Source organism: Lemur catta, chromosome X, assembly GCF_020740605.2.
Source record: "Lemur catta isolate mLemCat1 chromosome X, mLemCat1.pri, whole genome shotgun sequence".
NCBI lineage: Eukaryota > Metazoa > Chordata > Mammalia > Primates > Lemuridae > Lemur > Lemur catta.
Genome location: NC_059155.1, coordinates 18576400 through 18648488, shown reverse-complemented (window position 1 = coordinate 18648488; position 72089 = coordinate 18576400). Strand labels below are relative to the sequence as shown.

Sequence of the window (72089 nt, the reverse complement as noted above, 5' to 3'; positions counted from 1 at the left end):
AAAGATTATTCATCATGATCAAGTAGAATTCATCCCAGGGATGAAAGAATGGTTTGACATATGCAAATCAATGTGATACATCATATCAACAGAATGAAGGACAAAAATCATGTGATCATTTCAATTGATGCTGAAAAAGCATTTGATAAAATTCACCATCCCTTAATGATAAAAAAATAACTCTTAAAAAATTGGGTAGAGAAGAAACTTACCTCAATAAAATAAGAAGCCATATATGAGAGACCCAGAGCTACTATCATAGTAAATGGGGAAAAACTGAAAGCCTTCCCTCTAAGATCTGGAACAAGATAAGGATGCCCACTTTCACCATGGTAATTCAACACAGTACTGGAAGTTCCATCTAGATCAATCAGAACAGAGAAAGAAACAAATGAAACATCCAAATTGGAAAGGAAGAGGTCAAATTATGCTTGTTTGCAAATGATATGATCTTATATCTAGAGAAACCTAAAGACTCCACTAAAAATATTATTAGAACTGATAAGTTCAGCAAAGTTGTAGGACACAAAATCAACATACAAAAGTCAGTGGCATGCCTATATATGAACAGTAAACAATTGGAAAAAGAAATCAAGAAAATAATCCCATTTACAATAGCTACAAATAAAATAAAATGCCTAGGAAATAACTTGACCAAAGAAGTGAAAGATCTCTATAGTGTACACTATAAAATAATGATGAAAAAATTGAAGAGGACACAAAAAGTGGAAAGATAGCCCATGTTCATGGATTGGAAGAATCAATATCGTTAAAATTTCCAGAGTACCCAAAGCAATCTACATATTCAATGCAATCCACATCAAAATAATGATATTCTTCACAGAAATAGAAAAAAATAACCCTAAAATTTATATAGTATCACAAAAAAGCCAGAATAGTCAACACTATCCTAAGCAAAATGAACAAGACTGGAGGAATCAAATTACCTGGCTCTAAATTATATTATAGAGGTTTAATAACCAAAACAGTATGGTACTGGCATAAAACTAGACACATAGACCAATGGAACAGGATGGAGAACTCAGAAATAAATCCACACATCTATAGTGAACTACTTATCTTCAAAGAAGTTGTCAAGAACTTACTTTGGGTAAAGAACAGTCTCTTCAATATACAGTGCTGGGAAAACTGGATATCCACATGCAGATGAATAAAACTATACCATTATTTCTCACCCTCTAAAATAATCAAATCAAAATTGATTAAGGACTTAAGACTAAAACCTGAAACTATGAAACTACTAAAAGAAAACATTGGGAAAATAATTCAGGACATTGGTCTGGGCAAGGACTTCTTGAGTAACATCCCCAAAGCACAGGGAACCAAAGCAAAATTGGACAAATGGGATCACATTAGTATAAAAAGTTATTTCCCAACAAAGGAAATAATCAACAAAGTGAAGAGACAACCCACAGAGTGGGAGAAAATATTTGCAAACTACCCATCTGACAAAGGATTAATAACTGGAATATATAAATAGCTCCAACAACTTGATAGGGATAAATAAAATAATCTGATTAAAAAATGGGTAAAGAATCTGAATAGACATTTCTCAAAAGAACACATTCAATGGCCAACAGGTATATGAAAAAATTCTCATCGTCATTACTCATCAGAGAAGCACAAATCAAAACTACAATGGGGTATCATCTCACCCCAGTTAAAATGGCTTTTATCAAAAAGACAGGCAATAACGAATGCTAGTGAGCATGTGGAGAAAAGGGAACCCTCGTACACTGTTGGTGGGAATGTAAATTAATGTAACCACTATGGAAAACAGTATGGAGTTTCCTAAAAAAGCTAAAAATAGAACTGCCCTATATGATCCAGCAATCCCACTGCTGGGTATATATTCAAGGGATGGCAATTCAGTATATCGATATGATATCTGCACTCATAAGTTTATTGCAGCACTATTCACAATAGCCAGAATTTGGAATCAACCTAATTGTCCATGAAGAGATGAATAGAAAAAGAAATTGTGGGCCGGGCGCGGTGGCTCACGCCTGTAATCCCAGCACTCTGGGAGGCCGAGGTGGGTGGATCGCTCGAGGTCAGGAGTTCAAGACCAGCCTGAGTGAGACCCTGTCTCTACTAAAAAAATAGAAAGAAATTATCTTGCCAACTAAAAATATATATAGCAAAAAAAAAATTAGCCGAGCATGGTGGCGCATGCCTGTAGTCCCAGCTACTCGGGAGGCTGAGGCAGGAGGATCGCTTGAGCCCAGGAGTTTGAGGTTGCTGTGAGCTAGGCTGATGCCACGGCACTCACTCTAGCCCAGGCAACAAAGTGAGACTCTGTCTCAAAAAAAAAAAAATAAATAAAATAAAAAAAAAAAAGAAATTGTGGTACATATACACAATGTAATATTATATAGCCATAAAAATGATGAAATCCTGCCATTTGCAACAACTTGGATAGAACTGGAGAACATTACGTTAAGTGAAATAAGCCAAACACAGAAAGACAAATTTCACGTGTTCTCACTCATATGTGGAGCTAAATATTAAAACAATTGATCTCATAGAAACAGAGAGTAGAATGATTGTAACCACAGGCTAGGAAGGGTAGTGGGAAGGTGAGGATACAGTGGGGATTGTTCACCATGCAGAAGTATGGTTAAATAGTTAGATTAAATAAACAATATTTAACAGTACAACAAAGCAACTGTAATCAATAATAAGTTAAGGTATACTTTAAAATATTGGTGGAATTAGAACTTTCTGAACTCAAATAAATTATAAATGCCTGAGGTGATGGAAATACTCCAATTACCCTGATTTGATTAATACACATTGTATGCCTGTATCATAGCATCACATGTATTCTATAAATATATACATCTATTTTGTACCGATAATAATTAAAAATAAAAAGTAAAAATATATTGTGAATGTACTAACTGCCACTGAATTTTATACTTTATAATGTTGAAATTCATGTTATGTATATTTTACCATTATAAAAAAAGAAAGAAATCTGGAGAAACGGAACAGGGCAAAAATTACAAAGATGACCGAGTCCTCTTAGGTGACCATTGATTTCCCTTTTTGCACTCATCTGTCAAGTCCTAGATCTCTTCTCCCTAGGTCTATGATGATTCTTCCTACACTCTGTCTATACAAATGTGGTTTTTTGTATGCCTTTTAGGTCTACATTTTTTAGTCATTGCTGCATGTTTCTCAAATTGTACCTACATTCTCTCCTTAACCTTGCCATTAATCACAAAATTCCCATTCTTTTTACAGGGTAGGATCATACCCACTGTTTGGATAAAAATATTTCTCTTTATTGAAATTGTTCTGTCATTCCCAGAAAGATATCAGTATGGAACTCTAGTGGAAATCAGGAGAATTTAGGATACAGCATACTATAGTTAAAGAAATATAGAGTTTGGAACCCAATAGATCAGTAATCCACAACTTACTATATGACACAGGAAAAGTGAATTATCGTAAGCCTCAATATTTGGTCTATAAAAATAGGATAGCATCTACTATATGGGGAGTTGTGATGTTTAAATATGAATATGTTTAGGTATATTCACGTGCAAGATACACTTGATAAATATTAGTCCCATTTCCCTTACTATTTAGCTCTTTTACTAACTAGATATAGAGTCTTCACCAAGTCCTTTAATCAATTTAGCTTCCATTGTCTTTGAATAAAATGAGGAATAAGAATAATATTGTATTGTTTAACAGTAGAACAAAGGGTGGGTAGATCTTAAATTTTATTTTAAATTTTAAACGTTTTTTAAAAATGCTTTATCTTTGTAAAATTTCTCTGGGTTGTTTTCATTTTACATCATGCAAGTTTCAGTAGTGTACAGACACATGTTTTTAGCATTTAATGAAGGACAGTTTCATTATATAATTTTGTTTTTATAGAAATGCAACCTATAATTTCCAAAATTCACATAAAATCATATGCAATGATCTTGAATTATAAAAACAAACCTATGCCTACACGTGCACACAATTTCTTATAATGAGCAAACATTCAGATAGATGGAGTTTATGAAATGTTTTGAATATTTCTTGTTCAAGTAAGCATCTAGAGCATGTTTCATCAAAACTAGTTGACTCAATTTTTTGTCCCACTAAGTTGACAGAAAATGCATAATTTTACCATTATACATTTTGAAGTACTTGGAATGAAAATATTTATAGTTACCATGGAATGTTTCTTATGGAAATACTGTTTTACAAGTAGTATATACTGATAATCCCAGTGAATTACTTAAAATTTATTTGTCTACTCAAACACTCAGATGGAAAACCTAAAACAACAAAAAATATATTGAATGACTATGATATGCCAGGCATTGTGGTTCCTTGTACTCATGGATTTTGTAGTCTAGTAGGGCACATAGATATTCATAAAGTTGCCATACAAATTAATATAAAATTACGCTCTAAGATGTACTATGAGATACATGGTGCCATGAAACTGTACAATAGAGAAATTTAACCTCTAGTGAAGGGTGTCAGGAAAGGTTTATATTAGGTTTTCTCTTCACAAAGACACAGAGAAGAATTTCCCTTATTTTTTAGATGTTAAATTGGATTAATGACATCCATGTTCTTTCAGTCACCTAAACTTGTATTTCATAATCATCATAGACTTAGCCTTCTTCCTAGACATCTCTTACCTCTAATCAACTACTATTAATACATCCTATCCTTTTGAGCAATGTCTCACACATCTTGGCTTTTCTTTACATTTTCATTGTTGCTACCCACAATTATGGGCTATTGCCTTATAGTTGAAAAACTTTAATGTTCCCGCCTATACTCTTTCCATTCTCCAATCCTTCCTGATGATTAAATCCATTTAATCTTTCTTAAATTGCCCAGTGTCTGTCCTTGCAATCTGTCCCTAAGTAAGTAGATTAAAAACACCGGGCCTTAGATCACCTGGGAGAGCTTTTTCAACAGAAAAATTTCTGGAATTCCCATTCCAGACCTATTGAATCAAAAACTCCAGAGATGGGGACCAGAAATTTGATATTAATAAAAGTTCCCTTGAAGGTTTTGGTGTATACAATGGTTTGAAACTATCACCTCAATACACCTTTCCAGCCCTTTGCTCTTCTTCCCTATACATATAAACAGGACTATAGCTATTTCTTAAATACCACCTGCCTTTCCTATTTCTTTGTACATACTGTACTGTTCTCTCTGCTTAGAATGCCCTCTCCTCAAATCTTTGCAATTACAATCCTTATTTTGAAGGTTTCATTCCAAGATTGTTTCCTCCATTGTGCTCTTGGAATTCTCCCAAGCTCGAATCGATTTCTCACTCTTTGAGAACTCCTGAATCATATCTTTTACAGCACTTATGCCTTGTGTTAGAATATAATGTATTGCCCCTATTAGGCCATAATCACATAAAGGTTTTTTCTTAGATAATTTGTACCTACCATAATGCTTAGCTCGGTTCTTTGAACATAGTAGGTGATACATGATTTATTTGTTGAAAGAATGAAACAAGTTTCACGTAAAATTGTCTGTGAATGTACTGCTACCAGGATACCTCCTTTGGAACTACAAAAGGTATTAAAGTATGCATTGGCAATCTATGCTTTCCATAAATATAAATATATGGATATATGAATATATTCACTCATATGGCTTCAATATATCCTATTTTCATTAATAGAGAATCTATACCATTTTTCATTATTCACTCAATTTTTCTTTACACACTCAGTTCTACTCCATTTATTTTCAAATAGTAAAAGAGATGATATGCCTTCTCCAGAGACAATGCTGATGATGTCATTCTGTGAATCACTAAGAAAACAGCATTGGAGTAGAAGGTTTCTTGGCACTTCTTCAAGTAGACTTTCTAAAGGCCACTTCCAAAGTTTCATTATTTTTAACTTGTTTTCATCTAGTGAACTAATTCACATCATGGACTAAAATTCAAAAAGAAAAAAAAGACCATGCTATAAAATTAGTAGAATGATTATTAAAATGTCAAAAGGATGTTGATTTATACAAAAACAAATGTCTCATTGTTTGGATAAAATCAAGTACTTTTTAATAAGTAGGGCTGAATGCCAATTAGTTTTTAGGAATAAGGCTTTTGGAGTAGAATATGTCCTAGATTTATGTATTAGAAGTAACAAGGTATTTTATGCTTTGCAGTATGAATGCGAACCAACATGTAAATTTGCTCATAGTTCCAGGGCCTCTAGGAAGTATTTACAAGCCTAAAACAGATTTTTGTTTTGAATTGATAAAGATTTAAATAAAAATGAAAAATAGTTCCCATAGCACTGAAGCCAGATAACTCACTCACTGTGTGTGTGTGTATGTATGTGTGTATGTGTTTCCTTCAGATTACCAATTCTCTTTTGTCATGAAGGATATATTTCCTTAGGGATTGTGAAATAGGCTTCAACTACCTTGTGGAACCTCCTTCCATCTCCTCTTCTTGGTGTCTTTGTCTCTCTGCTGTCATCTGAATGTGCAAAGTTCTCTACTATGGTAATCTTCTTTTCTTCTGCCCAGACTTGAACCACTTTCCCCTGTCAAAAAGTATACAATTTCTTCAGGAGTCATTTAGATAAGTGCTTTCCAAACTTTAATGTGCAAAGGACTCACTTGGCATCTTGTTAAAATGTATAGTCTCATTCAGTAGGGCTAGGTTGGGACCTGCAGTTCTGCATTTCTAACAAAATCCTTCTCAATGTCCATGCCTGCTAGTTTGGGAAACAGCATTTTGAGTAGCAAGGTTTTAGGGGACAAAAATATTTCAATCAACTTAAGTTATCTGATAATGTCTTCAAAAGTTTTACCTTGTTCAGAAAACACATTTTTAAGTAAACCTTCAATAACTCATATGTAAATATATTATGGAAAATTTAAACACTACAGTGATAGCCATGGAAGAAATATTTGGAGCATGATTATCATTAAATCCTCAAATCATGCAACCAAGTAGACAGATGCTTTGCTTATAAAAACAGCCAAGCCTAATAATTAGAGAATGCAGGAGGCAGATATTAATTCCCACACTTTATGGATGAGGAAACTGACTCCTAGTGATAGTAAGTAACTGGTCTGAGGTAACAAAGATAGTAACTGTAACACAGAGGATTTAAATAGTGATTTTTTGACTGCAAGAATCTATGCTTTTCCTACTATGTCACTTGGCCTCCCTAATAACTAGGGAAATATAGCAGAGTTATAGGATGAAAAACCCTTTTGGGGCCTTGAGATTTTTCAATCTTAACTCTTAGTTAGATGCAATTGGATTCTGGGAGAAATGGAAAACAGTGTTCATTTATTGTGTAATAATACATACACATGTGCACACATATGCACATATTATTAATGAAAAATAAAATTTTATATTAGGATAAATCTCTAAACTTTACATTTGGCAAAGTTGATTCAAAAAAGATAGCAACGAGCATTCAAAACCCATAGATGATTTTAAGTAAATAAACCTATTAAAAGAATAGTTTTATTACTATTTTTAGAATTTTCTAGATTTTTGTCCAGCATTAAATTTCATTAGACCTTCTTAGTAACTTGTAGAATTTAATTAATTACTTCATTCTTTAAAGCCTTACTATTCTTTTCTGAGTAAAATTTTAATATACACCACACTGAATTATTACAATATAATTTAGAGTAAAATTGAATTGATATTATCTGAAATACATGAGAACAAAAGTAATTTATGTAGTACTTCCATCAACATGGCAAAATGACCTAACACCAAACTATCCTCTAAGGACATAAAAATACTGAATACAATATAACTATTTTAATAATCATAATAAATCTTAATGGCAAAATTCCCAGCTGCCAGAAGTGAAGGAGGAACTCAAATCCAGAGTGGTATATTATCTGCTATTATGGTTACCAATCTGAACTAGTCACAGGCCTTTACAGCTGTGGGCTAGGCTGTTAAGGCCCTTACAGGAAAAGGAATCATGACCTTGTATCTTTGTAAGGCAGATAGCTTTAACTGAGAGCCCTGCATAGAGTCAGCATTATAAGTTGAACTCTGGAAATAGAGGACTAGGGAAAGAATACCTCTGCCCAATGGCCCAAGGAAGCTTCCAGGAAGCATGTCTCTGTCCTGCTCTCTGGGTATAAAACAAACAAAAAAGTATATCATGAGAAATGAAAGCTTTAAGCTTGTAATAAATTACCCCTATAGAATTTGTATTTATACTACACATGTGTTACAGGAATGCAAGGTAAAGTTAACATTGAAAACTGCTTCTTGATATGTGAAATCCCTGGGACCTTTAGCAGACACAAATGCAAAAATTACTTTCTAGGGACATCTTCACAAACCAGGGTACCAGGGACTTCCACAGGAAAAAAAACTGCCTCAATAATGAAGATGAATGAGTATGCACATACTCATATAATAAACACACAATATAAGTCACACATATATCTTTTACCCTAAGGAGGCTCTGCAGATGCAATAAACAGTAATCCTGAGGTTTAAAAATACTAAAAATAAATACATATGAATTGATTAAAGTATTCATAGGAGTACAAACCATATGGGAAAAACAAAGAAAATACTTGCAAAGATCAAATACCACTTCCAGAAATAAAAACAGTGTCACTGAATTTATAAACTCAATGCATAATTGAGGTAGAAAATATTGAGGAAAGATTAAAATACGTGAAAATATTAAAGAGAAGGTGCAACACATATCTAACAAGCATTCCCAAAATAAAGAGAATAGAAAATACAAAGAAGCAATAATGAAAATTGGTGATGATTTTCCAGAATTCAAAGAAGAGTTCTCAGATTAAAAAAGTAAAGACTCCATCAAGATAAATCAAATTGATACATGGAAAGAAGGTGAGAAAACTGTGGAATATCAAATACAAACAATAAAAATAATCTGTGCAAAGATATGGTACCTCTAATGAAATGGCAGTCAAACTCAGCAGATTTCATATCACCAACAATACAGGATAGAAGACACTGAACATCTATCATCCAATAGCCAAGGGAAAAATAATTGCCCACCTAGGATTTCATGCCCAGATAAGTATCTAAGAGTGAATGTTGGCATATATGAATGCTACTCATTTGTGTACATTGATTTTGTAATCTGAGACTTTGCTGAATTTACCAATTCCAGTAGTCTCTGAGCAGAACCATTGCAGTTTTCCAGATATAAGATCATATCGTCAGCAAAAAGCAATAGTTTGACTTCTTCTGCCCCCATTTGGAAGCCTTGATTTTCTTCTTTTGTCTGATAGCTCTGGCTAGGACTTCCAGCACTATGTTGAATATAAGTGGTGATAGAAGGCAACCTTGTCTGGTTGCAGTTCTAAGCGGGAATGATTTCAATTTTTCCCCGTTCAGCATGATGTTTGCTGTCATTTTGCCATATCTAGCTTTTATAATTTCTTTTCCAATTGATTTATTTATTTTCTTTTTTTTAAATTTCAGAATATTATGGGGGTACAAATTTTTGCTCACATATAATGCCTTTCCATCACACAAGCCAGAGTGACAAGCGGGCCCATCCCCATAAAGTGCACTCTGCACCCATTTGTTATGAGTTTAATCATCCCCACCACCTCCCTCCCACCCGCACAGCACCCAATAAATATTACTTCCATGTGAGCCCCTGAGTGTTGATAAGTTAGTACCAATTTGATGGAGAGTACATGCAGTGCTTGTTTTTCCATTCTTGGGATACTTCACTTAGCGGAATGGGTTCCAGCTCTATCTAGGATAATACAAGAGGTGCTAGATCACCATTGTTTTTTGTGGCTGAGTAGAACTCCATGGTATATATATATACCACATTTTATTAATGCACTCATGTATTGATGGGCACTTGGGTTGTTTCCACATCTTTCCAGTTGTGTATTGTGCTGTTATAAACATTCCAGTGCAGATGTCTTTTTTATAGAATGTCTTTTGTTCTTTTGGGTAGATGCCCAGTAATGGGATTGCTGGATCAAATCCTAGTTCTACTTGTAGCTCTTTGAGGTATCTCCATATTGCTTTCCACAGAGGTTATACTAGTTTGCAGTCCCACCAGCAGTGTATGAGTGTTCCTATCTCTCTGCATCCATGCCAGCTCTAATCATCAGGGAAATGCAAATCAAAACCACAATGAGATATCACTTATCCCCAGTGAGAATGGCCTTTATCAAAAAGTCTCAAAACAATAAATTTTCTCTCTTGATTATTTTCTCAGCTGTGCAGAAGCTTTTTAATTTAATCAAGTCCCATTTATTTATTTATTTATTTATTTATTTATTTATTTATTTATTTTAATTGTTCCCATGACTGCCATTGGGGTCTTAGTCATAAATTCTTTGCCCAGGCCAATATCTAGAAGAGTTTTCCTACACTTTCCTCTAGAATTCTCATGGTTTCATGCCTTAGATCTAAGTCTTTTATCCATCTTTAATTAATTTTTGTAGGTGATGAGAAGTAGGTGTCCTGTTTCATTCTTCTGCATGTGGTTATCCAATTTTTCCAGCACCATTTATTGAATAAGACTTCTTTCCCAGTGTACGTTGTTGTGTGCTTTGTCAAAGATTAGTTGGGTATACATAGTTGATTTTATATCTGCATTCTCTGTTCCATTGGTCTATGTCTCTATTTTTGTACCAATATCATGCTCTTTTGATTACTATAGCCTTGTAGTGTAGTTTAAAGTCTGGTAATGTGATGTCTCCAGATTTGTTCTTTTGGCTTAATATTGCTTTGGCTATGTGGGCTGTCTTCTGGTTCAAAATGAAATGAATTATTTTTTCTAGATCTGTGAAGTATGATGTTGGTAATTTGATGGGGATTGCATTGAATGTGCAAATCACTTCGGGTAGCATAGACATTTTAACAATGTTGATTCTGCCAATCCATGAGCATGATATGTTTTTCCATTCATTTGTATTATCTGAAATTTCTTTCCACAGAGTTTCATAGGTCTCTTTGTAGAGATCTTTTACATCCTTGGTTAAGTATATTCATAGCTATTTTATTTTCTTTGTAGCTATTTGGAATGGTATTGAGTCTTTGATTTCACTCTTGGCTTGACTGTTGTTAATATGTAGAAATGCTACTGATTTATGTATATTGATTTTGTATTCTGAGACTTTGCTGAATTTATTTATCAATTCCAGGAGACTGTTAGTGGAATCTCCAGGCTTTTCTAGATACAAGATTATATGATCAGTGAAGAGAAATAGTTTTACCTTCCCTTTCCCAATTTGGATACCCTTAGTATTCTTCTCTTGCCTGATTGCTCTGGCTAGGACTTCCAGCAGTATGTTGAATAGATGTGGACATCCTTGTCTTGTTCTAGTTTTTAGGGGGAATTATTTCAACTTTTCCCCATTTATTACGATGTTTCCTGTTTGTTTGTCATATATGGCTATTATCATTCTGACATATGCCCCTTCTAGTTTGTTGAGGGTTTTTTATCAAGAAATGGTGCTGGATTTTGTCAAATGTTTTTTCTGCATCCATTGAGATGATCATATGGGCTTTGTTTTTACTTTTGTTTATGTGGTGAATTACATTTTTTGATTTATGTATGTTGAACCATCTTTGCATCCCTAGGATGAAGCCCACTTGGTTCTGGTGAACTATAATTTTGATGTGCTGTTGAATTCGGTTTGCTAGCATTTTATTGAGGATTTTTGCATCTATATTCATAAAGAATATTGGTCTATAGTTTTCTTTTTTCATTGTGTCCTTTCCTAGAGTTGGTATCAAGGTGATGCTGGCCTCATAGAATGAGTTGGGAAGGATTCTTTCCCGCTCAATGTTATGTAATCATTTTTGTATTATGGGTACCAGGTCTTCTTTGTATAACTGATAAAATTCAGCTGTGAATTCATCTGGTACAGAACCTTTGTGATGCTGTTTTTGGGAGGTTTTTTATATTATTATTACTCTTTTCATCTCACTGTGCATTATTGGCCTGTTCTGGAGCTTTGTTTCTTCCTGGTTCTGTCTTGGGAAATTGTGTGTTTCCAGGAACTTGTCCTTTTCCTCTATGTTCTCTAGTTTATGTGCCTAGAGATTTATGTAATATTCATGGATGATGGTTTGTATTTCTGCAGTATCAGTTGTAATGTCACCTTTTTCATTTCTGAGTGAGCTTATGTGAGTCCTATCTCTTCTGTTCTTTGTTAATCAAGAAAGAGGTCTGTCAATTTTGTTTATCTTTTCAAAGAACCAACTTTTTGTTTTATTAATCCTTTGTATTGTGTTTTTGTTTGTTTGTTTTCCAGTGCATTTAGTTCTGTTCTGACCTCTGTTATTTCTTTTCTTCTGCTGGCTTTGAGTTTGGTTTATTCTTCCTTTTCTAGTACCTTGGGGTATGACATTAGGTTGTTAATTTGTGATCTTTTTTGTCTTTTTCACGTAGAAATTTAAGGTTATAAATTTTCCCCTGGGGAATTCTTTTTCTGTGACCCATAGATTTTGATCACTTGTGTCCCCTTTGTTATTCAGTTCAAAGAATTTTTTGATTTCCATGTTAATTTTATTCTTGACCCAGTAATCATTCAACACCAGGTTGTTTAATTTCCATGACTTCACGATTAATCTCTACTTTTATTACACTATGGTCTGAGAAGTTATATGGTATAATTTCAATAGTTTTTTACTTTGTTGAGAACTGTTCTGTAGCCTAAAATATGAACAACATTAGAAAATGTTCCATGTGCTGTTGAGAAGAATGTGTATTCTGTAGTTTTGGGGTAGAATGTTCTGTAAATGTCTGTTAAGTCCATCTGATTTAGAGTTTGGTTTAAGTCCATTGTTTCTTTATTTTCTGCTTTGATGATTTGTTGAGCTCTGACAGTGGCATGTTCAGGTCTTCAGCAATTACAATGGTGCTATTTATTTCTTTGCTTAGCTCTAGTAAAATTTCCTATGCGTATCTTGGAGCTCTTGTGTTGGGCTCATTTATATGTAGAATTGTTATGTCATCTTGTTGAATTGTTCCCTTTACCATGATATAATCACTCTCTTGGTCTTTCTTTACCTTTGGTGGCTTAAAGTCAATTTTATCTTGTATGAGAATGGCTACACCTATTCTCTTTTAATTTCTGTTTGCATGGAATGTTTTTTTCCATTCTTTGATGTTGAGTCTGTGTTCATCCATGTGGTTTAGATGTGTTTCCTGGATATAGCACATACTTGGGTTTTGCTTTTTTATCCATTCAACCAGCCTATGTTTTTTGAGAGGAGCATTTAGTCCATCAATGTTAATTGATAGCACTGATTTGTGAGATGTTTGTCTGTTCATCCTGTTCAATAGTGCCTTATTGCTTTTATTTTTTTTTACCTCTTCTTCTATTGTTGTATGAGTCATGAGTTTGGGGGTGTTTCTTTAGCAAATTTACACTGGTGGGTGTCTGCTGTGCTGATTTGTATATAGTGCTGTTCTGGGTTTTCATGCAATGTGGGTTTGGTCGTGGCAAATTCCCTCAGTGTTCACTTGTGTGGTAAAGATTTATTTTCTCTGTTGATTATGAAACTTAGCTCTTCAGGATACAAAGTACTAGACTGGCAGTTGTTCAGCTGATTGAAGATGGGTCCCCCATGCCTTCTAGCTTGTAAGATTTCCACTGAGAAGTCTGCAGTTAGCCAAATAGATTTTCCTTTGTAGGTTATTCGATGCTTTCCTCTTGCTGCCTGCAGAATATTCTCCTTCATTTTGACTTTGGCCACGTTGATCACTATGTGTCTTGGAGATGACCTATTTGCTATGGATCTTCCCAGTGTTTGATATCCATCTTGTATCTGTATGTATGAATTTCTGGTGATATCAGGGCAGTTTTTCTCAAAAATGTCTTCAAATAAGTTTTCCATGATTTTGTCTCTTTCTTCTTCTCCCTCAGGGATACCTATAATTCAAAGGTTAGTTTGCTTCACATAGATAAATATCTCTCTGAGTAATTGCCCGGGCATTTTTTTTACTCTCCTGTGCCTCTTTGAATAACTGGGTTATCTTGAAAGCCTTGTCTTTAAGCTCTGAGGTTTTTTCTTCTCCTTGGTTTAACCTGTTCTTAAAGCTTTCTGCTGTGTTTTGAAATTCACTAAATGACTCTTCCATTTCTTTAAGTTCTATTATATCCTTTTTTATGTTGGCTGGCTCTCTAGTGACTTTTGCATTTTTTAATTGATTTCCTGAAATGTTTTTGGCTTCTTCTTCTTGTTTTTCAACTTTCTCTTCAATTCCATTCATCTTATTTACCATTCATATTTTGAATTCAATTTCTGTTATTTCAGCAATTTCCTTATGGATGGAATCCGGTAGTGTAGCTCCATTGTGTTCCCTTGGGGATGTCGAACTATTTTTTTTTCATGTTGCCAGGGTCTTTTGCTTGTGTCTTATCATCTGGCCCCTCTTTTCTCAGCTTGGAGTAAATAGTATTGCAGGGCACCTGTTCTTTTCTGAGAACTCTCTTGAGCCAAGTCCAGGAGTGATGGCTGCTCAGGAATGGGGGGTCCTGAGTGAAATGTGATACCTCAGGGAGGTTCTGCTGGCTCAGTAGTAGTGGTGAGGACTCAGTAGCGGGGTCTTGGGGTCCAAGCACAAATCTGGAGTCTCAGGGGTGGAATTGCAGGTCCAGTGGTGGTCCTGGAGCTACAGGGGCAGAGCCTTGAACTTGGGCACAGTAAGAGCTTCAGAGCTGGCTCTGGGAATTTCAGGGGCAGAGCCACCCATATGGGGGGCTGTTCCATAGCATGGGGACTGCTGATGCCCAGTCGCACAGGCAGGGGTTTGTCTCAGCAGCCCAGGGTCTGTGTAGGTGGACCAGAGCCACTCGTAAGCCAAGGGTCTCCCCACACACCTAGGACCTACTGAGGCAGTCACCCCAGGCTTCCCAAGTGGTGCCCGTGGTGTCTGGGGCTCCTCTTCTGTTGGGCTCCCATGTGGGGGAGGATCCACAGGTAGTATCCCATAACCTTCCCAGCCAGGCAACAGACCTAACTTCATGCAACAGAGCAATCAGGATGGCATCGGTTGCAGAAACCTAGAATTGGCAGGCACCAGATCTCTGCTGCACCTGCTCTCCATTGGAATGTCTCTGTAGAGACTGTGAGCAGCCTCCCCATCAGCCCAGAGGTCTGTAGTCAGGGAGAAATACCCCGCACAGATTGAGCTGCCTGTAACTTTTGTTTCTCTCCTAACAGTGTCCCCCCAAGTTGCTTCTATCCTGCTATCTTCACCTCTTCCCAGCAGTGTGAATTGTATTGGGACCCTCAGCCTAATCTCCAAGATAGTGGGTAATGGTTGTAAGAATCAGCCGTGTCCTTTTTGATTGAGTTGGTAGACACTATAGTAAGCTATAGAGTTGTTCTCCCTGTCACTGGTTGATGCTTGCAGAAAAGAGTCAACTGCAGAGATGTTCTTCTGTGCCTGTGATAAGCTCTAGTCCCTCACATGGAGCATTTGGATGCCTCAGGCTTTGGGAGGACCTTGTAGTTCCCAAGTGATCGCTTGATCTCCACCACAGCAGAGGGGGGTGGAGGGGTGAGGCTGGTCATGTTTCAGTTGTTTGAGCCCGAGAGGCTTTGCAAAGACTTGGAAGGGCTCAGAGGACATTTTCCTGGCCAATATGGGGAGCCACTGGGAGAAAAGTCAAGGCTGGCTCTCCAAACTGGGGTGATTGCTCATGAGAAAGGGGCTGCAATTCCCTCACTGGCTGTCAGGAGGGAGCTCTGCCCCTCTTGCATTACTCCTGCCCTCTGGTATCTGGTTGCAAATGGGCACAGCTGAATGCATTACACTCAGTAGCTATGGTGGGATGGGCTGGGGTCTTCCCTACCTGGGGAACCTCCATCATTTGACAGCAAAGTTTTGAGCCTCAACGGGGCTCCTAGGTTGTTTTCCTGGCCACTAGGGAAAGCTACTGGGAGGAGGGTCAAGTCAGGCTCTCCAGACCAGGAAGGCTTTTCATGGGGAAGGGGCCACAATTCCCAACTGGCTGTCAGGAGTGAGCTCTGCCCCTCTTGTATTACCCCTGCCCTGAGGTTTCCAGTAGCAAATAGGCATGCCTGAATGCACCACAATCAGTTGCTATGGTGCCATGGGCTGGGGTCATCCCTGCTGGAGGACCTACCCTAGTCTAACAGCAGGGTTTCCTGTGTGGGGGATGAGCACTTCCCCAGATCACCACATCACTGATGCCCAGAGTATTCTCTCCTCAGTTACGCCCACGTGGGATCTCTTGCCTCCCAAGTCCAACTCCCAAACCTCCCCCCGGTATCCCTCAGCAACCCACTTGAATCCAGGGACCATGGAACCTGGTCTGTGTGTCTGACATACTGGCATGCATCTCTGCGAAATTCCAGCAGACTGGGAGCTCCCAGATCAGGTACCCCAGGTCCACTGCAGGTCCTAAATGGAAAAGGCATGGGCCCCGCTGTCTGTGGAAACCTCAGACTGGAGGACATGTCAACTGGGAGAAGCTGCTACTAGCCAAATTTTCGGGTCAAACTGTTCTCCTGGTTGTAGTGGGTGGGGGAGGTGTGGGAAAGGACAAAAGAACAAAAGACAAGTTTAAATTGGAAGATACAACTGGGGGAAGACAACATGTATAAGCCAAAAACATGTTAGAGATCAAAAATACATAAAGAACTCACATATTTGTTTTTTAAGAACCTATTAAATGACAAGCAAAGGATATGGATGAGCAATTCACAGAGGAGGAATACGAATGGTCAATAAACACATGAAAAGATGTTCAAGCTCACTAATAGTCATAAAAATACAAATTTAAATATCTTTTACACCCAATCAATTGCCAAAAATTTAAATCTGACAACATAAATTTAAGTAAAGATATGGATAAACAGGTTCTATCAAATGCTGTGGCTTAGAGTATAGTTGCTAAAACAATTTTGAAAGCAATTTAGCAAATATCTTTTAGAGCTGAAAATATGCCCATCTCACATCCTTACAATTACAGTTCTCAGTCTATGCCCTAGAGAAAGATTCACATGTGCTCCAAGGAAACATGGGCATGAAGATTTGTTGCAGCCTTGTAATACAAATCTGGAAACAAACTAAGTGTTCATAATATAGATGATAATAAATTATGGTTTATTCACACAATGGAATTCTATCCTATTCAACAGTAAAATGGATGAACAAGGTTAATATGTACACATCTTAAAACAACATGAGTGCTAAAACCAAATTACAAAAGAATGCATATAATAATAAAATATAAGTAAATTTTAAAAAGCGCCACAACACAATAATATACTCAAATGGTTTATGGAAACATGTTGTATTAAAAACACAAAATGGGACATGAAGGAAACAAGTTAACTTTAGCACAGTGGTTACCTCTTGGAAAGAAAGGTCATATTGGGATGTTAATGGTAAAAACTAGGCTTCAACTGTCTCTGTTTTATTCTTTTAAAAAGGCTGAAGCAAATATGGCAAAATCTTAACATCTATTAAAGTGGATAGTGAATACTTAAGAGTCCAGATTATTAGAACATAAAATGTCTCATAATACCATCATCCAGAGTTAACCATTGTTAACCTTGCAATGCATTTCTTCCAGTTTCTCTGTACTTCTTCCTTAAGTTCTTATCCTCTCATGTGTGTGCATGTGTGTGTGTATGTGCGTGTGTGTGTGTGTGTGTGTGTGGTAAATTTGGATCTTACAGTTTTGTATATTAATTTCTTCACATAACATCATATAGTAAGTATTTGGTCAGTTTGTTAAATAATCTCTAAAATATGTTATTTGGTGCTTAGATGATACTCCTTAAACATTGATATATAGGCATTTCAATACCTGCCAGTTTTTCACTGCTTAAGTAAACAAAAAATGATCATTTCTGATGTGCATATTTAGCTCCATCTCTGAATAGTTTCTTAGTATAGATTGCTGGCATGAAATTGCTAGAATATGAATACTTTAAAGGTTTTGTACATATTTTGATAAATGCTTTTGAGAACATTTGAGCCAATTGCTGTTCCTATTATTAATAGCAGAATGAGTATCCATGCTCGTTCAGAATTATTATTTTTAAAATATCTCTCAAATATATATCTATATAGGTATATAGACATATGTCTCACTTTAATTTTCATTGCTTTGATTACTCATTAGGTTGAACATTATAATGTCTTTGTCAACTGTTCTTCTTTTTTCATGTCTTCACCAATTATCTATTAGAATATTCATCTTTGTTCTAAGTTTTCCAGTCTACTTCTATGTCTACAGATTCCTGTTCCAACACCACGCTGCTTTAGAAAATGTTTCTTTGATACATTTTTACATAAGCAAGTATCCTCTCTTTATTTTTCTTGTTCAAAAACTTCTTGGATATTGCATGTTTAAAAACTTCCAGATAAATGTTAAAATTATTTTCTCTGGTTTCAAAAATCCTGTTGGAATTTAAATCTGAATTACAGTAAACTTACATCTGAGATTTAGAAAACTTGGCATGTTTGTTTGTAGTATTTAGTCTTCCTATCCAGGAACATGTTATTCTTCTACATTTACGTAAATCTTGTATCTCTCCCAGTAAAGTTTTGTAATTTTGTTCAGCTAGTTTTTATTGTTTGTTTCTCAATATTTTGTATATTATGTTGTCATTGTGAGTCTTCTTTTCCTACTACATTTTCTAACTAGTTATTATCAGCATATAAGAAAGCTCTTTATCCATTTGTATTGTACCCAGGCACTTCACTAAACTTTCTCATCAATTTCAAAATTTTTTATGTGGAATCTTTTAGGTTTTTTATATGGCTATTTCTTATTGCCTGCACTGGAATTCCTACACCAGTATTAAACCTTGTACTGACGTAGCATGCTTGTCTTGCTCCTCATTTTAATGATACTATCTCTAGTGTTTCACTGTTATGGATGACATTGGTTATTGTTTTTAAATGGATATCATAATATTAGGGACCTACTCTTTCATGCCCAAATGCTTAATTTTACTAAATAGAATATTTTCTTCTAAAATATTTTCTGTTATTTAACCACTCAAATATCAGATCAGTGCATTAGAAAAATCTTCCAAATGGATGTCAAGCCCCTGCCCTTGGCCAGCTATGTGACCTCAGGTAGGTCCTTTAAATTTCCTGATCCTTGTCTTATTATTTATTCCCTAACAGTAGGTAAAATAAGATTGCTTATATTTCACAGGCTGTTAGAAGAACCCAGTGAGAAAGCAGTATGTAAACTCTGATAATAAATATACACACAATGACATATTGTTGTTCTAAGTTGTATTTTTATGGGGAAGCAGAGTGGAGGAGTAGAAAACACAAGAGCTTTGAAATCAATCAAATTTCAAAAAATAATTTGAAAATTAATGCTTTGTTTTGCTAATCAGAAATAGCTGTTGAAATTTAGCAAATGCGTCTATGGATATCTATTGGAATAGTCTTAAGATTTAGTTTTCTTTTGACCTATGGGTATGATACGCTAAGAGATGTCCTAATGCTTTTATTCTGATGTTCTTGAAACAAATTATATTTGGTGATATTATTTTAATTTTAATATTGTCCATATTTCATTTGCATAGTGGTTTATTTTGAATTTTTTTCCGATTTTAAATGAATCAGACTTCAAATCATCTGCGCTATATTTGGCAAGATTTTATATAAGGGTTTTGTTAGCTTCAAAAAAGCATTAGGAAATATTCTGTCTTTTACCATAATCTGATTTTTTAAATTGCTGGATAACTATATATTCCTTGAAAATCTATAAACATATAAATAATATCAGTCTAGGGATTTGTATATAGTTTCCCAATAGAACATAAGCTGTAAGAAGTAATTTTATATGTTTTGTTCACTACTGTGTCTCTACAGTGTAGAATAGTACCTAGCATAGAGTAGGTATTCGGTAAATATTTATTGAATGAATGTAAAGTAATAAATAGTCTTCCCCAGAACTTTTTTTGGAGTTATTTGTAAGGTTTCTTTTTGTTACAATTTATCTCATATTTTGCTTTATAAATCTCTTTTAGGGCATCTCTCTCTCTCTCTCTCGCTCTCTCTCTCACTCACTCACACACATATACACACATCCCCCTACCTCAAAAAAACTATTTTTACAAATAGGATCACATCAAGCTAAAAAGTTTCTGCACAGCAAAGGGAACCATCAACAAAGTAAATAGAAAACCCACAGAATGGGAGGAAATATGTGCAAATAATACATCTGACAAGGAATTAATAACCAGAATATATAAAGACCTCAAACAACTCAATAGCAACAAATAATAGTAATAATTCAATTAAAAATAGGCAAAAGATGTGAGTAGATATTTCTCAAAAGAAGATATACAGATGGCCAAAAATTATATGAAAAAATGTTTAACATCACTAAACAGAGAAATGTAAATCACACCTACAATGAGATATCATCTCACCCCAGTTAAAATGGCTTTTACCAAAAAGACAGGCAATAACAGGTGCTGGTGAGGATGTAGACAAAAAGGAACCCTTATACACTGTTAGTGGGAATGTAAATTAGTAGAGCCATTGTGCAAATCAGTGGAAGTTCCTTAAAAAACTGAAAATAGAACTACCATATGGTCCAGCAATTATCTCTCTCCAGATGAGAAATCTGTAGTTAGTCTGATTGGTTTTCCTTTGTAAGTCACCTGCTGCTTTCACCTTACAGCTCATAGGAGTGCCTCTTTCATGTTTATTTTGGCCATTCTGATGACTATGTGTCATGGTGTATTTTTCTTTGTGATGAATCTCCCAGGAGTCCTATGAGCTTCCTGTACCTGAATGTCTAGATTCCTAGCAAGGCCAGGGAAAGTTTCCTCAATTATTCCTTCTAATAAATTATCCAACCCTTGTGTATTTTCTTCTTGATCCTCAGGGATGTCTATGATTCTTATGTTAGGCATGTTCACATAATCTGATATTTCTTGCCAGGCGCAGTGGCTCACACCTGCAATCCTAGCACTCTGGGAAGCCGAGGCAGGAGGATTGTTTGAGCTCAGGAGTTCGAGACCAGCCTGAGCAAGAGCAAGACCCCGTCTCTACTAAAAATAGAAAGAAATTATATGGATAGCTAAATATATATATATTCCATATATATATATATATATATATATATAAATTAGCCGGGCATGGTGGCGCATGCCTGTAGTCCCAGCTACTCAGGAGGCTGAGGCAGGAGGATCGCTTGAGCCCAGGAGTTTGAGGTTGCTGTGAGCTAGGCTGACGCCATGGCACTCTAGCCTGGGCAACAGAGTGAGACACTGTCTCAAAAAAAAAAAAATCTGTTATTTCATGTAGGCTTTGCTTATTTCTCTTAATTCTCTGCTCTATCTCTGTGACTGGCTTGTTTAATTGAAAGGTGTTGTCTTCATGCTCTGAGATTCTTTCTTCTGCATGATCTAACCTGTTCTTAAGGCATTCCACTGTGTTTTGTAGTCCTTTGAATACATTTTTCATTTCCATAAGTTCTGTTTGATATTTCTTTAATAATTCAATTTCTTTAGTGAATTTTTCTTTCATTTCCAGCATTGCTGTTGTGTTTTTCTTTGTGTTTTGTTTCTATTTTATCTTGTATTTCATTAAGCTTTCTTATAATCCATGTTCAAAATTCTTCATCTTTCATTTCAGTATTCTGATTTTGGTTGGTATCCATTGCTAGGGATCTGGTGTTCCCTTTTGTGGGTGACTTTTCGCTCTGATTCCTCATACTTCCAGAGTTCTTCCACTGGTTCCTTCTCATCTGGAGCAGATATTGCTTCTTTCGTTTGGATTTTCTTTTATTTAGTTAATGACATGCCCAGTTTAATTTCTGGGTCAGTAGATGGTGGTTGCAGATGATAATCAACCACATCCTCTATGGTTGAGTCAGTAAATGGCTGTAACTGACATGCAAATTGACCTCCCTGTTTGGTGGTGTTTGCTGGAGGAAACAAGCTGCACTGTTGTTTTTGGATCCTGTGATCAGCTCTAGGTCCTCCTGAGAAGCCCTCTAATGCCCCTGCTGGTGGGTGGGGCCCTGGTATTTCCAGGTGAGACCTTTATTCACCACCACAGAAAAGGTGGGTGGGAGAATTAGGCTGGGCATGTTAGGTTGGGTGAGCCTGCCCTCCAGCTCCACAAATGCTGATAAGGGCTATGCAGGGATTAAAAGACCAGTTCTCCGTCTCTGGGCTAAACTGCCCAGGAGGGGCTTAAGTGGCCCCACTCAACCAGAGAATCTGCTCTCTAACCCCAGAAAACTTCTGCAGGGGGACATTCCCACCAAGAGAATAGTGGCAGCTCAAGTATCTCTTGGATCAAGCTGAAGTCCCTATTAATGTGATTTGCGGGGTAGGAGCAGCTACTTGGATTCAGCCTGAGACACTAGAGGCATTCGTTTGCCATGGGAACCAGTACTTATGAAAATTGAGCCTCCCAGTTTCGATAAAGTAAAATATGACAGTTTTCCAAGGGAGGTGGGGAGGGAGCACACTTATGGACCCTTGCTCTCCTGTGCCACCTGATGGGCATGAGCTCTCACTCACCACCCAGCCCTGAGACTGGGACCTGTCCCACATTGCCTCCCCATCCCACTGCCTATGCCATCAGCAGGCAGGCATGCTAAATGCCTGTGGGCAGGAAGGTCACCAACTGAGGTTGCCTTGCTGGCTCAGGGTAGAGACACAGCCCCTGCCCCAGCGCTGAAAAGGAGTCACTCAGCACAGAGAACTAGAGCAGCTCCTGTGGTGGGGGAGGAAGTGGCCATGGTCTTCCTGGAGGGGAGCACCAGTTTTCCCTCCTTCTCTCTGAGCTGTGCTGCAGTGGTGGCCAATCTGTCAGAGGCAGCTTGGCCAGGAGTCCACTCCTCCCTGCCTGAGGCAGGCTCAGTCACTCAGCATAGGCTGGGCCAGAAGTGCATTCCTCATTTCCCCAAGATGGGCTCAGTCACTCAGCACTGGCTGGGCCATGAGTGCGCTCCCCGCCACCGGAGGCAGGCTCTGTCACTCAGTGCAGGGGGGCTCTCTGGTTCCTCATGGCCCTCCCCCATGAAATGAAAGCCCTGTGTTCCATTTTATACCTGAGGCACCTGGGTAGAAGAAGGGGGAAAAAATCCCTTACCCTTTCCCTGGGCTCTGGAACTCCCTTAATTTGGTTCGTGCCAATTTCTCCTTTCTATCCTCCTCTCTCTCAGCTGTTCATTTCCTGCTAGTTGTGTCCTGGATTCCACTGGTGTCAAACCCTGTGGTCCACTCCCAGTTAGCTATCATCCTCGTCTTCTCTCAGTCCAAACCTCAACTCCTCTACTTGGGAGGTCCACAAGCCTTGACTCTAGTAGGCCATCTTCCTGATTCCCAAAAAAGAATCTTTTTATCAATTAAACTTTATTATTTACCAAAAGATAGAGAAAGAGAGAAACAAAAGTGAGCAAAAATCATATATAATTATATATATAGTTATACAATATAACTGTAACTATATATATATTTTTAAAAGCTAACTATACTTCTTCCATAAGTTTGGGAGATGGCATAGAGGCAGGAAACCCCAGTTTGACACATACATACAAAAATACAAAAGAGTAACTATAGCTGGTTTAAACAATAAGTTGTATGAATGACAATTCCAAGGCCATACCCTTTGGAAGATACTTATTATTCCCTGAAGTGTGGAAACAAAGCAAGGAGTTCTCAAATTATTGATAAAACAAATGATAAAGAAAGAAAGGAAAAGAAAATCAGGAAGTAAGAAAATTGAAAGTTAATAACAAGTGACATACATTTCCTTATTTATTTATTTATTTATTAGTTTCTAACAGGTTGGAAGATTTTATTTTAACTTATTACACCAACTATTGTGTTTAAAAAATCAATGGTTAGTGAGTGATGACAACAGATGGTGGACTAGAGAGCTCCATGGACTCATTCCCTCATGTAAATATCAAATAAACAGCTAAAGACTAACTAAAATAACTTTATAAGAGCTCCACAAGCCAGAGATCTACAGCAGCCAAGCAATCTCACAATCAAGAAAAAGCCACATTAAAAACAGTAGGAAATTTTGTGGTATTTTCACTTACCCTTGCCCTACCCTCTCCCTGGAAGGGTGAAGTTAAGAAGCAGCAGCCCAATTTCCAGTTCCAGCTACTGGGCAAAAGCAGCAGAGTGGAAATTGTTTGCAACACTCTGGCCAGTCTGTAGGATGCCTAAGTGACTAGTTTCTGTCTTGCTGGACTTGGAGCTCAGATGCAGAACAGATACATTCTTTGGATCTCAGTCTGGAAGTCATGGAAGGCAATGGTGGGTGCCATAGCATATAAAAACTACAGGGGGACTGCAGATTCGTGGATGCCTGGTGGCAAAAATTTGCAGGTAGAGGAATAAAATAGAACATTTAAGGCCTCTCAGAAGAAGCTAGGGTGAAACACTTTGGGAAGTTAGGATATTTAAAAGCAGCCAAGGGAAATTGAAGAAAAAAGAAAATAAAAGCACATACAGAGGCCTAGACAGGACACATGCCTAGAAAAGACTGAGAAGATCTTATTCTTTATGTTGGACTGATACCAAGGCTCAGGGGCTCTCCAATTATTGAAGGTCTTCCCCATGAGTCAGCAAGAACTGTGAGAGATGTCTTTTTTAAAAAAAAATCCCCAATTGTCAACAAAGGATACAAAGGCATTCAGGAATACCTGGCTCATTCAAAAGAACAAAATAAATCTAAAGAAACTAACTCTGAATAAACACATCAATCAGGTTTACTAGACAAATACTTTAAAAGAACTGTCTTAAATATATTTGAAGAGATAAAGAGAAACATGGGCAAAGAACCAATGAAAACAATAAAAAATGATATAAGAACAAATTTTGAACATCAACAAAGAGATAGAAATAATTTCTAAAAAACCAAACAGAAATTCTGGAGCTGAAACATACATAACTGAATTGAAAAATTCACTAGAGGGGTTCGACAGAAGACTTGAACAAGCAGAAGAAAGAATTGGCAAAGTTTAAGACATTTGCAATGATCAAATGTGAGGAGTAAAAATTTTAAAAGACTGAAAAAAGATGAGCAAAGCCTAAAGGACTTACAGGACAGCATAAAGTGGACCAATATATGCTTTAGAAAAGTCCTATAAGAAGACAGAGAGAGAAGGAAGCAGAGAGATTATTTGAAGAAATAATGCCTGAAAACTTTCCAAATTTAAGGAAATACATGAATTTACAAATCCAAGAAAATCAACAAACTTCAAGTAGGATAAAGTCAAAGACACATTATAATCAAACAGCTGGAAGACAAATACAAAGAGAAAATTATAAAAGCAGCAAAAGAAAAGTTACTCACCATATGCAAGTGATTCCCAATAAGATTATGAGAAGATTTTTCAGCACCAATCTTGCAGGCCAGAGGGCAGTGGAATAATATGTTTAAAGTGCTGAAAGAAATAAATTGTCAACTGAGAATTCTATATACAGGAAAAATATTATTTAAAAGTAAGGAAGAAATTAAGACATTTCCAAATAACCAAAAACTGAAGGAGTTCATTACCACTGGTCCTGCCCTACATGAAATGCTAGTGTGAATCCTTCAAGTAGAAATAAAAAGATACTAGACAATAACTTAAAGCCATATGAAAACATAAAGTTCTCCAGTAAAAGTAAATATGTAGATAAATGTGGAAAACAATAGTGCAGTACTTTCAGTGTGTACATCCACTTGATATTTTCTACATGATTTAAAAGACAAAAACATACAAAATAATCATAAATCTATGTTAATGGGTATACAATATATAAAGATGTAATTTGTGATGTCAATAACATACAGTGGGGTGAGGAGAGCTGTAAAGGAGAATTTTTTAATGCAATCAAAGTTAAGTTAGTATCAATTCAAAATCGATTCTAATAACTTTAGGATGTTATATTTCATCTCCATGGTAACGACAAATATCTATACAAACAAAAAAATCAACTAAACACAAAGGAAGGCAGAAATGGAGGGAAAAGGGCACAAAAAGGCTATAAGACATAGAGACAAAAATAAGTAAATGGTAAAAGTGCTATCTACTAGTAATAACTTTAAATGTGAATGGATTAAACACTCCAATCAAAAGACAAAGATTGGCAGAGTAGACAAAACAAACAAACAAGATTGAATTCTATGCTGTCTATAAGAGACTTACTTTAGATCTAAGAACATACATAGGTTTCCTCAACAAAATTTTAGCAAATCAAATTCAGCAGCATATCAAAAAAATAATTCAACATGACAAGGTGGGCTTTATTCCAGGGATGCAAGGCTGGTTCAACATACACAAATCTATAAATGCAATTTGCCTCATAAATAAAAGCAAGAACAAAGACCATATGATTCTCTCAATAGATGAAGAAAAAGCATTTGACAAAGTCCAGCACACCTTTATGATAAAAACTCTTTACAAAATAGGCATAGATGGATCATACCTTAAAATTATCAAGTCCATTTATGATAAACCCATGGCCAATATCATACTGAATGGGGAAAAATTGAAACCATTCCCAGTGAGAACTCGAACCAGACAAGGTTGCCCACTATCTCCACTTCTATTCAACATAGTGTTGGAAGTCCTTGCTAGAGCAATTAGACAAGAGAGGGGTATTAAGGGCATCCAAATGGGGGCAGAAGAGATCAAACTCTCACTCTTTGCTGATGATATGATATTATATCTAGAAAACACCAAGGATTCAAACAAGAGACTCCTCGAATTGATAAATGAATTCAGTAAAATCTCAGGACACAAAATCAATACACACAAACCAGAGTCATTCATATATGCCAAAACAGTCAAGCTGAAATTCAAATCAAAAACACAATACCTTTCACAAATAGCCTCAAAGAAAATTAAATATCTAGGAATATATTCAATGAAAGAGGTGAGAGACATATACAGGGAGAACTACAAAACACTAAGAAAAGAAATTGTAGAAGATGTAAACAGATGGAAAAATCTACCTTGTTCATGGATTGGTAGAATCAACATCGTTAAAATGTCCATACTACCTAAAGTGATCTACATAATTAATGCAATCCCTATCAAAGTACCATCATCATTCTTTACAGATCTAGAAAAAATAATTTTACGCTTTGTATGGAACCAAAGAAGACCTCGCATAGCCAAAGCTATCTTAAGTAAAAAGAACAAACTTGGAGGTATCAGTCTACCAGACTGCAAGCTGTACCAAAAGGCTACAGTAACTAAAACAGCATGGTACTGGCACAAGAACAGAAACATAAACCTTGGAACAGGACTGAGAATCCAGAGACGAAACCATGCACGTATGGTAATCTAATCTTTGACAAAACAGACAAAAATATACACTGGGGAAAAGAATCTCTTTTCAATAAATGGTTCTGGGAAAATTGGATAGCTACATGCAAAAGATTGAAACTGGATCCCACCTCTCACCTTTCACAAAAATCAATTCAAGATGGATAACAGACTTAAACCTAAGGCATGAAACCTTAAGAATTCTAGAAGAAGATGTTGGGAAGACTCTTTCAGACATCGGCCTAGGAAAAGAGTTTTTGAGGAAGACCCCCAAAGCAATCACAGCAGCAACAAAAATAAATAAATGGTATCTGATCAAATTAAAAAGTTTTTGCACAGCCAAGGAAACTATCATTAGAGCGAATAGAGCCTACAGAATGGGAAAAAAATATTTGCTCTCTACATATCCGATAAAGGGCTGATAATAAGAATCTATGTAGAACTTTAAAAAATCAACAAGATAAAATCAACCAATCCCATGAACAAATGGGCAAAGGAAAGGAACAGAAACTTTTCAAAAGAAGACAGAATAATGGCCAGCAAACATATAAAAAAAATGCTCAACATCTCTAATCATTAGAGAAATGCAAATCAAAACCACAATGAGGTATCACCTAACCCCAGTGAGATTGGCCTCTATCAAAAAAATCCCAAAACAACAAATTCTGGTGAGGATGTGAAGAGACAGGAACACTCTTAACTGCTGGTAGGACTGCAAATTAGTGCAACCTTTATGGAAAAGAATTCAGAGATACCTCAAAGAGCTAAAAATAGAAATACCATTTGATCCAGCAATAGCACTATTAGGTATCTACCCAAAAGAGCAAAAGACATTCTATAATAAAGACATCTACACTCGAATGTTTATAGCAGCACAATTCGCTATTGCAAGGATGTGGAAACAACCCAAGTGCCCATCAATTCATGAGTGGATTATTAAAATTTGGTATATGTATACAATGGAATATTACTGAATTATAAGAAACTACGGTGATCTAGCACCTCTTATATTTTCCTGGATAGAGCTTGAGCCCATGCACCGAAGTGAGGTATCACAAGAATGGAACAATAGGCTCCGCATGTTCTCGCCATCAAATTGACACTAATTGATCAACACTATGGTGCTCACATGGTAGTAATATTCTCCAGGGATTAGGGGGGTTGGAGGGGTAACTCACAACTAATGGATGCGGTGAGCGTTGTAGAGGGGAAGGACATGCCTCTAATCCTTGCTTGGGTGAGGCAAGTGTAACCAAAATGTTTGTACCCTGATAATATCCTGAAATAAAAATAAATTAAAAAATAAAATAAAATACCCATATATTTAAAAATTTTAAAAAGGATGGAAAAAGATAATTCATACAAATAGCAATCCAAATCAAGCAGTAGTGGCTATACTCATATCAGAGAAAATAGACCAATCCACAAACTGTTACAAGAGACAAAATGGGACTTTATATAATGACAAAACAGTTACAATTATATATGCATGAAACACCTGGGCTCCTAAATATATGATGAAATCATTAACAGAATTTAAAGGAGAAATTAAGAGGTCTTCAATAATAATTGGAGAACTTTAATACCTCACTTTCACAAATGGATAGAACAACCAGACAGAATATCAATAAGGAAATTGAGGGCTTAGACAACATTATAGACTAACTGGACACATGCAGCACACTCAACAATAGCTTAATACACATTTTTCTAAAGTACACATGCAACATTCTCCAGGATATGCCAACAAAGAAAAACCCAGGACCACATAGCTTTACTGGGGAAGACAAAACATTTAAAGAATTAACATCAATCCTTTTCAAACTCTTCCAAAAAAATTAAAGAGGACATAACAGTTCCTAGTACATTCTATAAAGCTAGCATTACCCTGATACTAAAACCTGAGAAAAACACTATTAAAAAGAAAACCATAGACCAATTTCTCTTATGAAATTGAATACAAAAATCTTTGACAAAATGTTAGCAAAATGAAATTATTTAAGACTTCCAGTTTCCATTCTAGCAGAAGCCCAGAAGTCACCATTCCATATTAAAACAAGTAAGAAGTTGAACATGGTGAAAAAGCAACAACTCTTCCTAGATCTGTAAGAGAAGTTAGGTCACCATCTCAAAAACTGGGAAGACTAATAGCCGAATACAGAGAATCACAAGTTACTGGAGCAGAAACTTGCAGGTAGGAGCAAAAACTGCAGGTAGGAGCCTCCACAGTGCTAGAGTAGGGAAACCCAAACTGTAACTAAAGAATTACTGGACACTCAGTGTGGACAAGTCTCAGACTCAAAAGCTCCAGGGGGACCCATCCACAGACAGGTCCCAACACTTTTGTGAGTTTTACCTTTTTGAGCTCTACCAGGTTCACCCTGTGAATATTGGAGAAAAATCCCATAATGCTTCCAGTAGGAAGACTAGAAAAGAAACCATTTTGAATTATGCCAGAGTATTTTGTTCTTCTTAAAAAGGTCTGACCAAAACTATTTAACCAAGAATAAAAACCAATTAATGTAAACTCTAACATCAACAAACTAAAGAAGAAAAATCACATGATCATATTAATAGATGCAGAAAAGGGTTTGACAAAATCCAATACCCATTTATGATTTAAGAAAAAACTCTCAGTAAACTAGGAATAGAGGTTAATTTCCTCAAATTGATAAGGAATATCTAAAAAAACCCCTACAGCTAACATCATACTTAATAGTGAGAAACTAGAAGCTTCCCTATTAAGATCAGAAGTAAGGCAAGGATGTCAACTCTCACCACTGCTTTTCAACATTGTACTGGAAGGCCTAGATAATATAAGACAAGATCAGGGAATAAAAGGTATACGTTGGGAAGGAAGAAATAAAACTATCTTTGTTCACAGATAACATGATTATCTATATAGAAAATTCTCAATAATTTTTGAAAGAAAATCCTTCTGGAATTAATAAGCAATCCCAGTAAGTTTATAGGATATAAAGTTAATATACTAAAGTCAATTGCTTCCTATATACCGGCACTGAACAAGTGGAATTTGAAATTAAAAGATACAATTTACATTAGCGTCCAAAAAATGAAATACTTAGTTATAATCTTAATATAAAATGTATAACATAAAGTAAATTATAAAACTCTGATGAAAGAAATAAAATAAATAAGTGGAGAAATATTCCATGTTCATAGATAGAAAGACAATACTGTGAAGATGTCAAGTCTTCCAAGATTGATTGATTGATTCAAAGTAATCCAAATTAAAATTCCAGCAAGTTATTTTGTAGCTATTGACAAACTGATTCTTAAGTTTATATGGAGAGGCAGAAGACCCAGAATAGCCAACACTATTATTGAAGGAGAAGAAAGAACTGGGAAGACTAACATTATCCAACTTCATGATTTACTATAAAGCTATAGTTATCAAGACAGTGTGATATTGGCAAAAAGAATAGACAAATAGATCAATGGAACAAAATGGAGAGCCCAGAAATAGACCCACATAAATATAGTTGACTAATCTTTGACAAAGGAACAAAGTCAATACAATGAAGAAAATATAGGCTTTTCAATTAATGGTGCTAAAATAACTGGGCATCCACATGCACAAAATAAATCCATATGCAGACTTTACACTCTTCGTAAAAATGAACTCCAATTTGATCACAGACCAAAATGTAAAATTAAAAACTATAAAACTCATAGTATATAACATAGAAGAAAATCTAGGTGATCTCGTGTTTGGCAATGACTTTTTAGATACAACATCAAGGGCACAATCCATGAAAGAAAGAATTGATAAAATGGACTTCACTAAAACTAAGATTTTCTGCTCTGTGAAAGACACTACCAAGGGAATAAAAGACAAGCCACATATTTGCAAAAGATATCTGATAAAGGTATGCTATCTAAAATATACAAAAAAGTCTTAAAACTCAACAATAAGAAAAAAATATGATTTTAAAATAGGCCAAAAACCTTTACTAAAACTTCACGAAAGAAGATATAGAGATGGTAAATACACATATGAAAAGATATTTAGCATCAGATATCATCTGAGAAATCCAAATTAAAGCAACAATGAGATACCACTAAACACCTGTTAGAATGCCAAAATCCCAAACACTGACAACACCAAATGCTGGCAAGAATTTGGAGCAACAGAACTTTCATTCATGCCTGGTGGGAATACACCTCAAACTCGCCATGTCCAAGACCAAAGTAAACAGCAACTTTGATTAACGTCTGTCTCCAACACTAGAGTGCACACTGCAGGTGGAGAGACTTTATTTTTACTCATAATTTTTACTCATACTATATTCTCAAAATATGGCATGGTGCCCAGTATCTAGGTATTTAATATTTGTCAAATGAATAAAACTGTAAGCATTGAACTAATAATTAGGAAATGGCATGATATAAAACAATTTAAAAATGTAATTCCTCTCATTCCCATCGGTATGAATATGAGAGTTATTCCCCAAGCAGAGTTACTGGATTGCAGTTGCACACTTACCTTGAGGTTACCCTGGCTACTGTTTTAGTTCTGGGTCTTTAGTTCAGTGTCATCTTCGGCCCTAACCCTAACTTTTCTAGTGCAATGATTGCTGTATCTGTTACTTCCCATTAGTAAAATTCCATATACACTGTTCAGTTTCTTGGTTGGAAAGTATTAAATACTTGATGCTCACAAGTGAGACAGGAAATGTAAATCACAGGGATAGGGATGCGGCTGAGGAAATGGGGTAGTTTATCTCAGGGCTCATACTCCATGGATTCAAGTCCTCCTTTTGGTACTAGTTTTAAATGAGTTTAACACCTGAACCTGTTTCTGCATTTGCAAAAATAGACACAGTATTAAAATACCTTTAGTACAAATCTGTTGTGAGGATTATATGGGAAAATGTCTCTGAAATTACTTTTTAAACGGTAAAATGACACAAACGTACATAATTATCCAAATGTCAGTTTGGAGGTAATCCTAGAATAGCAATGGAAGTGTGGAGGAGGCAGTTTGTGGCAAAGGGAATTTGTGGGCAACAATATTTTACAGTACATTTCGATTTTTGAATGAATAATGGAGCAAAGACAAATGTTTTCTTAAAAAAGAAAAGGAAATAGGAGTGCTTTTAAACTTAACCAGTCCATTTTATAGTCTGTACTTTCTTCTACCACATTTCAGCTTCCAGGAAATCCTCAACTGGAACTCCCTCATTCTCTCTTACTCTCCTCTCTAAGGCTCGGGCGCTAACCTTACTAACTGCCGGTTTCCTGCAGGTGGGCGGTTACTAACTGCCTGGTTTCCTGCAGGCCAGGTTTTACGTCAGCAGATTGTGGCGTAGCACTGCCACGTGCGTGCCCAATTGTGAGGTCCCAATGCCGTCTGGAGGATATAAAGCTGGACATCTGAGCGCATCCCAGTTGCACCAGGCAGTGCGGGACCCCTAGCATCCTGGCCCACAGCATCCCAAATCCGGGAGGCTAGCGGCCCCCTGCTTCCCAACTGCCAGCTGAGTGCCTCCGTTCCCGAGAAGAGAGAAGAGGCGGAAGAGAAGCCATGGACATCTTTTTAATCCTATCGAGCGTTTTCATTGCCTTTCTGATTATCTTCTGGAAATACAGGTTTGAGGTAAAGATGCATGAAAGAGAGAATGGAATTAGTTGAAGCTAGATGAGTATATGGATTGGTGAGTGTGTAAGAGAGTAGAAAAATAGTAAAATAAAAGTTAAGGGGAAATCACCTCATTCCTCTTTTTCACTTGAAAGCCTCCCAGACTTTCATTCCTTACTCCCACGATTCCATTTTGACCAGTAATTTCAACGGTTGTGATCTGTTGTAAAAAGCCCCAAGTCAATAAGTAATATTGTCAGCTTTTCACTCACCTGAACGGAAGCGCAGCTGAAAGTGCCCCTTCCCCATCATCACCTCTCACTTTGAGAATCTGTACTTTCTCTCTTTTTCTTCTCTCCTATTCCCCTCACCATGTGTCTGTTTCCTTCTCCTGCCGTCAGTATGGGAGCTTTCGGGGCATTCACAAGTAATTCAGGGTAAATGCAGATTTCCTGTTGTTATTTAAAGCCACAAGTAAAGTGCTTTTAGATAAGGTTCAAAGACAAAGTCCATATGTAGACCTACTAAACTGCCCAAGAAATGTAAACAAAGGATATGGCACTTTGGCACTACAAGTCTACTTTCATGTATTTTTTTTCTTTATTATTCTCTTTATTGTTGCATATCAGGAGTATCTTTCCATGCAGATAAATATAGATTGAGCTAATTTTTACTGTCTGCCTACTATGCGATTCTGTTAAACGGATGTCTTATAATTTATTTAAGCACACTCCTATTGATGTAGCTTTAGGTTGTTTCTAATTTTTCATGCTTTAAACCAAGCTGAGATGAGCATTCTGGTAGCTAAATATTCGCACTCATTCACACACTTTCTTTGTGAGGGTAAATTCCTATAAGTAGTATTTCAAAAAAAAAATAGACATGCATAGTTTTCCTGGTACTGTTATGATTGCATGTCCGTAAAACACATATGTATATATTTCATTATCAAAATGGAGAGCTTTCTTTTTTTTTAATTTTTTTTTTTATTTCAGCTCTTCATGGGGGTACAAAAGCTCAGGTTATATACATTGTCCGTGTCCCGCACATCCCCCTGAGTCAGAGCCCCAGGCGTGTCCATTCTCCAGACAGTGCGCCTGGCACTCACCATGTAGTCATACCTCCATCCCCTCCCCCCACCCCCCACCTCCCCGAGTCAGCACCTTCAAGCATGACCATTCCCCAGACGGTGCGCAACGCACTTGTCATGTAGGCATACACCCATCCCCTCCCCCCACCCCCCGTCTCAGTCTGATATCCAATTGGTATCCTTCCCCGATGTGCATTTAGGTGATGATCAGGGAAACCAATTTTCTGGTGAGTATGTGTGATGCTTGTTTTTCCATTCTTTGGATACTTCACTTAATATAATAGGTTCCAACTCTCTCCAGGAGAACCAAAGAGATGTCGTATCACCGTTATTTCTTATAGCTGAGTAATACTCCATGGTATACATATACCACAGTTTACTAATCCATTCGTGGATTGATGGGCACTTGGGTTGTTTCCACATCTTTGCGATTGTGAATTGTGCTGCTATAAACATTCGGGTACAGGTGTCTTTGTTATAGAATGACTTTTGTTCTTCTGGGTAGATGCCCTATAATGGGATTGCTGGATCGAATGGTAGGTCTACTTGAATCTGTTTAAGGTATCTCCATAATGCTTTCCACAGGGGTTGCACTAGTTTGCAGTCCCACCAGCAGTGTATGAGTGTTCCTGTCTCTCCGCATCCACGCCAACGTGTGTTGTTTTGGGATTTTTTGATAAAGGCCATTCTCACCGGAGTTAAGTGGTATCTCATTGTGGTTTTGATTTGCATTTCCCTGATGATTAGGGATGTTGAGCATTTTTTCATATGTTTCTTAGCCATTCTTATATCTTCTTTTGAAAAATTTCTATTCATGTCGTTTGCCTACTTTTTGATAGGATTGTTTGATTTTTTCTTGCTGATTTTCCTGAGTTCTAAATAGATTCTTGTTATCGGTCTTTTATCTGATGTGTAGTATGCGAAAATTTTTTCCCATTCTGTAGGCTGTCTGTTTATTTTTGTGACTGTTTCTTTGGCTGTGCGGAAGCTTTTTAATTTAATCAGGTCCCATTCGTTTACTTTTGTTGTTGCTGTGATTGCCTTAGGGGTTTTCTTCATAAATTCTTTGCCTAAACCAATGTCTGAAAGAGTCTTTCCTACATTTTCTTCTAGAATTCCAATCATTTCCCATTTAAGGGTTAAATCTGTTATCCACCGTGATTTGATTTTTGTGAGAGGTGAAATCTGTGGGTCCTGTTTCAGTCTTCTACATGTGGCTATCCAGTTTTCTCAGCACCATTTATTGAATAGGGATTCTTCTCCCAAAAGTATGTTTTTGTCTATTTTGTCAAAGATTAGATGGCTATATGAGGATGGTTTTATATTTGGATTTTCTGTTCTGTTCCACTGGTCTGTGTCCCTGCCCTTGTGTCAATACCAGGCAGTTTTAAGAACCACAGTCTTGTAGTATAGTTTGAAGTCTGGCAAATTAATACCTCCCATTTTGTTTTTATTGCTTAAAATTGCTTTTGCTATACGGGGTCTTCTCTGATTCCATACAAAGTGTATAATTATTTTTTCTAAATCTGTGAAAAATGATGTTGGTAATTTAATAGGAATTGCATTGAATCTATAGATTAGTTTGGGTAGTATAGACATTTTAACAATGTTGATTCTTCCAATCCACAAGCATGGTATGGTTTTCCACCTATTTATGTGTTCTGCAATTTCCTTCCTTAGTGTTTCATAGTTCTCTCTATAGAGGTCCTTTACCTCTTTAGTTAAATATATTCCTAGATATTTTATTTTCTTTGTTGCTATTTTGAAGGGTATTGAGTCCTTAATTTGGTTCTCCGATTGAATGTTATTGGCATATATGAATGCCTCTGATTTGTGTGTATTGATTTTGTAACCTGAGACTTTACTGAATTCATTAATTAATTCCAGGAGTCTCTTGGTTGAGTCCTTGGGGATTTCCAGATACAACATCATATCATCAGTGAAGAGTGAGAGTTTGATCTCTTCTGTCCCTATTTGGACACCCTTGATTCTGCTCTCTTGCCTGATAGCTCTCGCAAGGACTTCCAATACTATGTTGAAAAGTAATGGGGACAGTGGGCAGCCTTGTCTGGTTCCAGTTCTGAGTGGGAATGCTTTCAATTTTTCCCCATTCAGTATGATGTTGGCTGTGGGTTTGTCATATATGGCTTGTATCATTTTTAGGTAGGTCCCGTTTATGCCTATTTTGTTAAGCGTTCTTATCATAAAAGGGTGTTGAATTTTGTCAAATGCTTTTTCTGCATCTATTGAGAGGATCATATGGTCTTTATTTTTGCTTCTATTTATGTGGTGAATTACATTTATAGATTTGCATATGTTGAACCACCCCTGCATCTCTGGGATGAAGCCTACTTGGTCGTGATGAATTATTTTTTTATTTCAGAATATTACAGGGGTACAAACGTTTTGGTTATATGTATTGCTTTTGTACAGTTTGAATCAATGTTATAAGTGTGTCTATCACCCAGATAGTGTGAATTGTACATGTTAAGTGTGGATTTACCCCACGCTCCCCCATCTACCTGCTTGATTTTCATTGAGTTTTACTTCTATATGTGCATATAAGTGTTGATTGCTTAGTTTCAGTTTAATAGTGAGTACATGTGGTATTTGTTTCTCCATTCCTGCAATACTTCACTTAGAAGAATGCTCTCCAGTTCTGTTTAGGTTGTTACAAAAGGTATTAGTTCCCCATTTTTTATGGCTGAGTAGTATGCCATAGTATACATATACCACATTTTATTAATCCACTCATGTATTGATGGGCACTTGGGTTGATCTTTCATATATTTTTTAATCAGTCAGCATTTTGGAAAAATATATTTATGAGTCAATGTAGTCATTCGACACATTTTTAATTTCTAGCTCTTTGGTGAAATAAGTTCATTTTGGTAACCAAGACTAACCAAGTTGTTATTTGGTAGTATTTGGAAATTGCTAAATTCAATAAACTAAATATGTATAATTTACTTCCTTTTCAGAGAAGAAACGTTGGTGAAATGTCATCGAATTCAACTGCCCTTGCACTAGTAAGAACCTCTTCTACTGGGTCAACTAAGAACAATACTGATAAGAGTCTTTCAGTCAACAGTCTCTCTCGGGATATCTTAAATAATTTCCCACACTCAATAGAAATGCAGAAGCGAATTTTGGTAAACCTCAGGATCGTGGACTACAAGCTGGCTGAATTGGAACATTTCCTAGTCACCAAGGGTTTAAATGGTGCATTAGTTACCCGCAAATCCACTGAAAAGCTTACAAGCTGTAATGACAGTGGAGGCAATCATTAAAGACACTTTGAGTGTATTCACTTGATTATGTGTTTATACCAAATAGATTATTATTTAAAAGGGAAAGGAAGGCAAGTCAGGTACAAAAATCCAGATATTTATTGATTTGCTTAATCACATTTTATTTAAAGAATTGATTATATTATGCTAATATATATTTTACTGGGGGAGGAATGGAAACACAATAGAGAAAGAAATAGTTTACAAGTTTTTTAAAATAAGCTACGGTAAAAACATAGTTGAGATATTATGATTTTAATTTCACTCAAGTGTGAAAAACAGTTTTCTCTAATGGTTTACTGTACAATACTGCAATTGTCTCCATGTTTGCATTAAAGTAAGTGGGATTTGATGGAACTCTTTTCCATTATGCATACTGTTTCTTGCCACTGTTGAATCTGGGTGATAATAAGAGCTATCACTGAGCACCCTACAGTATGCTAAGCACTCCATTAAAATCTGTGCTTTACACACTTGTGAAGATAATGACACAAACTGTTACCTACTCTTTGTGGTCAGATTTTAAAAGGGATTTCTTCCCTTTCCCACCTCCCTTCACTCCCCAATTAGATATTCTTTCATTTAAAATGCCTAAATCTTCCCTGAGTTGCAAGAGTCACCAATAGAAAATCGCATGCATTTTTCTATTTGGTGAAAAATCCACTCCTCAGACAGCACCAAAATATCATGGTAGAATGCATGTAACACATTGTGGATTAAAATTAAGAAAAAAAGTCTTTCTAAGCTGTAGTTATCTATTTCAAATAATATTTTATAAAATCCAGTATAACTAAAGAAATAATAACAATCTCTTGAAGTTCACTGGCAGCATTAGACCTACCCTCAAAATATCAAACACAAGTTAATCTTTTATACACACACACACACACACACACACACACACGCGTGCACACACACACAAAACTCACTGAGATGGTTCAATTACAGGCCTATCTATTTACCTTCCTTCATACTCCCTCCCCGCAAAATAAATTACCAGTGTACATTAAAGAAATGCCTTAATCCATTCACTCCTTTCATCTTCAATCAAAAGGAAGAGGAAAAGGACTTTAAAATGTATAAGAAAAATTATTCCTTCTATTTTCATTCATTTGCCAAGCACAAAAAGCCAGCAGTAGTATATGTGGTTCTTAAACTTTTTTGGGTCACAGGTCTCTTTAATATTCTGATGAAAATTATGGACTCTCTCTAGAAAAATGCATGTACACATAAACACAGAAAATGTTCCATATAATTTCCATTTCATATGATGTTCTCTGAATCCTAGGTTAATAACCTTAAGAATTGCTGAGAAGTTCCTTATATATGTAGGCAGTGTTTATCATCCTAGGCTGTGACATTTAAACCAATTGTCAATGATATATGATAAATGTATAAGGCTATTAGTGATATATTTCATTGTCTTTTGTAAGAAAACTAGGACCTAGTACTTTCTAATTTGGCCTCCCTCATTCTTGACAAGTTTGACAAGTTTATCTCTTAATAGTATGTAAATAAGTTATCACCCATAAGTAGTAACTTATTCACATAAGACAAAATCATTCTGCTTGATCTATCTATTAGCCATGTATCACAACTATAAAATGCTTGATTTGATTACAGCCATTTTATCATTAACATTTTGTTCCATATTCTATTTGAAATACCTAATCAGATCAAAATAAAGCTTCCAATGTATTAGAAAAACATAGTAATATTTACAAAACTGTTATTGTGAAATAGAAACAGTTATATGTGTAGGTGTTATATGGATAGTCTAAAAAGAAATATAATAAGCCCATTGCTAAACATTAATAGATTCACATTTTTATATTGCATTCCTGCTTAAATGGGAAAAACTTATCACACTATTATGAATATAGTAATGAATATAGTATATACATTTTTCTACTCAATTAACATAGAAATAAATAAAATTTTCCCCCACTCTAAAAAAAAAAATCACATTATACAACCATGTATCATCTTTTAAAATGAGATCTCATTCTGGTTTTCTATTGCCACTAACAGTAGGTATTTCATAGTCAGTCCCTTTATTAGGATCTATCATGTCTTTATATCTCTCACCACGATGTTGTTCCAGGTATGGACCCCAGTTAGAAGCTGGTCTGCAGCAGCTTACAATGCGCTGACAGCAAAAACAAAAAAATTTTTGTCTTAGAATTCAAGTATTACAATCTGTAAACAAGCAAATATTAAACTATACTTTTATTTTAAAATTAAGTTTCTTTGCTAATGAAAATAATCATAGAAAAGTAAAAAGTGGTAGTATAAATTCTTAATAATGTACAGTGTACATTAAAAATATAGAAATCTACAGAAAAAAATTATCATTAAAGTTAACTAATTGTTAATAGAATTATATTAACTACTAAACCAAAATAACTGAGTATGTAATCAATTTCAAAACAAGGTGAATGGGCCCATTAGCATAATAGTGTTGCTGCTCCATATCCTTTCTAAATTCTCAGGCATTTTCATCCAGGCATCAGGATGAGGGTGATGTAAAGATCTAAACCAGTGTGTAAACTTGGGATGTGTTTCAAGAACTAAGGAAAGGGAGCTCCAGGGTCAAACCATTGATTTGGATGGACTTGAGAATTTATTTAAATCTAAGACTCTTAAACCTACCTTGTCACTGTCCTAGTGAGATGACATAATCAACTCTATTCCCCTAGGCCTCCATGGAAGGGGGATGACTCAGGGTCTAGGTAGGGTTCAAGATAATTTAGCGGGCTAATTCCAGTCTAAATACACTATTAGGACATGTATTATATAACCAGATGAGGTTTTAAACATAGTAGTTATGGATGTGAAGCAAAAAGGTCATTTGTTTTGTGACATCTTCAGGAATAACTCAGCACAAGTATAGATAGCATGTCTATTATGTGCTAAGCACTCTAATAAGCCCTGAGGATACAGCAACAAGCAAGATCAGACTTCTCCCACAAGGAGCTTATAGTCTAGTACTGGGAGACATGCAAATATATAAAGAATATAATACAATGTTATGCACTAATAATAGATGATTGTATCAGGTATAGAAATAGCCAAAAGGAAAGAGTGATTAATTTTATCTCATATAATCTCATATTACCACCACATGAGTAAATTAATCTTTATTTTTTTAAGTACTTCGCATAAAGTATAAAATAATTTAACTTAATGTACTTACCTGAAAGATATTTCCTTTAGCCTGAATTATTTTTACAACAGCCATAATTGGAATCCAAATAATGCAGAAAATAATCATACACCAGCCTAGAGCCACTCCCCAGTCAGGGTATGGAATTTCACCATATACAGGTCTTTGAAATTGTATCAGTGACCAGATAAAAATTGCCTGTGAAAGTAAAATATGAAAAGACAAAACCAAAGATTAGACTTTATTGCACTAATTATTCCAATTTGATTCTATTCCTTAGATGTAATTTATCAAATATTGTTAAACTGAAAATACAGTCAAGCAACTAAGATAATCAGGTAACAAGCCAGAAAATAACAATGAAATGAACCAAAGTAAATAACTTCTGTTTTTAATTTGAATAAATTCTTCCAAAATTTAATACCTTCATATATTCATAAAAATACAAATACTTGTTCAACATATATTTCAATAAAATATTTGATGATATGTCAGATTGAAAGTAAAATAATATCTGAAATTTTCTGTTATTGCACTTTTAACTTTTATTTATAGTAGCATGGTTTTATTCTATGCCAGAAGCTAGGTAGCATATCAAAGCATGTCAAAGTAAAGGACACTTTAGTGGACATGCTTCCCTCTTTGCTTAGCAGTTGTTTTTATTATTTCCCACTACACAGATCACCTCTTTTGCCACCTCAAAAACACACATGCATTTACACATACTACTAGTATATGTCTACCAAAGCACACTTCACTTTCAGACTCTTATTGAGGAAAAAAAAAAGCTCAATATATGTTTAGATAATACAGTGAAATTTGAATCTTAAAGATAAAAACACTTTAAGGCCAAGTTGTGTTAAAAAGACTTACTAGAAATGTTGATGCATTAAAACTAACTGCTTAAAAATCTGAAAAGGAAAACAAAAAAAAAAAAAACACAAAAATCATCTAGTAGTTTCCCTAATTTTAGCTGGCTTTGTTTTACAAAATTAATGTGAAAACAATAGATTGTAAGAATCTTTGTAAATAGATATGCAGGTTTAATTTTAAAATGAAATAGATTAATTTCATTAATTCAATTTAATTGTAATAATTCAAATGTGTTTCCCAATTATTGTAATTGTGCATAACTACAAGAGAATGAATAGTGGAGTCTAATATACATGACTTTATACAAAATAAATGACAATATTAATATTTAATACTTTTATATTTTAAATTCAGGTGTCAAACCTATGTAATCAATGAAAATTAGCTAGTTAAAAAGTCTAGTTAGATCTTCTAGGTTGATAAGGGGCTTATTTTATCATGGAGATTTGTTACATTAGAAAAATGATACTTAGCAGCACTTTCAAAGTAATTTAACAAGAATATGGAGCATCCAAATATTTTAATTGAGCACATCTAGTCCCAAACTACCCATTACTTGAAACTGATCTCATAATGTTTTTTTTAAAAAGCCTTAATATCCCCTACAAACCAACAAATATGATACTTCAGATATGAAGCAAATCCTGGATCAAATTACTTAATGGTCTTTTCTAGGAAAACCTTTGTAACATAAAGTCAATGAAAACCAAAATACATTGGTTTGGGGCTCTGCCACTGCCCCACCCCCACCATTATCTCTAGTTCATAATCATTCTCCACCCCGTGAAGTATTTATTTTGGCACTTGGCCATTTAGTGTCCTGAACTATTATTTGATTTTATGTCTATGTGTCACGTCTTTCCAGTAAGACATCTTTTGCTTTCCCTCAGCTCCTAAATAGTACCAATTGTTGAATTTATTAACATAAGCCATTGCCTCTACTGCCTCTATTGACACACGTGAATTTCTTTTAGTAATTTCAGACACTAAATACCTCCCCCATAAAGATAAAAAATACACATTAAAAGATGAGCGTTCTCAGCAATCAGTATATTTAAACTAAATTCCTTGAAGGCAGGATCTGGGCCTTATGCATCATTGTATTTTCTATACATGGCAAAGAGGTTAGGAACATTATTGATGGCTCACCATATTTTTAGGGAATGAGCAAATTCATTATTTTCACTCACCCTATTGATGATTTTTATCCTACTGATAATTTTTAAATTATTAACTTTTAAGTCTATAGGAGCCTGTTTATTTTCTCGAATGGTAAATGTTTAAACCCATGGTCTCAAAAATAAAATTGCAAAGGCATTTTAATTTAGGCAACTTGGAGGCACCAGCCATAAATACTACAAAACTTGAAAATCATCCATTTATGGCATTAATTTGCCTTTTGTCTCCAGTGTGAATTATGTGTTTAAATGTATATATTACTGATGCCAAATTCATGGTATATTAATACTTACAATCAAAAGGATAGGCGTAATGACAAACCAGCAAGCTCTCCACCATAGCCAGAATATCCACCTCTTTTCTCCAATCATCATTTCTATATCTTCAATGAATCTATTCCCTCCTAAAGAAAACATCATTACAGCAGCAGACCAGGCCCAGTAAAAAAAAAAAGAAAGAAAACATCAAAGAGTACAATGAGTGCTTGCTCATATTTTCCTCCAAAAATTATTGTGACCCCAATTCTTTCTATGTCTAAACATTTTCCTATACCACAACAACAAAGCATATACTTGCAACTACATTTTTTCATAATATATTTTTGCCCAATATATTCTACTTTACTATTATCATAGTGTGATTATTAATAGTATAATTATATAAACGATGAAAAGGAATCAAACTAAACTATTTTAATAAAACTTGCAAATAATTATTATAGTCACTATTTACCATAAATCCAGATGATTCCTACTATTTCCAGGATAGCTGCAATCAAAATGCCCCATCCAGCACAGAAGTGGTCAATCAGATTAACCCAGTAAATTCCAGCCTATCAAAAAAATATCAATTACTTCTAAGTATTTTCATTATTTTTATGATTGATGAGGTATTCAATTGAATCTGTTAATTTTATCTTAACATATACTCCTTCATTTCACTTCTGCTACAATATGAAAATAAATGCTTCAAATATAAATGCAAATGTGGCTTTAAATGTCTCAAAAACTATTATTCAATACTGAGTCACTGGGGAGAAAATAAGCATTTAGAACAGTTGATTGTCAAAATAATATGCAGTGTCTGTATGTTCTGTAGTAGCTACCAGAAAACTTATACTGTATGTGTAAAGTCTATAATCTTATTGTAATTGGGGAAATTGCCCATGATTGGGCCTCCTCCTCTACAAAGTAAAGTTACAATGGGGAAACTTGAGCTAAAACTCAGAAAACCTTGATCTAAGTCAGATTGGACTTGTCACTAAATATCCTCTTTAGCCTTGGTTTCCTTACTTGCAGGGAGTTAGCTACGCTCTCCGCAAAGAGGTTTTTTCTTCCGATCATGTCTCTCAGGCAGGGGTCATCGCAAAGAATGAAAAAAATAGTAGGAAACAGAAATAAAAATAAAATGATAATAATACACAGAGCCAAAGATATAGTTTTTAAAGTAAAGGTTTATGAAAATAGATATAAGGAGGGTATCTGGATGGATATATTTCTTCCCACGGAAAATATATCAAAGACTGAAACTCCACACAGGTATTATATAGGGTAGATACAGGCTCCCGTTGCCAAGAGCAATGGGATTTACATACTAACAGGCAGTTTGCTTTAGGGTCAAAGTCTTCTAAAAGGCTACTACAGATCCTTTAACTAACTCTATCTAGGGGAACAATGAGTTATAAAATCTTCTTTGGGCAAACTTCTAAGTTCTATGATAAGGCTATTACTTTAGCAAAAAACAGAGACATCTTGGCTCCGGTGATTGTGTTCTTGGAGACAGAGATGATTTCAGAAGTCAACATGAGCTGTGCTTTGTGTTAACTACTTTAACCGCATGGCTCCTTCTGAGCCCGGCTTGGGCATTAGCATATCTCTCTGATCAGCTCTCATCTCCGGGGGTCCTTGCCAGCTCGGGCAACCCATGGCTCTAGGAAGAGGCCTGTCTTGTCTTTCAAAACAGGTGAGAACCATAGGCCCAGTTTACAGCTGTCTCTTTGAAGTGCAGCTATTACTGACCAAGGAGACGCCCTCCTGAGACCAGCTTTTGAACTAACGCATTTCTTTTTTCTTTAAGGCAAAGCCTTATTTGACTTCTGAAATCAACTCTTGTCTCCAGAAATACAGGGGGCATTTCTATAACTCAGTATTCTTAGGCTCAACACTTACTCAGATTATAAAGCATATTCCAACTAATATTTTGTCTATGAAAAAATGCTGTAGTATACCTGAGTCACACACACGAGACCAAGGAGAAACAAAACAGAGCAGCAACCCAAAGTTATGGGAACTCTCATTTTCTTCATCGCTTTGGGAAATAAATCTTGAATTGTTGTTGTAATTGTTTCTTCAGAGGAGAAAAAAATGACATGTTATATGTCAACTCATTTGCCAATAAGGTTAATCACAGAATTCAACTTCTGTTAATCAAATTTACAAATATATGTTGAGAATATGCTCTGGGCTCTGCTCCGCGCTTTTAAAAATCCATAGACTCCTTTCTCTTGACAGTCAATACTTACTGGTTCTGATGAAAATCAAATGTTGCTCTATTTGTTGTTTTTAGTCTATTTTATAAGGTTTTTTATTGATAGCAACTATAAGATAACAGGCCCCTGTGGGCTGAAGTAGTTTGAAAGAGGGTTATAGGAAAGGAAGAATTCTAATAGGACTTTTAAATAAGGTAAATATTTGAATAAGTGACATGGAGACAAAGGATTCTAGGTTTAAGAAACAAATGTATTTATTAAATAGGGAACTAGCTAAGAGTAGAAGGATGTAGGAGTGAAAAGATTAGGAAATATATTTGAACTTTTTGAGGGCTTTGAAAGCCAATCAGAAAAATCCAGACTTTATCCTATAAACAGAGTAAACTATGAAAATGTTTTATGTAAGAGAGTCATATGTTGAAAATTGTTTCAGAATTTGTAGTCATGTACCCTAGGTAAAATCCCTATGTGTACATAGAACCATATGCAAGGATAGTCATTGCAGCAGTGTGTATACTAAAAGAAAAACTGGAAATAATCCAAATGCCCATGATATGGCAACAAAGAGACTATGAATTAACTAGACCTATATATGCCCATGTATCAACATGGATTCATATTATATGTAAAAAACAACTTTCTGAGTAATATGCTATGAAACTTCACATTTATGTGAATTTTTTAAAATTTATTTTATTTATGGATACATATCTAATGTATACAAAGAAGGACTGAATAACATACAATCCATGGTGACAGTTGCTTCTAGGAAAGAATGTGAATTATATGAGGGAGAGAAACACAGGGGACTTCAAATTCACCTGTAACAGTTTATTTTTTTTTTAAATCTGAAACAAGTGTGATAAAATATTAAAGTTTGTTCTTTTTGAGTATCAGGCTCATGAGTACTTTGTATTTTTCTATGTTTAAAAAGTACTTTCAGAAAGATCATTCTGAGAGTGACAGCTAGGGGGGGCAATACGGGTAAGAAAAGGATATTTTGAAGTAGAGGAAACATGAATAATGTATACGTGGGATATGTTAACAATGGAGATACTACTTACCAGTGGAAGCAAACTGAGAATCGAGACCCAAAGTTAAAAGCATGAAGAAAAATAATATGGACCAAAATGGGCCAGCTGGGAGTTGGGCCAGAGCTTCTGGATAAGCAATGAATGCCAAATCAAAACCTAAGAAAAATGTATGGTATTTGAAGTTAGTTGCCAAGAAAATTCACATATTTAAACATTTTCAAAATAAGATACTAAAAACATCTCATTTTAATTTGGGAACACAAGCTATGACATACATTCTTTACCAACTATTTCACTTTTTAAAATATCAACTTGGTTATTTTATGATGATATGAACATGTGACATGAATTAAGCTAGTGAGACAAATTTTGTATACGGTACATTTCTTGTATAAGAAATTTTAACTCTTAATGGTTTTATTTAACTGATTTAATTTTTTTAAGACTGATGAAGAACAACTGTCTTAAACTCCAGAAATCTAAATTAAGTTGCCTTATCTTAGCCTAGAAATTCTAAAAGAATTACACTCTCAAGAAAGATACATTTATGGAACTTTTTACTCTTCAACTTTTTCTCTAAATGTTTACCCAGAATCTCTGTAAGTAGTGTCATTTTAATCAATATATGGATATATGCAAAATTGAATATAATGAAACTAAAATTAAATCTTGTTTTGTTTGATGCTACCTTTAGAACTTTTTTATTTTGTCTCAATTCTGTGATAATCAGATTTAAGTATTTTTAAGTTTCTGTAACCTCCCAGAGGACTAACCTAGGATTCATGAAAATTCTCTTCTAGTCTAGGCTCTATCGCTTCCTAAATATTTGTCCTTCTGAGATACAGATAGATAGATAGATATAAAATAACATTTCTGTGCATCAATCCACCCCTCTGTAAATGAGGAGTTGGACACTGGATAACTACAAGATCCCTTCTCGTCCTGACATTCTGTTTTCATTCACTCTATCAAATGATACTAACTATAAATAAAATTTTAATGAATTCCTACTTAAAAGAACTCTAGGATTCTTTTCCTAAGAATCTTTAGCCAGATAATTAAGCATCCCTACCTAATGTCTTTAAAGTTAGGAAGTTCATTAATCAGATTCCTTAAAGCTGGACACAGCTAGACACTCAAAGTCACTTGAATCTCTATGGATATGCTATTGATGTGTTTTAAAAATTCTGACCCGATACTGTAATTGTACATAGAAGAACTTATATATACAGTGTCTTTCTCTCATAATGCATGGGAAGAGGTTGCATGATGCCTGAAACTTGTAATTGTGCCTAAGTGGTTCATATTAAGGACTAAACAAAATCTAGATCATTTTATCTTCTTAAACAATTGTTCCCTAATATACTCTTGTTTACCCAGATCATCTGATAATTATATTACTAAAACAACCAAATTTTATAAGATGAAATGAAAAAGAAAACATAACACCCTAAGAATCATGATTGTTTTAAGTAAATTCCTAGAAACTATATTAGAGTTTCATAAGTGCGCTAAATTGAATTAATCAAAGTCGATAATATATATCATTATATACCTGATTTTACAACTTGAGAGACTTCCTTTCCAGATATATGAGCCATGTGTCCCAATATAGAAAATATAGCAAATCCAGCAAACACACTAGTGAGACAGTTTGTCAAACAAACTACAATGGCGTCAGAGTAGCAGTTGTTATTGAATTTGTTGTAAGATGACAGAGCAACTAAGCCACCCCAAGCCACTGAAAGGGAGTAAAATATTTGAGTGGCAGCATCTTTCCATACCTATAAGAGAAAATAATTTAATATTTTAAAACATATACTCAATTTTCATTTGTATAAATACTTCACATACACATATGAATATATAAGTAACAATGAAATGAACACCCAAGTGCCCACTACCCAGCCTAAGATATAAAATGTTACCAGTCTTAAAGCCATTTTGTGCCTCTTCCTGATCATATATCACCCTTTCAGCCCCCAGTGGTGACTGCTATCCTGACTTTTGTGTTCATGATTTCTTTCTTCTTTATATTTAGCTTTGCATGTTTTGGGATTTATAGAAAAGGTATCTGAATGCATGTAAACATATACAACTTGCCCTTTTTTCATTCAGTATTATAAGATTTATCTATTATCAAGTTGAACCATATAAAATTTAAATTTCATAATTCCAGATGAAAGAATATAAACAATTCATGTGGTTCAATTAAATATATGTAGTTTCAATAATTCTTTTCTACTTCTCCATTGCCCCACTGTGTATATCACAATTTATCCTTTCTCCTGTTGATGGACATTTAGGTTATTCAATATGTTGCTATTATGTAGCTGTGAACATTTGTGTACGTGTCTCCTCATATATAGGAAATTGTGATGTCAAAGAGTTATATGCAGTCTCTCTTTTACTAAATCTTGCCAAACTGTTCTTCAAAGTGATTGTGCCATTTTACACTTCCACCAGCTGAGTATGAGTATGTTGGCCACATCCTTGCCAACACTTGGTCAAAATTTTTAATATGATCCAATCTAGTGACTGTGATTAAGAGTTCTGATTACCCTAATTATTTATAAGGGTTAACATTTTTTCCTGTGTTATTTTCCACAGAAATTTTTTCTGAGGAATTCCTCTTCATGTCTTTTGCCAATGTTTTTGTTTAGATTGTCTTACTTGATTTCTAGGAATTTTTATGTAATTTGGATTCTAATCCTTTGTCTATTATGTATGTTGATGTTTTCCTTCCAATTTGTGACTTAATTTTTCACCTTTGTACAGTATGTCCTTTAATGAACCAAAGTTTTTGTTGTTGGTTTAACGTAGCTGAAGGCACTGATCTTTGATTATATGTATTATCCTTGATCTCTGTTACTTAAAAAAAAAAAACTCCTTAGTCCACGGTTATAAAGATGTGATTATATATCTATCTTCTTCTAAAAGATTTAAAGTTTTGCCTATATTGTTAAATTTTCAATTCGCCTGTAGTTGATATTGTGCATATTAAGATGTAGAATTTCTAATTCATATTTTTCCTAAATGAGATATTAGTTGTTCAAGGATAACTGATATTATCAATTATATCAATTGGATATCAGAGTTTTATCAATTGAATAATCCATCTTTCTCCATTGATCTGCTTTGCCACCTCTACCACATACTAAGTTCCATTTGTTTGTGAATCTATTTCTGAGATTACTCTCCTGCTCCACTGGTCTATATGTCTATACCTATGCTAAAACACCTCACTATTTTAATTATTACTACATTATAATATTGTTTCATATCTGGTAAGACAAATCCTCCTCACTTCTTTGTCAGATACACCCTGGGTTTTTGCCCTCTTTCTCTTCCATGTAAATTTAACAATCAGTTTTCAACTTCCACAGAAAACTGTGTTGGGAATTTAATTGGAATTCTATGGGTTCTACATATCAATTTGTGGTCAACAGAAACATTAATTCTTAACAAGGCTAATACTAGGCAATTTCTGAAGAATGATGATATTTTTAAGCACCCCTTAGATTGCCCTGTCTTCTTATTTCTTGCTTTCATTAGTGCTTCACATAGCTGGCCTCATCTCTTCAGGCAGCCCCCATACTCTTCATCTAATTGCATCCCTTTCACAATTTTCTCCTATGTCTTTGTTAAAGGACAATAATTAATCTTAGAAACTGACTTAGATTAATTCATTTAACAGTAAATTTCTGTGGATATAACATTACCCTAAAGGAAAAAAATCTAATTGCACAGATTTCAAATAACAGGGCTGGTATATATTTGGGCACGAGTGTCTTTTTAGTCCTTTAAAAACAGGAGTCATCAGTGGAAGTCAGGCAATATAATATGGTGACTAAGAGTTCTAGCTCTGGAGTCAGAAAGAATAAGATTTACATCCAGTGCCTCTCACTTCCCTTTGATTTCAATTTATTTTAACTCTTTAAGCCTGTTTCTCCATCTATAAAATGGAGATAATAATAATAGTGCCCAAGTTATGATATGAGAGTAGAATGAGATAACATATGCAAAGCAATTAGCTGGATACTCAATAGTAGCTATGATTGTTATTATGGGAAATGAAATAATCATAAAGTGATATTTGCATCTTATGTGTAAGTTAAAAATAATTTTCTCCTTGAATATTATTTCAATGGAAACAAAGTTGTTAGGGAGTAAAATAAATATTACTAGGTCTTCAGAATACAGCTTAATGTTAGACTGCCAGAATCCAGTATGAAAAAAAATGCATGAATAGATAGATACATAGATATGTAGATAGATAAGTAAATTAAAGTTATTTCACTTATATATAACAAAATCATGTTAGAAATAAAATGCCCTCTTATTTCTTAGGCTGCTGTCCATATTAAGAGATGAACAGCATGCTAATGTTGATCTCTGAGCTTCTTTTATCCAATATATTATGTATGCATATATGATATAGGGGGAGCTGGAAGTGGGTGTAGCAGTTCTGGGTTGTATAAGAATACCACTGCATACCATGATGTGTACCTGGGTTGCAAACAAAGTGAAGAGAAATTCCAAATATGGTTATAATCTTCACATCTATCAATCTCAATCTCATACCTATGTATAAGATTAGATATTAGGAAATAATAATTCAAGTTTTACTAGTTGGCTGTGTATACTTGGCTAAATTTGAATTTTTCTGGCTCTTAGTTTCATCACTGTAAAATAAGGGAGTGAGAAAAATCATCTCTGAACACCCCTCTATTTATAAATTTATATGATTATCTGCTCTCATGGAGATCTCAATAGAGTTCAGATATTTAAGGAAAAGGAAACAATATATATGATTATGATTCCATGTTTAGAATATAGATTGTGAAGAATAAAGGAAAATCTAAGAAAAATAATTCTCATTGCCAGCAAACCCAAAAGAGAAAGAGTGGAGTCTTGTTGTGTCGGAGAGTGGAGAGATGGGAAGATTAAATTGTATGTTTCATAAGGAGCTTTAGGTTTAGCTCTGATGTTTTAAAGATAATAAAGACACTGAAACAGAGACCCATATAAAATTGTCACATAATGTTTTCAGAATAGTTTCAAGGAAGTATAAAGCCCAGGTGTTTGAGGCTTGTGAAAGCCACTTAAAGAATATCAAAGGGGTTTTTCAACTATGCTCAAAGTTCTAAAGTTTAAAGAAAATGGTGAGTCTACTTCTTAGGGAAAATGTTGCAACTATAATAATAAAATAGAATAGCAATAATTGAAATTACTATATATTAGCTAAAATTTATATAAGAGTTTACCATTTTCAAAGTACATTAACATATTTTATCTTGTTTAATAACCTAACAGAGAGAAGTTGATGAATCCCAGATTCCGTTTTATTTGTTTCTTAGTCACCATTTAAAATGGTCTTCGAGATGCAGAAAGATGAACAGAAGTGGTTAAAAAGAGTGAGGCCCAAGATAAATGAAGAAATAAATTAAGATGGCCTGTGAACACATCAAAATACATTGACCTCCAAGACCAAAATAATAAAATTCTGTAGTTCTAAAATAATTTAGCGCTATTGTGATTAATCATTGAGTGAAAATTATGGAGCACAAGAAAGGTAACCAAAAACCAGAGACTGACATTTCAGTTTTTAAAAAGGTAAATAAATGACAGATTTCCACAACTAAAAGCTGATAAGTTTCACATTGCCTACCAGAAAAATTCTACAACAAATAGTTACATATCTGATTGAAGTATTTAGAAAAGAAAACAGCAATGGCTGGAAAATAGCATGAGTTCTATGAAGAATAACCATAGCAAACTAAAACTAATATTCATTTTGAATAGCACTACTAGTGAGACAGATAATAACACAATGCTTCTTGATTTCAAAGTAAGATTGTGGGTTTTTAGCTGATCAGAAGCTTAATATGCACCAAGAATGTTATGTGACTACTAAAAAACTGAAAGCATTCTTAGGCCATGTCAATAGAAGCATAGTATCTGGAGTACACTTATTGTTAATGCTCTCTGCAGTCAAAATTGTAAAATATTTTATATACCCATGATACCCTCAGCCTTTATCTGGAAATGGACTGAAGTTAAAAGAGGGTTACCCAATTTATGTTTGTGGCATATGTTTAGGTTTCAGCAACAAGTAATAGTTTAGTTTTGTTCATGGAATTCTTAATACATGTCAAATTTGTGTTTTAACTTCAAAATCCATTAGGTAAATTTTTGGGGGGAGAAGTGGGGAAATAATTTTTATTTATTTTAAATAGGTATACATAAAATGAATTTGACAGGGTGCAAAGCCAAGCCACGAGAAGTCTTTTTACACAACATGCCTTTAGTCAAACATGCGAGATAATAACTTTTGAAGACAATTAAAATGTATATTAGACCATTAAACTTTCAATGGTAATCTTTAAAGCTATTATGAATTTATTGAATAAATTACATAGTCCTAGTCATTAATTTGCAGGTATTTATGCATGAAATATTCTTTTTCAGATTAATAAGCCCCAATCATTTTGGTCAAATAGAATCAGTGATATGAATAAAATGACTTTTAAAATCCTATTCAAAATTATCTCACTTCCAATAAGAAAGCATTAATGTGATGTTAAATAGCTAAATCAGACATCCTAGTGGATAGAAACTCTAATAAATGTAACTGCATATTATTTTGCAAGCTATTACATTATGACACTCATATAGAACCAAAGATTTTTGTTATTTGCTTTTAAGGTTTACTTCCTCAGATAATTTGAAATCCAATTTAAGTCTTACCTCAGCTTCCCTAAGTTTTGTAAAATTTGACTGTGCTCCAATATAGTATGAAATGCCTTTTGAGGCACCTTCTAGAGTTGCACCTCGTATTAACAGGATGAGCAGGACCACATAGGGAAAAAGAGCTGTAAAATATACCACCTATCAAGAAAAACAACCAAAAGTTGATGTTATTTTTTAAATCATTATAAATATCATGATATATGATAGCAAATAGGTAAAATTAAGCAAGTTGAGATTAATAAAATAAAGTACTGATGATACTTAATAAGTCTGATGATACTAATACCAAAGTTAGCATAATTTCCTATTTCTGTTCTCACCATTCTCGAATGAACCATTTTCAAAAACATTTTGATGTATTAAGGAATATTTCCTAGATTTGTGTTGTGAATAAACAACATATCAACAGTGATAACTTGGAATATAGATGGAATGCTTTCCTAAATATATCCTTAAAAATGTCTAAGGGGACTGAATGTCTCCTCTCAGTAAAGTACTGCATTGACATGAAAAGGGACATGATTTTAAACCCTACGATGATTAGTATATATTCAGCCCCCAAGCAGAAGGAAAATATCTCCTAGTAGATGTCCAAATCCCATAAAAGCTTATTAAAGTGAATACTGGACACTTGTTACTGTTACCCTTACAACTACCATTAAGAGAGTTTGATAACACACATACAGGCACACTGCTTTTTTTCTAGATAATACTTGTTATCTGCTTGTAGTTCCATATGAGCAGATTACCTTTGAGGCTGGCTTTTCATTAATGTGGATGATTTCTTTGATTCATATATGTCCTATGTGTGATAATATGCCCAAGTATACAATTTAAACAAGTCATCCAGAGACCAATAAAAATTAATTGCCTGGGTAAATGGCCTTTAATAGACTTTTTAAAATATTAATGTCAGAAAGGAACCAAGAGTTTCAAAACATTTTGGAAAGTTTCCACTGGACTGTGATGTTCACAGTATTTTTATGATGTAACAGCATATCTCGTTACAACTTAACATGCTGGATATTGTACTAGGAATACAAAGATAGGATCCACAGTTATTCCTGTTCTCCACCTTTAAGGAAATTTCAGTCAACTTGTTAAGAACACAAAAACATTCATTTTTCAGGGTACCGTGTAACTGCTCACAGAGAAAATTTCATGTTGCTCTCTTAAATTGACATCATGCTCTATGAAAAATTTAAAATTCAACAATGAGGTAGGAAAATATGACAGAATATTTTTCAAAAGAGGCCTCTTCAGTTAGAGAGAAGGTTCTGAGTCAATTTTGTCAAGCTTTAATTTAAGAGATGATTTTTCTCTTTCTCTCTAACTAGTGCAGTCCCAATACTCTTACCCTATATAACAAGGCTCTAGACTTTCCAAACTAAACATTTCAATATATAATTCTATTCAAGATTCTTATTTATGTAGTGGGACAGAAAAGAATATATTCTGAAGCCCCAGAATGCTGTATCAGCTAGAATGGTTCAAGTTTTGAGTGATTGAACAACTCTAATACTAGTTTCTGTTTTGCTTTTAACAACAGCAGCAATCGTTGCATTTACTTAGAGGTAGGATGCCTACTTACAAAGCTTTTCACACATTTGAATGCTCCCATTATAGAGAAAAACATGCGTTTGATAATGCTTGACATTGAACTACAATGAAATTGGAAATCAGCTACACCACTATCTAATGCGTTTTCCAAATTACCTTGCCAGAAGACTTGATTCCTTTAAATAATGCTGCTCCGACTATCAGCCAAGCCAGAAGAAGACAAAGTGCTAAATACCACACAATTACTCCAGTCTCATCCATTCCACTTGACCGTTGGAGTGCCACTTTACTGAAACACATAAGCCCTTTTATGAACACAGAATCACTTGTCTTAAAAAAATACATTGAATTTTGTGATATTTTTTCATCCAAGGAGAAGTTTCATGAGTATTATATCTTATTGATACATCAGTGTCCTATGAGTCTCTTATTGATACTATTATATGAAGGGGAAATATAATTTATTAAAAAGCCAGGTTCTGGACTTCAGAGTTAACTGTAGACAATCCAAAGTTCCAAGCCCTAGAATAAAAGATCTACTGATTCCTTCAGCTATGATTTCCCTAACATTTCAAGATCCTTTATGTAAACAAATTAACCTTATATCAGATTATTTCATGTTATTCACTGCAATATTTTTCTCAAGTTAAAATAAGAAAACATTTAAAATTTTATTTAATATTTCCTTATTCCATACTTGTAGATATCATCAAACCTAAATGGTCCCATTATTCATATCTTTTTCACAGGTTTTCTATAAAATTCCAAGATTTCCCCTAGGGATATGCATAGATCTAGGATCTTAATTCTAAGCTTGATGTTTAAGAACATTTCAAGAACCAAAATTTAAAAGAGTCACAAAAGGCATTAACTTGCAGATGAGAAAGAGCTCATTCGGCAATAGAGTCAAGATTGTTGGGTAAGGGTATAGAGTATGGAGAGTAAAGAGAGATCATTTAAAATTAATAAAAGGAAATATAACCCCAAATATCTATTCTTACGAGACAGTGACAATTGTAAGCAAAACGGATGAGGAATTACAGCTTTAAAAGGCAACTTTTCCCCAAATATTACTCATCACCCAACTGTTTATCATTAGAACTTGTTCATTATCTTCTCAAATTTGGAAATTTTTTCTTCAAAGCAATTCCCTAATTTATATCAAGGATGTACTAAACAAATCATTACTGACACTGTTATGCCCATTTAATAACTAATTTATAAAAGACAAATTGCTGACTATGAACTAATTTTGCAGTTAACTACAACTTACCTAGGATAGGTAAACATGAGTCAAATGAAGTATAATTTGCAATGATTCCCCTTTTTCTATTTATGTGAATTAAGACAGAGGCCAATTAATATTTTGTTGTTGTTATCAGAACATTTTAATAACATCTGCTTAAGAGTAATCATCTAGTGTACTTACTTCCAATATTGTTCACTGGGAAGCTGCCCTGGCTGATAAACTTCACTACCATTGATGCAGGTAAAATTGTTGGCGTCTGCCCAGCTTTTGTTCACTTGGATGATATCTCCTATTCCTGTACTCACATTACAGTGAGTTACTAAAAATGATAATAAAAAAAATACAGACACAGACATGTACTTAGTTTTAGAAGAGTACTTAGAAAAAAAGTTTTAATGGTAAAATATTTAAATTACCATCTAAATTGTTACTTGGTGAAAGTGGAGTAGAAATCTTATAAATGGAATAAACCATGGACACTCAGCATATTAAATAAGCTGGGAGTATAAAAATCTACCCTTTTAAACTGTGACTGTATTTATAGTAATTATTTATAGTAATAACAGCTATGAAGTAACAATTGTTTCATTTGGAATTTAGTGCTCTAAGGAGCTTCTAGAATGTGGACTTATCAGACCAATACATACAGATAAAGTGATGCCTTTAAATTCCTCAGAAGCATTACATATTTATAACTTTATCCTCTGATGTGCATACGTAATAGTCTACAATATTGATGCTATATTATCCCAAAGATTAGCAACATATGACATAGACAACACCCACCATCTCCTGACACACACACGCTACTATCATGGATAGCACTTTTCTCTATTTATCACTTTCCCAATTTCTTCTTTCTCTCCTGCCCAGGATTTAGGCCTGCAAGAAGTAATCCTAGGCATAATTTAGCCTTCCTGGCTGCTCTCAGAGATTAACACATGGTATTGATCAATTTTCAGATTATACATGCCATATTCTGCTTTTACTAATGGCCTATGGATCAATTAAAATTGTACCTAAATTGGTTAAAAAATGATTTAACACTTTATGCTTACTTAGAAAACATAAAAGAATGATGTGGAATTGACAATATTTTAAAAATAAAATCAATGAATTTTACCTATAGGTGATCTGCTACAGTTTTCATCTGCCCAAGTAGAAGAACAATTTTTCCATGGTAGTTCACTTTGAAAAGAAGCAAACATGTAGTAAAGACTATAGGCGATTATGACATTGTAATAGATTGTCACAAAAATGGATATCAGGACCATTGTAATTCCCACACCTGGAAGAGAGCACAATTAAAATGAAAAATAAACTCAAGTGAAATATATTTTGCTAATTCACAAAAAGGCTGCATCTCAATTTCTAAAAAATATATTGTAAAATGAAAAGATTTTCAAATAACTATATTTTTTTCCTTTTTATGCTGGGATAGTGGGGGTTGATACTATCTGCGTAGATTTTTGCCAAATTTAAAATTATTTTGATGATGGCTTTCTACTAAGACAGCTTTTCAGTTGATAAGAAAAAGATATTAAAGCCAAGGGCAGAACATTTTTATTAATCCTATCAAATACATATAAAGAAAAACCCATGTCTATTACTCTTTCTCATTAAGTCTGCAAATTCTTGTCAGAGTAGGCAGAGTGGACATTCTTTAAACAAAACAAAACAACAACAACAAAAAAAAAACAATTCAGAGCTCATATCCTATTAACTCACTGACCAACAGTTACATCTTCATCTATAAATCAACATTTTGAGAAGTAGAAAATGAAGCCTCTAAATTAATGACCTGAAAGGATAGTGTACATTTCTACAAGTATGTGTAAAGAAAATTCAATAATTCAGTAACAATGTGAATTTAAACTTCCAAAGTTTCTTTAACTCAGTAGTTTCAAAATTCAGTTTAGCATGCTCAATATAACTCCTATGCTTAAGACTAGCTTGTGAGGAAAGCTTCTCCAGCCTTCCAGCACAGAATTCTATTTACCTCACTATGAATTTTATTTTGATATTGCAACGAGGCTTTTACAAATAGTTTTCAGAAGCTAGCACATAGAAAAATGATATTTAATCTTCAGATAAAAAGACAGTTTGATGTCTAATAATAATCAAGGCATTTTTACAGCTTTACCAATGTCCTATCCTATCAGGAGAATCCAAGAAAAAATAGTGACCTGCCCTTCAGCTTTTCTAAATGAGGCATTGTAAAAGATACACAAAGGCAGTAAGACAAAGACTGCATGTGAAGCAGAAAAAAGAAAAAGCCTTGAAATTAATGCACAACAGGACTATGTGCCAAAAGAATTCAAAAACTAAAAATAGGAAAATAATGACACGCTTACTACTGTCATTAGTGTCCTTTCTAGCCCTTATCATATTTGCAGCCCAGGATAAACAGAAATAAAAATCAACATTTGATTTTGAAATCCTACAGTGTCAAACAATACAGAAAACAACAACAATGCATGCTTCTTTGCCTTAATATGTCAGAATTTTAAACACTTTTTTCTTTCACATAGTGAAGATAGCTATATGCACAAGTAGAAAATAATCATGATGGAGAAAATACTTTAATACCAACCTTGAAATAATGGAAGAATCCTCCAAACTGAAACTGGACCTAAGCTAGCAAATTGTCCCAGTGAACACTCTAGGAAGAACAAAGGTAAACCAGCCAATGCTAGCATAATTGCATAAGGTATCAAGAAGGCACCTAGAAAAGGCAAAAAAGAATCAAATCACTATTACATCTCAAAATCCTGATGGCACTTAGACAATCAGCATAACATTTAAAAGCATCCTGATATAGTGGAATCAGGTGCTGGGTCTGGGCCTAAAATTACTTTCTATGAGAAAGTAGTTGATTCTCTAAACGTTGGATTTCTCATCTATGAAATGGGGATCTGAGTATTACCTAATGAAGTCATTCTGATTATTAAAAACAATAGCTTATACAAAGTAAGCCAGAGGAATTGAATGATGACAGGCATTGGAGCCAAGGGGACCCAGGTTAAAATCCTGGCTCCACCATTTACCAGTTATGTGACCTAGGGCAATTTACCTAACCTCAGAACCTTGGATACCTCATAAAAGAAGAGAACAATACCAACTCAGTTTGTGGTAAGGGTTCAAATACAGGGCTTATGTGAAAACACTTGGCAAAATGGCAGGCACATAGCACATGTTCAATGTTAGTTTTCCTCCTTTCTCCTTTAAAAATAAATGGCCTATTTTTAAGACTTGGAGTGCCAATGCTAAATGTGGTTCAGAGTGCAAATTATTACAATTAAGTTTATTATTCACAAATTGTCACAAGGCTCTTTACTCAATGTTAATAAGTTTATTGGTTTTGTTAGAAAACTCTGAATTTTTGTGACATACTCATAGTTAACTTTCAATTTCATAGGAATAATTCTCTCGCATTATTCAGCTCCCACCCTTATAAACCTTTTATCATTTTTTCCTTCCAAATTTTGAGGCATGATATTGCTCATTAGAACCCTTATCAAATTATAGGTTGAATCAGTGGCAGAATACTAAACTTATTAATCAAATATTCTAGAAGTCTTGGCAAAGTTTAATAAAAGACATGGGATCAGTGGATAAAAATGGGATTTTGGATTATGCACATTTCGTTTATCCATGTTACAGTTTTTCCTTAAGTATTTTTTACATTATGATACTATAACATCATACCTAGGAATTACATTTTTTCCCAACCCACAAAATATATTCTACTAAAACTGAGGCAATAAAGTACTTATTATGTACTCATATTTAAGTGGCTTTACTTTAATGCTAACCCTGGAAGTCACTAGGCCATAGGGACAAATATGTTTGTATAGATGTTGCAATGCACACACTATCATTACTATGACTAATAGAAGTTTAAGTCCTACCAATGATAAATATGAAGAAAAATAATACAAAATATCACTGCTTAACTACAATGATAATATTTTACCAGCCCTTTGTGGACAGATATTTTGGGAAGAAAAATATTACTTTTTTCAGTTGTTATACATGACTTTCCACCCTTATTTCATTAACAATAACTATAATTGATAAATTATTAACATAGTGGCCACAAATTGTTAATACTGCTAGACACTAAAATGGTATGACACTTCGCTTTATTTTAATTTTTTTCTTTTTGAGATAGAGTCTCACTCTGTTGTCTGGGTGAGTGCCTTGGTGTCAGCCTAGCTCACAACAACCTCAAACTCCTGAGTTCAAGCAATCCTCCTGCGTCAGCCTCCCAAGTAGCTGGGACTATAGGCACGCACCACCACACCTGGCTAATTTTTTCTATTTTTAGTAGAGACAGGGTCTCACTCTTGCTCAAGCTGGTCTCGAACTCCTGACCTCAAGCGATTCTCCTGCTTCAGCCTCTCAGAGTGCTAGGATTACAGGCCTGAGCTACTGTGCTCAACCAACACTTCTCTTTCCATAAACTGTTAAAAAGAATCTACAAATAAAAGTGTTTCCATATTTTATCTATAGTTTTTCAAATCTGACCATATTTTTAAACCTGATCTACTAACATTTGACAAATTTGAATTTCATGTTCCTCTTCTAGCATGGGGCAAAAGAGAAAAAAGCAATTGAGAGCACCTAGATCATCCATTACCCAACTGATATGATGTTTAAAACCTGAGAGCCAATATAACCCATTAACTTTTAGAGAAAATTGTTGAAAAAAGATAATAACATATAATAATATTAATTTTTGTTTTGACTATATTTTAAAATTATTAATATTAGTTTAATATAGTCCCTAGAAATTTATGGAAAATACATACATGTTAAGTCATACATAGGTCCAGAAATTCTATACAAGGGAATTTCTTATTCTAGACATGAGTACAAGAGGCTCTAAAGAAACCTTAATGTTTTTCTTCACCATGCTGGACCTTAGGACATAGATACCAAAAAGAATATGATTTCTGATGCATTTTCCAGCTAACATTTATACCAAATCCATGACTAAACAATCTGGGTTCTAGATAGGGAATTTATGTCACCAACACTTAAAGTGTTTAATAAACAGAGCTCCTTTCTTAAGTCTCCAAAGACCACTGTGAATGTTTTAATGCAACCAATTAACAAGAAATATAACATTGAAATATCACCACACAAAATTCTACTGTACCAAGAAAAATAATTATAGTGGCACAGTTTCACTGGTATCCAGTTATGAAATATACAGGCATGTCACCTCTATGCTTCTAATAGAACCTGTAATTATAAGTAAATAAAATATGGTGTAAGTGAAAAGTTGTTTTGACATTATTAGAGAATTGTGCAATTCATTTTGTTTCCCTTTGTGTGTCACCTCAGAGTTATTTTTTTCTCCTTCTTCTAATTGAGTCTACCTCAATGATCTACAAGGTATAAACAGTATTATTTTGCAGGAATAAAACACCTAGCCTTGAACTAAACTATTGCATTTTAGAAGGATCTTCTACATGGTCAAGCCAATCTGGAATACATATAACCAAATATTGCAGCCTAAAATACCAAACCTTTAATTACTTTTAAATCATCTCTTTTCATACTTAAATCACCAAAATGTAATGCCTTGTTGTAATTAGGCAAACAGTTTATTTGGGCTTCTTAATAGAACTAGATTTCCTTACTTTTTTCTTAGATTCAGCTATAAATTAAGCAATGCACAACTTAAGTCTGAACAGAAACATGCATAAATTAGCAAGAATAAGTCACAGTTGAAGATTACATGAGATCTCAAATCAGAAGCTCAAAAGTGCTAAATATAAAACTTTTATCAAGTGTATATCTGAGGATTTTGTGAAACTAGCTTTTTGACTGGAGCTAGTAGCTCAGACTAATAATAAATACAATATGCTCTTTTTCCCATCCTCCCATACTATCATATACTTTTCTTCAGCTCAGAGGCCATATAGCACCCCACATTAAACTAGAGAGAAAAGGAGAGAGGAAAGAATACCTCCGCCATTGTTGTAGGTCAGATACGGAAATCTCCACACATTTCCCAATCCCACTGCATATCCAACCATAGATAGAAGATAATCTGATTTTTTTGACCAGTTACCACGGTCCTGATTCTCATCATTTTCACCAACATGGAAGTTCTCTGATGAAACTGTCACTCTCTGGGAAAGAGAAAATATCAACACCTTGTGTTTTTACTATTACAAATTCCACAGAAGCATAATTTCAAAAATCCGCAAAGTCACTGAAAAGTGGTGGTGGGGGAGCGGGGAGAGAAATTTTGAAAATCACAGCCAAAAGGAATTCTTTCTAAGGTTGAGGAGATTTGTGCTGACAACTAATTTTACTTTATAACATTTACACTTTGAATGAGAAAAGTTCTGTATGTAGATATCTTTTCTACTCCTTCAGTGGAGATCATCCACATTTTGGTGAAAAGGTTAAATGTTACACCAGCTTGAAGGGCAAACACTAGTGGACAAACCAGCTTTCAAATATAAAAGTCTTAAAGATTAATTAGGTAAAATCAACACTCTTGACATTATAGCAGATCTCTAAGAAGAAAGATCAAATGTAGCTTCTATTGGAAAAAAAGAAAGAATTCACAGACTTTTCTTATGGGCTGATAGTTTTGGATGTTTTGAGTTAAGGGAAGTTTAACTTCTCTGTCTTGGAGATTAAAATCAGTGCTTTTCTAAAAGCCACAAAATAATATGCAGAGAAAAATTCTCCTTCCCACCAGGTGGAGCAGTTCTCTAGCCACTTTTGGCAGGGGATTGGGAGGAGCAGGGGTTCTTTTCCAAACTGTTAGTAGCTCCGGGGTATGGAGGCTTGCTCAGGTCAGATAAGGACCTGTACTTTTTCACTTCCCTCCAACATATGGACATAGTCTGGAGAGGGACAGAGAATAGGATTTTGTGGGTACTCACAAGGCAGAGGATGAGATATAGCCTTGTCTTAAAAGTGTTCTAGCTACTGGAATAAGCACTATTCACTTTTTCTCTACTCTATGGGGACATCTCAGGCACACTATATAGTTGAACAGAAATTTGGAAAACAAGGAGCAGCCACAGAGAGCAAAATAAGACTACCCTCCAATTAAGTTTTCCCTCCTCCAGCCCTCCACACTTCCCGCAACTCCCAGACCCCTACCTCTTTCCCCCTGCACTTGAAGAAGCTCGGGCACTTCAACTTGTCCATGGTTCACTTACTCCCTCGCTTGATCCGCCTTTGCCTCCTCTCGCAGTCTGGCTTAGCTTGACTGGTGGCAGGTGCACACTCCCCTGTTCCTACCTGCCAAAGTGAGCCACCTTGCCCAGGGGTGGGACCATTTATAAAGGGAAGCTCTCTCCTCCCCCTCCTGGGCACCCAGTCGTGTCAAATACCGGAACAGACCAAAGTGAGGCTCTGGTTTTTCCCCAGGTAAGCCTACATGTAGCAATCACCTGCCCCGGCCCCAGGAAAGGGCTGGGCTGTGAGAGAGTGGAGCAGCCTGAGCCTAGATGACTGACAGCCTTTGACTCAGAGCCATGCAGGTGCCTTTGCAATCTCGCCTCCTTTCCTGGGTTCCCGGCTTCCTCCTAATCTCGCCTCTCAGTCTGGTCTCTGTCCTGGGGCCAAGTGCTGGTTTCCTCTGGTGCTGAAGGAGGGTGGGTCACGGTCTTTGGACCCATTCTGTTCCTTAACACTCCCCTGAATGGACCATACTGCCCTAGGTCCTCGGATTTCCCAAAGTTTTGCCCCTCACTAGAAAGCACTTGACCCCCTCGGACAAATGCTGCTTCGAGAGGAAAAGCCCCTGAATTGGGCACCTTGAAAAGCAGCCAGCAGAGATAAGATTACCCAGCTGGCTCTGCCTGAAAAGAGCGACTTTGAGTCTATGTCTCAGGCTCCTTTCTCAGCCTTCAGGACAGCTTTGCCTTTTACAGGGATTGCTTTGTGTAGTATTTCAAAGAAGCCAAACACAAACAAATTATTGAGCAGGTTTATGAGAAATTCTAGCCCTAACAAAGGACTCCACTCTGCAAGAAAGGTGAGGCCTATAAAATAAACTATGAGGAAACATCCCAGCTTGACCAGGGAGGAAATAATTATTATATTGCTGTTTGCCAATGTAGCACCTTTTTATCAGAAGACTCAAAGGATTTAAAATTCAGTCTGTCCAGGTAAGAGACTGGTAGTGGCAGTTCTATGAAACACAGGCCACATCCGTGCACATAGAGGAACCAGCAGATAGCCCAATTCTGTACCCTATCTACAGCTCTTTGTTCCCCACTAACTGACAAGAATTTTCCATTTGCAATAGAAATATGCCCTGGGGAATCTGGGCAGGTAAGGTAGAGGAAAGTCTATAAGGGAAATAGGGAGGCAGTAAGAAGAAAGTATCAATACGTTTTATCTAACTTTGTGTTGAACATAAGTAACAAAGGTTGGCATATGTGTGCATGTGTGTGCCTGTGTGTGTGTATGTGTGCTGGAGATGACAGTGAGAACACATGAGTGTGTGTGTATTAGTATTATATACTACTGGCATGACCACAGGCTAAAATAAAGGAATTATTAGCATGTCTTAGATATAGGAGGGAAGGGAGCTGAAAAGCAAATCTAATAGCATTTAGCAAACTATTAAAATCCCACAGAAATAAAAGGGGCCCACTATGGGGTACTGCAAACAGTTGGTAACTGACGGAATAGAAGGAGAACAGGAATCCTAGGGATAGAGAGATTATGGGGATCACAAGACAGAGATGGGTGGTATGTAGTGGGAACAACCAACAATTTTCCCTGCCTGCTACACAGTAGAGGAGCTTCTAACACCTTTGAGAGTTAGAACATCTGAGACATAAAAGTTAAGATAGATATTAGATAATGTACTTGTTTCATTATTTGTTTTCTAGGGGGGAGGGGTATTATTTCCATTGCATGAATGACTTTTTATGACCTGGCTCCTGCCTACCTTTTTAGTATCATCTCTTGCCATTCCCTGCCTCAAACTCTTAAGCTTGTGTATCTTATCCTGTGCATGCGCAAACATGCTGTTTCTCACCTCTGTGCCTTTGCTCATGCTATTTCCTCTTCTGGAAATTCCCACCCTCCTCTTCATTTGGCTACTACTCATCCTTTAAGACTCTGCTTAGGTGTCACCTCCTCCAGGTCTTTTCACAGTAGTTCCTCCTCTATTACCGCAGACTAGGTTTAGATGACTCTCCTCTGTATTCCTATGATACTCTATATTCTTTTTATATTATGTGAAATTACTTGCTTATAGTCCTCTAGACCTCAAGTTCTTTGAGGGCAGTGAGACTGTCTTAATCCTTCCAAGGATCTAGCACAGAACCTGATGCAGAGCAGGCAGGCAGTAAATGTTTTTTGGAACATTTGACTCTAACAGACCATTTAATGACTTTACTGTCAAAAAAGGGAAAGAACAACCGGTCTAGAATATACCTCCAAAAGATCTTGAAATGCCAGGATTATGTTCCTTATTTATTTGGAACTTCGAAGAAATGTAGAAGTTGAAAGTGCAAAAGAGAGAGGGAACTACATAAAGTCAGTCACAATGACATGAGCTAGCATGGTGTGGAAGAATGGGAGAAGAGTCTGCTGGTTATTCAGAAGAAATAAGGCTGGAGAGAGAAAGTGTGGCCATTCATGTGCCTTGCGATCCAGGCCTAGGCCGTGGTCTGAAAGGTAATACTAAACTGATTGATAACTTGAGAATAACACATGGAAAGCTCTGCTTTAGTTGTGAAAAAACACCTCAAAATTGTAATTTATCATCTCCATGCACTGAGTTGTACAATTCTGGACTTTTAAATATGGCCCCTCTCTTCCAGGACACATACACCATAGCCATGAATCTGATTCACTTTTAAAAAACAAAAAAAGTATTGTCAGCAATGGAAAGGTTTATTTAGTAATAAGTCACTAGAAACTAAAAAATCAGCTTATAACTGTGATTTTTGTCCAGGAAACAAAGTTAAAATAAAAACTGATCCGATAGTCCCATCACATTTTTTTTCTTCTAAGTTTATGTCATTAACCATGGAAATCCCTTCAGTCTTCTTTTTAGTGGCTAAAAATAAAGGGGATTCATTACCTAAAGATTTCTTCTAGCTATTTGGATGTGGAGAATTTGCACAGATGAAAAGGCATTTGAACACTCTCATGAAACCTAGTGACTTATTGAGCAACCACACTGATTTCTAGCCCTCTCCTGGAAGAACTCTTTTAAACTCCACCAGCTGAAAATCTGAGAGAATGAATCCCAGTAGCTGGTCCACAGTAAAAATAATATAAATTCCTGTCATAATAAATGTGTATACATAAATTTTGCCTTTAAAGTTTATAATTTCAGACATTAATCACTTTATTTAAAAAATCAGATTCATCCCATAGTCAAAACATTAGTGAATTATTTCCAGAAAAGTTTGCTCCAAGAAACAAGACTTATTTAAGACAACCATATAGATATTCTTGCTGTCAGCCAAGGAGGTAATGATTCTCTAGCTACATCAGCTAGTGAATGTACAGAGAATGCACACACTGCTTTCCTGCAGAATATAAAGGACAACATGCCAAAAAATCTTGAAAAAAAGAGCTCCGGATGCATGATTTTATACTGGTGCTTTCTAAACAGGGAAAGTAAATATGTTAAGTTTTATGTTCTTATTAAATTAGCTATAGTATACCATAAAGCTTTTTAAGTATAAACTTTATATTGAAGTGTGCCATGCATACCAAAAGTGCACAAATGATAGGTGTACAGCTTGATGAATTTTCACAAACTACCCACTCCCATACAACTAGCAGCAAGTTCAAGAAACATTACCAGAACCCTGACAGTGGCTGCTGACTGATTGGGGTGGTGGTTGCTGAAGGCTGGGGTGACTGTGGCAATTTCTTAAAATAAGACAACTATGAAGTTTGTCACATCTACAGATTCTTCCTTTCATGAAAGATTTTTCTGTAGTATGCGATGCTGTTTGAAAACATTTAACCCATAGAACTTCTTTCACAATTGGAGTCAATCCTCTCAAACCCTGCCAGTGTTTTATCAACTAAGTTTATGGAATTTTCCAAATCCTTTGATGTCATATGAACAACATTGCACAGGATCTTCAGCAGGAGTAGATTCCATCTCAAGAAACTACTTTTGGCTGGGTGCAGTGGCTCACACCTGTAATCCTAGCACTCTGGGAGGCCGACGTAGGAGGGTTGCTTGAGCTCAGGAGTTTGAAATCAGCCTGAGCAAGAGCGAGACTCCATCTCTACAAAAGATAGAAAAATTAGGCAGGCAACGTGGTGCACACCCATAGTCCCAGCTACTTAGGAGGATGAGGCAGAAGGATCGTTTGAGCCCAGGAGTTTTAGGTTGCAGTGAGTTATGATGTTGTCACTGTACTCTACCTGAGGTGACAAAGCAAGACTCTGTCTCCAAAAAACAAAAAAAGACAAGAAAGAAACCACTTTCTTTGCTCACTTTGTTCATTCATAAGAAGCAAGTCTTCATCTGTTCAGTTTTAACATGAGATTTCAGGAATTCAGTCACATCATCAGACTCTACTTTTAATTCTAGTTCTCATGCTATTTCCATCACATCTGTAGTTACTTCCTCCACTGAAGTCTTGAACCCCTCAAAGTCATCCATGAGAGTTGGAATCAACTTCTTCCAAATTCCTGTTAATGTTAGTATTTTGACCTCCTCCCATGAACCACAAATGATCTTAATGACATCTAGAATGGTGAATCATTTCCAGAAGATTTTCAATTTACTTTACCAAGACTCATCAGAGGAATCACTACCTATGGCAACTATAGTGTTGTGAAATATATTTCTTAAATAATAAGACTTGAAATTTAAAATCATTCCTTGATCCACAGGCTACAAAATGGATGCAGTGTTTGTAGGCATGAAAATAACAGTAATTTCCCTATACATCTCCACCAGAGCTCTTGGGTGACCAGGTGCATTGTCAATGAGCAGTAATATTTTGAAAGCAATCTTTTTTATCTGAGTAGTAGGGCTCAAGAGTGGGCTTAAAATATTCAGTAAATCATGCTGTCAGATATGCTGTCATCCAGACTTTGTTGTTCCATTGAAAGAGCACAGGCAGAGTAGATTTAGTGTAATTCTTGAGAGCCCTAGGATTTTCAGAATGGTAAATGAACATTGGCTTCAACTTAATGTCACCAGCTGCATTAGCCCCTAACAATAAAATAAGCCTGTCCTTTGAAGCCAGGCATTGACTTCTCCTCTCTAGCTATAAAAGGCCTATATGAGGTCTTCTTCCAATAGAAGGTTGTTTTATCTACATCAAAAATTTGTTGTTTAGTGTAGCTACCTTAATCTATGATTTTAGCTAGCTCTTCTGTAAAACTTGCTGAAGCGTGTATACAAGAACTTGCTGCTTCACATTGTAATTTTATGCTATAGAGATGGCTTCTTTCCTTCAACCTCATGAACTAAACTCTGGTAGCTTCCAGCTTTTCTTCTGCAGCTTCCTCGCCTTTCTCGTCCCTCATAGAATTGAAGAAAGTTAGGCCCTTGCTCCAGATTAGGCTTTGGCTTAAGGGAATGTTGTGGCTGATTCGATCTTCCATCCAGACCACTAAAACTTTCTCCATATCAGCAACAAGGCTGTTTCAACTTTCTTATCATTTATATATACTATAGTGTGCTCACTATAGTATCACTTTTAATTTCCTTCAAGAACCTTTTTTTTGCATTCACAACTTAGCTAACCGGCACAAGAGGCCTAGCTTTCAGCCTATGTCATCTTTCGACATGCCTTCTTCACTAAACTTAATCATTTCTAGCTTTTCATTTAAAGGGAAGGAGGCGAGACTCTTCCTTTTACTTGACTACTTAGAGGACATTGTAGAGTTGTTAATTGGACTGATTTAAATATTGTTTCATCTTAGGGAATAGGGAGGACTGAGGAGAGAGAGAGAGACAGGGGAACGGCCAGTCAATGGAGCAGTCAGAACACACACAACATTAAGATCTCTGATTACAGATAACCATGACAGATATAATAGTGAAAAAGTTTGAAATACTGCAAGTATTACCAAAATGTGACACAGAGACACAAAGTGAGCACATGCTGTTGGAAAAATGGCACCAATAGACTTGTTCAAACCAAAGTTGCCATAAACTTTTAATTTGTTTTAAAAAAGGCCGGGCGCGGTGGCTCATGCCTGTAATCCTAGCCCTCTGGGAGGCCGAGGCGGGTGGATCGCTCGAGGTCAGGAGTTCGAGACCAGCCTGAGTGAGACCCCGTCTCTACTAAAAATCGACATAAACTATCTGGACAACTAAAAATATATATACAAAAAATTGGCCGGGCATGGTGGCGCATGCCTGTAGTCCCAGCTGCTCGGGAGGCTGAGGCAGTAGGATCGCTTAAGCCCAGGAGTTTGAGGTTGCTGTGAGCTAGGCTGATGCCATGGCACTCACTCTAGCCCGGGCAACAAAGTGACACTCTGTCTCAAAAAAAAATAAAAATAAAAAAAAAAAATAAATAAAAAATAAAAAATTTACAAAGCACAAGAAAGTGAAGCCATGTATGCCTGTATTTAGACTTCAGCCTTGAATCCTTGATACACTGTTATTTCTTCTTGTAAATGCCATGCTATAAAGGTATGCTTGCTGCTGGTTTACATTTACAGTAATAAGCTTTATCAGAACTATGTGCTTTAGCTCTTAAACCTCAGTGCCTTCAGACAGCTGGATGCCTAATCTTTGTTGTCCCGCCTTAGGAAATCATTCACTTCATATAATCCACGGAATAATTGCTCTTGTTAACTTCTTAAATAAAAACCAGCATAAAAGTATTATTTCATTATGAACCCTAACTGAAAACCTACTAGATTTCCTTTGGGGAGATAAAATAAATCAAAGAATAATTATGTTACTACTCTCTGTGTTCATGTCCAGACATTTTCAATATCTTTTTCTAATTAAGAAAGGTTAAATTTTATCACTACCTATTCTAAAAAACTGGAAAAGGAAGTGCCACAAGCAAAACCAATCATGTGTGTAAAGATAACATTTGTTTTTTTTTTTCTTGCTTGGCTGAAGTCCTTTAATGTAAAAGTGATGTGCAAGAGAATGCCTAATATGTGAATTATATAATGCAATTCTTTTCTCCTTCACCACCCACAGCAATAGTCTAGCTTTTTTTGCTAAAACTGACATCTGGAGGGCTATCTGAGGCATACTTCATCGATGTACTTTTTTTATTGCTGAATGTCATGACAACTGATTTATTTGTGCTTTATTACTGTCAAACAACTGTCCCTAATAATAATAATGTGACTGTCTCTAACAATAATAGCCACTACCACCACAATATCAGCTACTTTTTTTTGAGCAGCTACGATATGGCATGCACTGTAGGTGTGTTATTTTTAATCCTCACAACAACTCTACCAAACAAGTACTATTATTATCCCCATTTTTACACATTGACAAACAAGCAGAGAGAGCTGAAACAACTTGTCCAAAGTCATAGGGCTGGGAAATGTGAAAGGTGGTACTCAGACCCGGTTCTGTTAATAAAATCTGACCTTTTTCAAGTAATCACACTATAGGGCCATTCCTTCCCCCCTCGGCCTATCTTGATTATTCTATTACTTCTTTCCCTCCTCTCAGAATTCCTCCTTCTTGTTGTTTACTTCTGTTTCTCTTTCTTCCACCCCACATCATGCCTCACTCAGTCCTTCTTCCAAACTGTTTTCCCTTTCTTAGAAGTCTCCTCTTCTTCCACCCCTCCCCTCTTAGCCAGTCTCTCCTTAAGACACAAAGGGTAATCAGTATTTATCACTAGCCTGAACAGATAACACTTTACACCACCTGCCATATATCTCACTGCTCCAAGATGGGGAACCCTCTCTGGAGGCTGGTGAAGAGAGGAGGGGTGATTCTACGTATAAGCCAATTGGATCAGTTTCATAGGAACCTACAATCAGACCAGTTTATGAAATCAACACCAAGACCTCCACCAATACACATGGAAGGGAGGACTTATAAATAAAGTGGAATCTAGCTCTATAATTGATATTCTTATAGCAATTAATATCAGTGGGGTACAGCAATAAGTTACTGCTGGTCAAGATTTCAGGCTGCCCATGACCCTGTGTTATTGGGATACTGTTGTCTTCAGGCTTAGGAGTGGTGATACACCTGTCTTGTAATTATACAACACCAGCTAATGCCTCAGTGTGGGTTACAGCCTGACTCATTTGTTTAGATCTTTTGTGTCTAGAAACGAAGGGAGCTATGTGATTAAGACTTACTGGGAAATATCATTGAAAATGCAGAAAAAATTAAAACACAGCTTCTTACATAATATATTTCCATTAAGTCATTTTACCAACTTGAATTGCTCATTCCAATGAGGTAGCCAAGTGCAATAGGTACAATGTGTTCTAGTCCTATTTTTCTAAGTAGTCAAGAAAAAATACTCACATTGTTGTTACAAAACTTCTTAATGCAAAGAAAGCTGTGAATCCAGAAAAATAGAAAATTTTCCTAATATAGGTACTAAATCCTATTACCTAATCTGGATACCCTTTAGGAAATAGATAAATATCTAGATTGATATTCAGTTTATCAAACAATGATAGGTACAAACGTATAACTTGTTTTTTTCTGATTACTGCCTTTAACCATGATGTGTTCAGTCTCCATTTCCTGACCACTAAAAACACTTTAGGCAAATCCCCCAGCTTTTTCATCACTTTTAAATATGAAAAAGTCCAACGTAATCTAACCCATTTTCAAACTTCAATTCATTGCCAATTTACTGTTCATCTTCTCCCCACCCTACCCCCAGGAACAGCCAGACTTCAGCTCAAGAGACCTAGAGTGGTGAGGGAATACCACCTGCTCTTTTGTTCCTCCCCTTCCCTCACTCTTCAGAGTCCCTTTCTCTTTTGCAGGGTTGGAGCTGGGAAGAGCTACTGGTATAATCTGCATTCAGCTATCACTGCTTCTCTGGCAATACATGACTGGCCATCAATGCCCTGTATATATCAGTTATCCAAATCATAGGTGCATGTGAGGTCATCAGGAGATATATGAATGAATGGCTCCCCCTGCACTGTTCTGACATTGAATTGCAACCTCTTCCAAGCTTCCCTCAGCTCCTGCCTCTGGTAGTACATCTCAAAGCCTTTGGCTACTGGGAACAGCTTCATCAATTGGCAGCCCTCTTGGATAGCATACTTGCAAGAAGACTCAAGCCAAGCTACCTTTGGTGGCATCCATTTGACCAGTGAGAAACACGTACATGGTTTCTATGCCAAATTGGGAGTTCAGGCTGTTCCACTGACATCTCTGTTTTGTTCTGTTAATGCTGTTGCTCAGATAACAGATAAGATGTTCCCTAGATAAGCAGAGGTTAAAACAGAAAGCTAACATGCCAGTGTTCTCTTTTTGCCAGGCCCTGAAATTTCTGGCAAACAGTTATCTTGGACCTCCCTTTACTATTACATGGCTTTAGAGCACTCCTCTCCCCCTTTAAGAAGAAAGGGGA

The 72089-nt window shown here is 35.5% G+C and overlaps 2 protein-coding genes across 2 annotated transcripts; one reads left to right on the top strand and one right to left on the bottom strand.

Moving 5' to 3' along the window:
- The first annotated feature begins 32827 nt into the window (after positions 1-32827).
- CT83 (cancer/testis antigen 83) lies at positions 32828-37261 on the top strand. The gene is made up of 2 exons (XM_045537817.1): positions 32828-32899; positions 36953-37261. The coding sequence occupies exons 1-2, from the start codon at positions 32828-32830 to the stop codon at positions 37259-37261; spliced, it is 381 nt and encodes a 126-aa protein (XP_045393773.1).
- Positions 37262-39181: 1920 nt separating this feature from the next.
- SLC6A14 (solute carrier family 6 member 14) lies at positions 39182-62884 on the bottom strand. Its single transcript, XM_045537668.1, has 14 exons — positions 62701-62884; positions 61544-61709; positions 58157-58288; positions 56687-56851; positions 55744-55882; positions 54471-54603; positions 52752-52892; positions 47557-47785; positions 46032-46157; positions 44707-44825; positions 43212-43311; positions 42773-42882; positions 40458-40625; positions 39182-39410 (listed from the first exon to the last, which is right to left on the bottom strand). The coding sequence occupies exons 1-14, from the start codon at positions 62746-62748 to the stop codon at positions 39264-39266; spliced, it is 1923 nt and encodes a 640-aa protein (XP_045393624.1). The 5' UTR covers positions 62749-62884; the 3' UTR covers positions 39182-39263.
- Positions 62885-72089: the final 9205 nt, after the last annotated feature.

Excerpts from the sequence above, each read along its gene's own strand:
- SLC6A14 (XM_045537668.1), bottom strand. The coding sequence starts at position 62,748 with ATGGACAAGTTGAAGTGCCCGAGCTTCTTCAAGTGCAGGGGGAAAGAG. Across the intron at positions 43,312-44,706 it reads GTCTCGTGTGTGTGACTCAG|GCTGGAATTTACTGGGTTAA; the intron begins GTATACTACAGC and ends TTTTTTTGATAG. Across the intron at positions 40,626-42,772 it reads TTACGCCTATCCTTTTGATT|GCAATTTTTATCTGGTCACT; the intron begins GTAAGTATTAAT and ends TTACTTTCACAG.
- CT83 (XM_045537817.1), top strand. The coding sequence starts at position 32,828 with ATGGACATCTTTTTAATCCTATCGAGCGTTTTCATTGCCTTTCTGATT. Across the intron at positions 32,900-36,952 it reads TCTGGAAATACAGGTTTGAG|AGAAGAAACGTTGGTGAAAT; the intron begins GTAAAGATGCAT and ends CTTCCTTTTCAG.